Source organism: Pistacia vera, unplaced genomic scaffold (genome assembly GCF_008641045.1).
Source record: "Pistacia vera cultivar Batoury unplaced genomic scaffold, PisVer_v2 Contig155, whole genome shotgun sequence".
Lineage (NCBI taxonomy): Eukaryota > Viridiplantae > Streptophyta > Magnoliopsida > Sapindales > Anacardiaceae > Pistacia > Pistacia vera.
In genome coordinates, this window is record NW_022195630.1 from 468550 (window position 1) to 540638 (window position 72089).

Sequence of the window (72089 nt, forward strand, 5' to 3'; positions counted from 1 at the left end):
TATAATCCATTGGTATATGTAACGTCAATCTTTTTATATTTTCTTTTTAACTTTTACGAGAAAAACTTTTAAAGTTATGTATTTAAATCAAACAGTAACATGAGCTTACAAGAGATTTTTAATTTCCAACAAAATAACCAATAGTTTTTTATAATAAATTTTATACTTCTATTTTTTAAATTAATCGAAGAGTAATATATATATACCAAACATTGTTTGCAATTTTGCATACGGCATCTTTAATTACTTGTTGCCTAATATGTAAATAAAATAACATGAATCAAGTATGGTTAAGCATTTCAGAATATATATTCAACATGTCACTATTTATTGTCTATTTTTAATTTTATGTCAAACACTATATATTAGTAGGGGTGAGCGGTTTCGGGTGCCCTGCATTTTTCGGGGAAACCGGAACCGGAACCGGAACCGCACAGTGCAGGTTCCCAACAAAAGGAACCAGAACCAGAACCGTACAGTGTAGGTTCTTCAATTCAAGGCACCGGAACCTAAAATACAGATTCCAGTTCCTTTCCCGGGTATCCTGTAAAAAATCAATTACCCCCCCGTTAGTTTAAAAAATGACAAAAATACCTTAAAAGTTTACAAATACACGCCTAACAAATTTTGATTACTCATTCATTTGTGTCCAATGTAACTCATAACCTGTAAATTTAATATTATAAATTAATAATATTTATAATGTAATATAGTAATGTTGTAATTAATTAAGTAATTATTAAACTATAATGTAATGTTATAATTAATTAAGTGATCATACTATAATGTAATGTTATAAATACTTATAATTATTTAAGTAGTTATTTAACAATAATGTAATGTTATAATCAATTAAATTTCTAATAATTTAATTAATTACTTATGTTTAATGTTTATGATATAATGTTATAATTAATTAAGTAATCATTTAATTATGTAATGTTATAATTAATTAAGTGATCATACTACAATGTAAATTGTAATGTTATAATTAATTAAGTAATATACTATTTAATTATAATGTAATATTATAATTAATTAAATTATTAATCATTTAATTAAGTATTGTAATATTATTTATAATAGAATGCTATAATTAATTAAGTAATCATACTATAAATTTATAATGTAATGTTATAATTAATAAAATTCTAATCATTTAATTAAGTATTGTGTAAATTAGTAAATTACTAATGTTTATAATAAAATGTCATAATCAATTAAGTAATCATTTAATATTTTAATTATGTAATGTTATATTAATTATATGATCATACTATAATAGTATAATGTAATGTTAATATGTTATAATGAATTAAGTAATCATACTATAAATCTATAATTTAATATTATAATTAATTAAATTTCTAATCATTTAATTAATATACTAATGTTTATAATGGAATATTATAATTGATTAAGTAATCATACTATAAATATATAAGGTAATGTTATAATTAATTAAATTTTTAATCATTTAATTAAGTAATATAATAATATAGTAAATTACTAATGCTTATAATGTAATGTTATAAATTCATAACTAATTATGTAATCATTTAACTATGTAATGTTATAATTAATTAAGTGATCATAATATAATGTAATATAATAATGTTATAATTTATTTGAGTAATTATTTAACTATAATGTAATACTTAATTAATTAAATTTCTGATTATTTAATTAAGTAATCATTTGTTTATAATGTAATGTTACAATTAATGCTCATAATATAATGTCATAATCAATTAAATAATCATCTGATTATGTAATATTATAACTAATTATGTAATCATACTCTAATGAATTAAGTAAGCATACTATAAATCTTTAATATATAATATTATAATTAATTTGTTTATAATAGAATGTTATAATTAATTAAGTGATCATTTAATTAATATGTGATGTTACAATTAATTAACTAATTAAGTAATCGTACTATAAATTTATAATGTAATGTTATAATTAATTAAATTTCTAATCATTTAATTAAGTATTGTGTTAATGTTTATGTAGTCAATTAGTAATTACTAATATTTATAATATAATGTTATAACTCATAATCAATTAAGTAATTATTTAATTATGTAATGTTATAATTTATTATGTGATCATACTATAATGTAATGTTATAGTAAATTAAGTAGTCAGACTATAGATTTTTAATATAATTTTATATTAATTAAATTTGTAATCATTTAATTAAGTAATGTAATAATGTAGTAAATTACTAATGTTTATAATGTAATGTTATAAATTTATAACTAATTAAGTAATCATTTAACTATGTAATACTATAATTAATTAAGTGATCATAATATAATATAATGTAATGTAATAATGTTATAATTTAATTAAGTAATTATTTAACTATAATGTAATGTTTAATTAATTAAATTTCTAATTATTTAATTAAGTAATCATTTGTTTATAATATAATATTATAATTATTTTTTATAATATAATGTCATAATTAATTAAATAATCATCTAATTATGTAATGTTATAATTAATTATGTAACAATACTATAATGAAATATTGAAATGTTACATTGAATTAAGTAATCATACTATAAATCTTTAATATAATATTATAATTAATTTGTTTATAATAGAATGTTATAATTAATTAAGTAATCATTTAATTATAATGTAATGTTACAATTAATTACGTAATCGTATTATAAATTTATAATGTAATGTTGTAATTAATTAAATTTCTAATTATTTAATTAAGTATTGTGCTATGTTTATGTAGTAAATTAGTAATTACTAATATTTATAATATAATGTCATAATCAATTAAGTAATCATTTAATTATGTAATGTTATAATTAATTATGTAATCATATTATAATGTAATGTTATATTAAATTAAGTAATCATACTATAAACATTTAATATAATATTATAATTAATTACATTTTTAATTATTTAATTAAATTTGTATTAATGTTTATAATGAAATGTTATAATTGATTAAGTAATTATACTATAAATCTATAATGTAATGCTATAATTAATTAACTTTCTAATTATAAGTCAATTAATTAACTATTTATTATGTTATAACTTATAAGTCAATTAATTAAGTAGTAATCAATTAATATAATGCTATAATTAATTATACTATAAATCAATTAAATAATGTTATAAAATTATAATTGATTAAGTATGATATTTAACTAGTAATAAAATTTATTAATGTTTATCAATTTATCATATATAATTAATTAATTGTTAATTTACTATAGATATACTTAGAACTTGATAATTGAAGTAAATAACTAAATATATTATTATTCAATCAAATATACTATTTTATTCAAAAATAATTCTTTTAATAACATTAAAAATTTAAAACACTTTTAATTGGATCATAATTCCAATTATTCACTTAATTAATCAAAACTTTAATATTAATATATTATAATATATTAAAGTTTTTAATATGGTGTAATTTATATGTAATAAGTATAATTGTATATTTATTTAATTAGGTTATTCTAAAAATTTAACTTTTTCTATTTTAAATTTTTTTTATCTGTAAAATAATAAAAACCCCCCATTATTCAGATTTCACAAATATTTCATTGCAGTTTAGGTTCCAAAACAGGTTCAAAACAGGTTCCAAAACATGTTCCAAGCAGATTCCAAAAATCGGTTCCAAACAGGTTCTAAACTAGGTACCCGCTATAGGTTCCAAACAAGATACCCGTTTTAGGTTCTTTTTTTAGGTTCTGGTTCTGGTTCTTCCACACACAAGAACCGGAATCGGAATCGGAACCGAAACCGCACAGTGTCGATTCCAATAAAATGGAACCGGAACCTACCCGCACAGTGTCAGTCCCGGGTAGGTTCCGGTTCTACCCACTACCCGTGCTCACCCCCATATATTAGAGAATCTTACAACATAATTTGGGTTATAGTAAAACAATTCCCACTAAAACAATTGTTTCATGTGATGTTTCATTCCCAAATCCAAATACATAATGTCTATTTGTTAGAGTCAAGAAAGTGACTCCATTTTGGTGATAAAAAGACCCTATGTGTGATTAAAATGAAATCATATTGAGATAATTAAGAGAAATTATGAATTTATGTATAAAAATCATATTTTGAGTTTTTCTTACTAATTTGGCATGTTTGGATTGAAATTTGAGATTTTGTAAGTTGATTTTAGGATGTGATTTATTTTCTAAGGTTGATGTTGTCTCATTTATGCCATTCAGGGGTCAAATTGTTATAAAACTTGGGGTTGATTTTGTCACTTTTCAATCATGCAGGGACCAAACGAAATTTTCCATATTTTGTATAAAAGTGCAGCGCAAGGTCGCAGATTGGGGGCTGCCGCCCACCAAAACCCTTCACCTTCTCTGATCAAGCTTCGACGACCTCCGGCGACCTTTCGTATTCCCCTTGCATTGATCATCTTCATCAGCCGTCAACACCACCACGATCACGCTTGCATCGTCGCGGCGTTTCGCATTCCAGCCGTGATTTAGCTGTTTTTCGGCGAACTCCAGTGACGTTGCACTTCCCTGGTGGTCGATCTAGCTTCCCCACGGCCGGATCTATCCATTCCAAGCTTCAACTGCCGCCTAAACCATTGGAATCCGCCATCCTATCGTCGCGACTCTTCACCTTCCAGTCGCGATCTCTCCCATTTCCGACGACCTTTCATCTCCCCATGACCTTATCTGAACTCCCCATCACCTGAGCTTTCTATTGGTACCTTCGGATCTCATTTCCGCCACCATTTGCTAGAAGACCCGCTAGAAAACTAATGTTTTTCGGCAAGCGCGGCTGTTCGTATTTTGGGCTATCTGTTGATCATTTTCACTCCTTTTTCGCATCATATTGCTGTCGGTTACTTCCTCTCCACCATGATCAGCTTCGTTTCCACCGCTTCAACCTCCGTCAACACCACCATGAGCGGTTGAGTTCCCGGTTGTCTATTATGGCATAGGCGAGATCGAGATTGACTCCACGGCTCTTCTCATCAGCTCTCGACTAGTTGGATGAGCCTGATTGAAGGACATTTGGTAGTATTGTGTTTCGAATTATATTTTTTTTCGTTTCATGTTTGATTTCGATACTTTAATATGGTTTGAGCATAATTTGTGATGAATATTGTTGTCCATTGTGATTTAATGTTTTCATAGAACTTGCTGAATAATAAACGTTGGTTTGAAATAATTAAATGATGAATATTGCTTTTCATTATTTCGCATCGATTGTAATTGAGTTGTGTTCGGATTTAATTTCATTTCTAATGTTGTTGCGTTTGTTATGAAGTTGGTTGATTGGAAGATACGTGTTGACAAATTGTATTTGTTAATCGCGTACCAACTAGTGGTATTGTCTTGTAGCATTTATCGGCATTCAATGATAGTCTTTAACCAATCAAACTTGAGTGATCAGGTGAGACATGATAGATTATATCTAGAGTGTTGGAAAGTCATTTTGTTGATTTACCTTGCCTTGTAGGTTTAGAGGATCGTAGAGGGTGGAGGAGAATTGTGTGAGTTGGTCTCATGTCAAACCAAAACCGTAGCGGCAATGTTTTTATTATAAAGTCTTCATTAGTTTTAATTTCACGCTTTTATTATTTGCATTTAGTTAGTTTAGTTTAATTAATCAAAATTGCCAATTTCATTTCCTCTACTCAAATATACATTAAGTTGTTAGTCTTGCTCTATGTGGATTCGACCCTGCTTACCGCTAACTACGGTATTTAGGTTTAATTTTGTGGCTGTGACGACTGGTTCGACACTATTTCATGTGACCACATAATCCGAACAATAATACTAGTCTTACAAACACAAATACAAAGAGAGTTGTACAGAGTGATGTAACAGTCTATATGGCAATGCCACATCATCTGAGACATCATGACTTGCCACGTTGTTAATGAATATTATTTTTTTTTTATTCTAATTTTCTATTTCTTCTTTCCTTTCCTTATTTACCTTATTATTTCAATTTTCAATTTTTTCAGTCTTCTTCTCCACTGATGTCTTCTCTTTCACGCTCTTCTCCTGTCAACTCTTCTCCATCTCCATCGCTCTCTTCATCTCCATTGTTCTTCTCCATTTCCATCGCTCTCTTCATCTCCATCGTTGTCTTCTCTTTCGTGCTCTTCTCCATCACGCTTCTCTTGTCAGCTCTTCTCCATCTCCATCGCTCTCTTCATCTCTATTGCTCTTCGCCGTCGCTCTGTTCTCTTATCAGCTCTTCTTCTCCATCACTCCCTTCACCCCGTCGACAAACGAAACCAGAACCCTAACCACCAAAATCGTAGAGTGTTCGACCTTGTCGTTTGAAAGCGTCTAAAATCTGACGGATGAACCGAAAGAGAGAAGTGAACAGAGTGACCGCGTGGATTCTCCAAAATTCCGCCGTTATCTCCACTGTGATTCTTCGCCATTATCAATTGAGGTGCAGATTTTTGGAATCGTTTTTGTGCACACATGGTTAATTGAGGTGTAGTGACTGTTAATTAACTTATTTCCTTTCTAATTGTTGCAGGGGAATTCTATTAGAAATGGTCAAGGTAATGCTTCAAATACCAATTGGAAAAATGGTTCAAGGAAAATTTGTGTAAGAAATCCAATCATGTGGGTGAGTGCTTTTACCTTTTTCATTTTTTGGTCTATGATTTCTGCTGGTATAAGATTTCGACTAATTATTTGTTAATTGACAAATGAAAATGTAATTTGTGTAGGTTGCAGAAGTCTCAGTTTCATCATGGGAATGATGCAAAGAGAAAATGTGGGTCTCATAATAACCACACAAGCTGTCTGAAGCTTTTGACAAGCAACATAGGGCTCTGTCTTAAAAACAAGTTGATGAGTAACAAACCTTTTTTGGAGCAAAGCCGAGAAGTTGATGAGCAACAAACCCTTTTGGAGCAGAGTCGACACTAATTGATAAAAAGGTTTGTTAGGACCACACAATTATGGCTTTAACAAGCTTCTAAATTATTGTCCAGTACTATTACTTCGTCTCTGGCCTCACTCTACCTGTAGCTCAGAATTAAACCACACAATTCTCAGTGTTGGATGCATTGTTTAATTAATATTATTAATTTTTTAATTGAATTAATGAATCATATTTATAACATAGAATTATTTGTTTTTTTGTATTTTATTTAGGGTAATCGTTTACATCATAGTACCAATTTTTGACCCAGTTTATCTGCTTTTGAAGGCCTTGGAAGATCTAGATTCTTTTGCTTCTGCGTGCATCAAGAAATGAAAGAGAAATTTCTTTGAAATCAATGAAAGCAAAGTTTGGAATGCTCTTAATGCACTGGATAGGTAATGCTTTGTTTGCATTTTTTATAGAGCCTTCATTAAAAGTCTGATTCTAAGTACATAATTCACTAGCTAGCTCTCAAACAAACAAAAAAAATCATATCATTCTTTCTCGTTCTCTCTTAGCTATTGAATAAATACTTGTCTAGACAAACTTCAGTTTCATGATGTTCTTCCCTTTACAGCCCCTCCATACTGTCCCTTCTGAAGTTTTAATAAAGGAAAAGTTTAGCGATGCTTATAGACGTGCAGACAAAGAGGAAAGAAGCGAAATGTTGGACCTAGAAATTAAAGAGTTGGAGTCAATACTATAAATTTATGTGCATATTTTGGTGACAATTTGCTCCATCATCTTTTGTGAGAGATTGACACATGGAAGGGTTAAGTTTTGCAGTATATTGAGTCTTATCATGGTATGATGATATGAACCTCAACTGGAAACATTGACCACAACTCAAATTTATAGGCTAACATTGCCTCTTTATAACCATTAGATGGTGCAGTTATTGAGGTGTTATTTTAATTTCACTTACTCTTATGTAAGCCATCTTTAATCACTTTTTATCAAGAAAGTAAAAATATTTAATTTGTATAATATTTATTCAATCCAAATTCAAAAGTTACTCAGATCAACTCCAATCCAATGTTTCCATGGTGATTTCTGTCAGCTTCCAATTCCATCAATCCATAAGAAGTCCAATTTGGTAAATTTAATAACTAGGAAAAACAAATAAGGAACTTGGCTAAAGTAACACTATTATACAGGGTGCAATATCGTATGAAGAGAAGTCAATATTTCGTCTTTGTTTCATAATATAAAGCACGCAACAATGAGAACTTCAAGTTTGGTCACATTTCCTTGCAATTCCATTTTCTATATTTCAACTTTTCAAGGCATTGACTAACAATGATACGATTGTCAGGCCAAAATAATCACCAACTTGCACCAAGAAAAAAAAAAGCTCAAGATAACAAACAATGATAATGAACATAGAACAACATTTATTGTGTTGATACACAAGGACAGCCACAGATGGTATAATAGTACCCATACAAAGCATGTAACGCCCACTTTGAGGTACGTCTTTGATTTATGTTTTTTTGCCTTAATGTGGTAAATTGGTGCTTGGCTAAGTTTGTATGTTGATATGGTTGTGTGAATGCCGCGGCGATGTAGGCTCTGTATTTTTTCGCCAGGGCGACGAGCTGGCTATTTTTCCTTGTGAAGTTTTTAGAGAATTTTTCATAGGGGTAAGTGACCCATTCTACCCCTAATTAGCAAGAAAAGTGGAGAGTGAAATGCAAGGAAATTTCATGGAATATTTTAGAATGGGGTGAATTTGTAAGGAATGAAGGACAAGATGAATTTTCAAGAAAGTGTAAGGGCAAAATGGGAAAGAGTGTTTATTTATATCAGCTAAAAAGGGTTTAGCCTTAGAAACCCTCCCTTCTCTACACCTCATACACTTCTACTACCTCCATTTCTCTCAACTCTTCATCCATTTGCTAAAGGAAATTAAGGGCTTTGGTTGGATTTTTATAAGGATTTGTCTAAGCATCAAGAGGTAAGGATTCTTGTTCTAGACATAAGATTAAGTTGTGTTAATGTTGAATTCTTATTAGTTATGCTTAGGGTTTAAGAGGAAGAACAAGTCCAACAAGATAAAGAGTTTTCTTGTGGAACTACTCAAGCAAAGGTAAGTAAATCCAACCCAAGCTAAGATTTAGCAATCAACTACTTTGATATGCATGTATTGCTTATGAGTTGAATTTGATGGGTGAGAATGGACTATTGATGAATAAATGTCTTGATGAGTAGATTGAGCCATGAGAAGTAGAGTTGAGCCATGAGAGAGTAGAGTTGAGATTGTGGTAACACAAGTAAGTTTGGTGCACGTAGAAAGAAATTAAGTAGAATATTTGAAGTGTTTTTCTTGGCCATGTTAGATTTATTGTAGGAGTTTTCTCCATGAATGGATAGTTAAAGAAAGAAGTAGAGATGTATCAAAAATAGAATTAAATATCAGCATGATTTTGATGAAATGCCTAAGAGAAGCTTATGCATAAGTAGAGAACTTATTTTTGTCAACATACATAATTGCACTTAAGAAATAAACAAGCATGAGCCATCCATATGCTATACTTACATATGCATGAGAATCTAAAGAAGAATAAGAATTCTAAGAATAAAGAGAAAGAATAGGTTGTTGCGATGGGGAACCCGTGAGTGCTAAGAAGAAGAATTTCTCACATACACGCCACCTTAATTGAGTGGCATAAGAAGAAGAAAATTTGTACGACCCGTAAGAGTGTTTGTGGATGAGGGTTGTACCAGAAGAATTCCTATATACACGCCACCTTAATTGAGTGGCCAAGAAGAAAGAAAGAATTGTACGGTCCGCAAGAGTCATGCGATGAGGACTATATCTCACTCACATGGCCAGGGTTCGAATCCATGCATCAACCGAGTCCGATCGGTAAAGAAAATAAAGAAAGAAAGAATAAGAAAGAAAAAGAAAGAATAAGAATAAGAAAAAATAGAAAGCTTACAAGCAAAGAAAGAAATAGAATAAAAAATCGAAAGAAGAAAGAAATGCATTTTCTATGCTTATTGCATATTCATTTCATTCATGCATATTACCATGACTTCTCTCATGGTTAGAAAGAATTAGAAAGAAAGAACAGAGAGAAAGAAAGAACAGGGAGAATTAGAAAGAAAGAAAGAGCACTGAAAATTAGAACTAGAGAAAGAACTAAGAATGAAGAAGAAAAGAATTAAGTAAGCAAAGAACCAAAGAAGAAGTTGCGGGAATAGAAGAGATTAAGGATTTACTTACTCAGCATTTTTGTGCTCACCCCGTTGTTTCCCATGTTTTGCAGGAAATAGGTGAGCAGCGGTTGAAGGGATGTCGACAAGCGGAGAGAAATGGCATTACTGTCCACGGTTGTAAAAGCTTATATATATGTATGTTATTTTGCTATGTACAGAATAATATATGTCTAATAACGAAAAAAATTTAGCCCATCTATTTTTCATTTGCTATAAATATACTTTTATCATAATATATTTTTTCTAAATATACTAGTAGAAATAAGTTATTACAAAGCAATAATAAAATCAAAGAAAAAAGAAAAAACTGAACAGCAGAAAAGAGGATACCATTTACAATAACATAGATAGTAGATCTTGACAAGCATACGGCAAACATATCAAGCTAGTTGCCACCTTACCGAAATAAACCCCACTACACTGGAAAATGGTAAAACAAACAAAATTTTCCATCATTTTATCTTTTATGAAGGCGTCATGTTGCTGAAGATGTGCTTTAAACTAGGGCATGCTGCATGTAACCTCCCCATACTCATTGAACATACCTACTTAAAAAAGATAAATAAGTAAACAGTAAACCACACACCACTTCCCAAAAAGTTTAATAATCACTCATGAACAATAAATAAACGAAACTTCTATCGCATGAAGAACTAATTCATTAATAATACACACAAGTTTAATCTCACCTTTGGACAAAAGCGTACATCCAGAGTCTCAAGTATGCTACATTGCGATATGGCAATTTTGACCGCTTCTTCATTGATGTTACAAGACTAATAGAGGCCCCAATTGCAATACAAGATTAAGAAACAGTGTCAAATGGTAACAGTATCATGCAATTCATTAAGATGCAATGAAAAAAAAAAATTAAGAGCATCGATTAAGAATAATGAATGCAATGAATGAATCTTAATAATGACTGAAATAAGGTTGAAGTAAAAATAATGCACATAAGTATATAAATATGACACTGATAGTAAGATAATTGAGAACAAAACAAAGCACTTTCCATGAACAATTAGAATCAAAGTCTAACATAAATTCAATTGAAAGAGGACTTGGGATCCGTATTGAGAGACACACTTTTCTGGCGAAGGTAGCAACGGAATTTCGGGGAATCCATGGCAGTCACTCTATTCACTTCTCTCTTTTGGTTCCTCCGTAAGATTTTATAAGCTTTGAAACGATAGGGCTAGACTCTCTATAATTTCAGTGGTTAGGGTTAGGGTTTGGTTTGTCGGCAGGGAGAAGAGCGCGATGGAGATGGAGAAGAGTTGACAGGAGAACTGGAGAAGTGCACGAAAGAGAAGACAGCGATGGAGAAGAAGATTGAAAAAAATTAAAATTGAAACAACAAAGTAAATAAAGAAACAGAGAAGAAGAAATAGAAAATTAGAATAAAAAATTAATATTCATTGATAACGTGTCAGATGATGTGGCATTGCCATGTCATCTGCCATGTCACTTTGTATAGCCCTCTTTGTATTCGTGTTTGTAAGATTAGTATTATTGTAATCAGAATATATATTCAATCAATAATATTATACTTACAAATAAATCTTATAAAAATTACCATACAAAGTGAGGTAGCAAAAAATGAATGGAAGAGTGAAACAAAAAGTTAAACTCATTATACTCACTATTCCATTTATTTTTTATCACATCACTTTTATATAAAGATCTTTGTAAATATAGCATTATTTATATTCAATTATTTATATCAATTCACATTCTACTCATAAATAGAAATCTGACAGAGTCCACAAATCTGGCAAGTTATGCCCACACAAACTAAAAGACAACACAAATGGAGCATTTAAACAGATTGAAAAAGAAACAAGTCTTGGAGACATCACATGATGTGTCCAATTCCAACCATTCAATTTTATGCCACTTTGCTCCCCTTTTTCAATATCCTGTCTTTGGCAATTTATATCATTATTTTGATTTTATCTGCGTGAAAAATTCACTTTTCGACTCTCAAAGTTAGAGTTCGTAAAATTTTGTCTCTTTTCAACAATTTGGGTTTCATTAAAAATCAATAGTTGTCATGGATATCAACTCTTTCGTCTAAAAGTTGAATTATGTCGATTTTTCTCAGGTGTTAATTAATAGGGATGANGAACATAGAACAACATTTATTGTGTTGATACACAAGGACAGCCACAGATGGTATAAATAGTACCCATACAAAGCATGTAACGCCCACTTTGAGGTACGTCTTTGATTTATGTTTATTTTGCCCTTAATGTGGTAAATTGGTGCTTGGCTAAGTTTGTATGTTGATATGGTTGTGTGAATGCCGCGGCGATGTAGGCTCTGTATTTTTTCGCCAGGGCGACGAGCTGGCTATTTTTCCTTGTGAAGTTTTTAGAGAATTTTTCATAGGGGTGAAGTGACCATTCTACCCCTAATTAGCAAGAAAAGTGGAGAGTGAAATGCAAGGAAATTTCATGGAGAATATTTTAGAATGGGGGTGAATTTGTAAGGAATGAAAGGACAAGGATGGAATTTTCAAGAAAGTGTAAGGGCAAAATGGGAAAGAGTGTTTATTTATATCAGCTAAAAAGGGTTTAGCCTTAGAAACCCTCCCATTCTCTACACCTCATACACTTCTACTACTCTCCATTTCTCTCAACTCTTCATCCATTTGCTAAAGGAAATTAAGGGCTTTTGGTTGGATTTTTATAAGGATTTGATTCTAAGCATCAAGAGGTAAGGATTCTTGTTCTAGACATAAGATTAAGTTGTGTTAATGTTGAATTCTTATTAAGTTTATGCTTAGGGTTTAAGAGGAAGAACAAGTCCAACAAGATAAAGAGTTTCTTGTGGAACTACTCAAGCCAAAGGTAAGTAAATCCAACCCAAGCTAAGATTTAAGCAATCAACTACTTTGATATGCATGTATGTGCTTATGAGTTGAATTTGATGGGTGAGAATGTGACTATTGATGAATAAATGGCTCTTGATGAGTAGATTTGAGCCATGAGAAGTAGAGTTGAGCCATGAGAAGTAGAGTTGAGATTGTGGTAACCAAGTGAAGTTTGGTTGCACGTAGAAAGAAATTAAGTAGAATATTTGAAGTGTTTTTCTTGGCCATGTTAGATTTATTGTGGAGGAGTTTTGCTCCATGAATGGATAGTTAAAGAAAGAAGTAGAGATGTATCAAAAATAGAATTAAAGTATGCATGCATGATGTTTGATGAAATGCCTAAGAGAAGCTTATGCATAAGTAGAGAAACTTATTTTTGTGCAACATAGCATAATTGCACTTAAGAAATAAACATAAGCATGAGCCATCCATATGCATATACTTACATATGCATGAGAATCTAAAGAAAGAATAAAGAATTCATAAGAATAAAGAGAAAAGAATAGGTTGTTGCGATGGGGAACCCGTGAGTGCTAAGAAGAAGAAATTCTCACATACACGCCACCTTAATTGAGTGGCATAAGAAGAAGAAGAATTTGTACGACCCGTAAGAGTGTTTGTGGATGAGGGTTGTACCAAGAAGAATTCCTATATACACGCCACCTTAATTGAGTGGCCTAAGAAGAAAGAAAGAATTTGTACGGTCCGCAAGAGTGCATGCAGATGAGGACTATACTCACTCACATGGCCAGGGTTCCGAATCCATGCATCAACCGAGTCCGATCGGTAAAGAAAATAAAGAAAGAATAAGAATAAGAAAAGAAAAGAAAGAATAAGAATAAGAAAAAATGAGAAAGCTTGAACAAGCAAAGAAAAGAAATAGAATAAAAAATCGAAAAGAAGAAAGAAATGCATTTTCTATGCATTATTGCATATGCATTTCATTCATGCATATTACCATGACTTCTCTCATGGTTAGAAAGAATTAGAAAGAAAGAACAGAGAGAAAGAAAGAACAGGGAGAATTAGAAAGAAAGAAAGAGCACTGAAAATTAGAACTAGAGAAAGAACTAAGAATGAAGAAGAAAAGAATTAAGTAAGCAAAGAACCAAAGAAGAAGTTGCGGGAATAGAAGAGATTAAGGATTTACTTACTCAGCATTTTTGTGCTCACCCCGTTGTTTCCCATGTTTTGCAGGAAATAGGTGAGCAGCGGTTGAAGGGATGTCGACAAGCGGAGAGAAATGGCATTACTGTCCACGGTTGTAAAAGCTTATATATATGTATGTTATTTTGCTATGTACAGAATAATATATGTCTAATAACGAAAAAAATTTAGCCCATCTATTTTTCATTTGCTATAAATATACTTTTATCATAATATATTTTTTCTAAATATACTAGTAGAAATAAGTTATTACAAAGCAATAATAAAATCAAAGAAAAAAGAAAAAACTGAACAGCAGAAAAGAGGATACCATTTACAATAACATAGATAGTAGATCTTGACAAGCATACGGCAAACATATCAAGCTAGTTGCCACCTTACCGAAATAAACCCCACTACACTGGAAAATGGTAAAACAAACAAAATTTTCCATCATTTTATCTTTTATGAAGGCGTCATGTTGCTGAAGATGTGCTTTAAACTAGGGCATGCTGCATGTAACCTCCCCATACTCATTGAACATACCTACTTAAAAAAGATAAATAAGTAAACAGTAAACCACACACCACTTCCCAAAAAGTTTAATAATCACTCATGAACAATAAATAAACGAAACTTCTATCGCATGAAGAACTAATTCATTAATAATACACACAAGTTTAATCTCACCTTTGGACAAAAGCGTACATCCAGAGTCTCAAGTATGCTACATTGCGATATGGCAATTTTGGACCGATTCTTCATTGAGTTAAAAGACTAATAGAGGCCCCAATTGCAATACAAGATTAAGAAACAGTGTAAATGGTAACAGTATCAGCAATTCATAGATGCAATGAAAAAAAAAATAAGAGCACCGACTAAGAAGAAGACGCATGAATGATCTTAATAATGACTGAAATAAGGTTGAAGTAAAAATAATGCACATAAGATATAAATAGACACTGATAGTAAGATAATGAGAACAAAACAAAGCACTTTCCAGAACAATTAGAATCAAAGTCTAACATAAATTCAATTGAAAGAGAACTTGGGATCCGTATTGAGAGATCACACTTTTCGAAAGGTAGCAACGGAATTTCGGGGAATCCAGGCAGTCACTCTGTTCACTTCTCTCTTTGGTTCCTCCGTAAGATTTTATAAGTTTGAAAATAGGGCTGGACTCTATAATTCAGTGGTTAGGGTTAGGGTTGGGTTTGTCGGCGGGAGAAGAGCGCGATGGAGATGGAGAAGAGTTGATAAGAGAACTGGAGAAGTGCCACGAAGAGAAGATAGCGATGGAGAAGAAGATTGAAAAAAATTAAAATTGAAACAACAAGTAATAAAGAAAGAGAAGAAGAATAGAAAATTAGAATAAAAATTATATCATTGATGAACGTGTCAGATATGTGGCATTGCAAGTCATCTGCCATGTCACTTTGTATACCCTTGTTTGTGTTTGTAAGAGTATTATTTGTAATCAGAATATATATTCAAATCAATAATATATATAATTATAAAAATTACCATACAAAGTGAGGTACAAAAAATGAGAAGAGTGAAACAAAAAGTAAACTCATTATATCACTATTCCATTATTTTTTTTATACATTTTATATGAAAAGCTTGTAAGGAGTTATTTATATTCATTGTTATATCAATTCACATTCTATCTAAATAGAAATCTGACGAGGTCACAAGGCCACGTGGAAGTTATGCACACACAACTCAACGACAAACACAAATGGAGCATATTAAACAGATTGAAAAAGAAACAAGTCTTGGAGACATCACATGATGTGTCCAATTAACACCATTCAATTTTATGCCACTTTGCTCCCTTTTTCAATATCATGTCTTTGGCAATTTATATCATTATTTGATTTTATCTCGTGAAAAATTCACTTTTCGACTCTCAAAGTTAGAGTTTGTAAATTTTGTCTCTTTTCAACAATTTGGGTTTCATTAAAAATCAATGGTCATGGATATCAACTCTTTCGTCTAAAAGTTGATGTGTCGATTTTCTCAGGTGTTATAATAGGGACCATTGCAAGATATTGAAGTTATTTCAAGGTTCTAAGATTAGTTAAATACATACAAAATGATCGAATATCTGCGGTTCTAAAAAAAAAAAAAAAAAAAAAAAGTTGAGTTGTGAAATTAAAAAACATTAGGTACCAAAAAACCTTGAAGAATTGCTAAAACTCAATTTTGCTTGTACTGTATGTTTTCAAATTAAACCCTTTTTAAGAGATTAACAAATTTATAAGGTTGTTTTTAAAGATCAAACTTTGCGAAAATGGGAATTTCTTGATGGGAACTGATTTTCTAACCCCATTTATTGTATTAGTAGCCTCCAATGTAAGAATAAAACCTTAGTAAAATAAATAATACAGAAAGTATATTTTTACACATATAATTGATATATTACACTTGTCAAATAAAACAAAAAGTATGTTTTACACATATTGTTGATATATTACACTTGTCTTTTTCTTTCTTATTCATAAATAATATATATAATTATACAAATTAAAAGATACAGCAATATATATTAAAAAAATTAAAGCTAAAATATAAATTATAGTTTCAAAAGAAAAATCCTTAGTTTTCCATTTTTCTATTGATACGTCCTCATTTACTTTTATTTTGAGACGTGTCATTTCTTATTGATCTATTTTTAAAAAATTATTGTAGTTTAAACTTATTTTGTACGAAACTATATTACACATAAAATTACCTTAATACGTTTAATAAAATTAAAGTTAACGGTTTTGAACTATTAAATGTCATCTCATCATCTTATAAGTGTCCTATAAATATAAGTTTCAAATAAAAGTGTTATTTGGCTAATAACCCTTACTAATAAAAAGGAGAGAAGTTACCACAAGATGTAGAGAACACGAAGAGCAAGATCTATGGTCTTAATCTAAATAACAGAATCTAGTTTTTTTTTTAGGCCACTTTTTGAATTTGTTCTTTATTTATCTTAAAGGCTAATAGCTTCATAAATCTAAATGTGATTCATGTTACTTAGAACTAGCAATAAACCAGAGTTGTGGATTTTGGGTTGGACACTCAAAATATTCACAACAATTCATTAACCTCTTAAGCAAATAATCTTCAACAATTCTGCAAACTTTATTCAAGCAAATTGTTTTTGTTATTTATGTTACAGCCTAGACTTTCATGGTATTTGATTCAGCCCAATAGTTTCAACATTTATGGATTAGCCCAAATATTTTCAGTATTTATACTATAGCCTAAAATATTCTTGCAAATTCATAATTTACCATTCTTGTTGAAAGTTATCAATAAATAATTTCGCACAAAGTCTTGAGTTATAATTTATAAAATATTATGAAAAATGATTAGTGTTATATTTTGTTACATAAACACTAATAATTTTGTTTAAACTCATTTTTTGGGAATAAATGCGAAACCAATAGTTTAGAATGGTTGTGTACTCACCTGTTGTGGGACAGGCCCGAATGATTGGGTAACGGGTTTTATAAAACCCGATTTTTTTAGGCATTTTATGGCCATTAAAACTCATATAAAAGAGTAATCTTTTACACAAAACACCAGTTACATGCATAATACATTTCAGATTCACAAAATATGCAACATAATTTATTCCGAAAATCAAACATTCATAACATAATAAAATATTACCCATGTAATCTTTTATCTCTACTCAACAACATTACGACACAAAGTATATAACATGAAATTGCAATTTTAAGCTCGATACCATTTGCTAGAATTATTAAACACAAGCAAATCGTGTTATACAACAAACAAATCAACAAAACAAAAAGCCATACTTGGATCCATATGAGCAAATTAATTGGAACCTTTTGATTCTTGCTACTGTCGTTGGAGTAAAGATCGAAAATGGTGGTGGAGTGTTAGTTGTGAGAGAGAGATAACTACTCTCTACCCTTTGGTTCCAACATTACAAATGGTTTAATGGGCCAACCATTTATATATAAAGGGTGAGAGTAGAGACTCACTTATGTAATACAAAATTGATCCGTCCCATTATGAGCCTAGAACAATAAACACATATATATAGGTCACACTTAAACAAAATTATGCAACTAAGTTTAGACACACTAAATTACCTATTAACATAATAGTGATCACTAATTAAATGGGACATACAAAAAGTTCCCCTATATTTGACATTACTCACATTTAATCCGGTTTTCTTATAAAAATCTAAGAATGATTATGTTAGTCCACCAAACATGGAACACAAATACAACAGCCTTTTTTTTTTTCTTTTTTTTTTTTAAATTCTTTTAAAATGCTGTCAAAAAAGAACCTAATTTTTAAAAAGAATCAAAAACAAATTCAGTTTGAACATAGTTTGTATCTCCTTTAATTTATTCTCCCTTTATACTTCATCTACACCTTCCCTATCAAAAATCGTTGCTCGTCAAAATGGTAATTAACTAATAAATATGAATTATTTAAGTAAATTATATTTTTATGTATTAAATCAAATTTAATATATAAATTGAACCTATCATATCAATCTATGTAATCATGCTTAGCACATGATTACATCAAACATAATAGTACTATGTATTATTTCCTAAAACATTTCAACTTATTTTCAAGAATAAAAAACTTCTTTGTAATACTTTATTAAATATGTTATAAGACAACTTTAACAAAGTTACATCCACTAGGATCAAATCTCCCATTGACATTTTCATTTATTTGCAATCAAGTAACAATCAAATAATAACCATAAAACTTTAAGTTGCGGGCTTCAAAGCAAAACAGTTTATCAAGTTTCCTTGAAGAAATATAAGCACAGTAGCAGGCACACTCTTATTTCAAATTAAACCAAAACCTTTTCCGTAAAGGATGTTCCAAATCTAGTGAGATCTGTCTGCATTTTAGGCAAATACTAGAGGTCAATGAAACTTTTCTAAAACTGTTTTACATCTAAAATTAAAAACCAAGTCTCTTATAAGCTATTTCCATCAAAAATTAGAATCTCAGATCATTAACTTCATCAAGATCAGCTATTCAAACATTCAGCATTTCCCTCTGGGGAATCCATCTTCACTCAAAAGGAAACAATAATATTCACTAACAGAAACATATTGCTGCAAATTCCATGCAGTTTCAATTTCGAAAGCCAAACTAAAATTTGATTTCCTATGTTCTTATTTTCTCTTTTCTTATATAAGTGTCTTGTGACCTTCTTTTATTGTTTTACATATGTATATACTACAGATTTTCAAAAGAAAAACTTGAAGCACTTCCATCCCAAATGTTTCCCTACATCATTATTAATGATTTCATGAAATGTATATAGATATTTCTAAAAATTTCAAGGGAGGTTTCTAATAAAATTTGGAGTCATGAACATTTAAGCCAATTTTCAATAAAGCCGAATCCCTATGCCTAAATAATTGCTCTTAATTGGCAATGGTTAAAAAATCCCAATCTGGCTCCAGAAACTAATCCTAGTAAGCTAAAGCCCAATGTTCCCCTTATAAAAAAACTGCCAGTACAGAAGTTCTTATTAATCTTAATGAAAGCAAAATGCGCTCAAATTAAACTTAGGTCAGAGCAGGATTAAAGCTTTAACAAGAATTGACTGCAGCAGACCAGCATCAAAACAAAATGGGTGATAAATATTTCCACAGGAAAGAAAACAAAGAATAAATAAATAATTAAAATAATGTTATTGTTATTAAAGGGGAGGGTGGTGCTGGAGAATGCAAAACAATATCATGTCATAGTTTCAAAAAGAAATGCATTATCCAACCAAACTTAAGGAACTATTTTGAGCCAATTAATTTATCCCTCCCTCATGCAAGTCACTTATTGCAATATCAAGAGCTAAAAGCAATGAGCACAAATTCAATAAAAGAATCGAAAAGGATCTTTTTACAGTTCACTAATCAAGATATGGTAAGACGGGAATCATACCTTTTGAATTAAGCGCCAATAAAAACGATGACAAATGTGACAGTATGCATGTGGCAAATCTCCACTAGTTGACTCAACTAGTTAATAACAATGGTCATCAAGGAAACAACCTGAAGTCCTGACAGTTGTTCAAAGCATATAAGTCAAAACTCNACAATTATTAATGATTTCATGAAATGTATATAGATATTTCTAAAAATTTCAAGGGTTTCTAATAAAATTTGGAGCCATGAACATTTAAGCCAATTTTCAATAAAGCCGAATCCCTATGCCTAAATAATTGCTCTTAATTGGCAATGGTTAAAAAATCCCAATCTGGCTCCAGAAACTAATCCTAGTAAGCTAAAGCCCAATGTTCCCCTTATAAAAAAACTGCCAGTACAGAAGTTCTTATTAATCTTAATGAAAGCAAAATGCGCTCAAATTAAACTTAGGTCAGAGCAGGATTAAAGCTTTAACAAGAATTGACTGCAGCAGACCAGCATCAAAACAAAATGGGTGATAAATATTTCCACAGGAAAGAAAACAAAGAATAAATAAATAATTAAAATAATGTTATTGTTATTAAAGGGGAGGGTGGTGCTGGAGAATGCAAAACAATATCATGTCATAGTTTCAAAAAGAAATGCATTATCCAACCAAACTTAAGGAACTATTTTGAGCCAATTAATTTATCCCTCCCTCATGCAAGTCACTTATTGCAATATCAAGAGCTAAAAGCAATGAGCACAAATTCAATAAAAGAATCGAAAAGGATCTTTTTACAGTTCACTAATCAAGATATGGTAAGACGGGAATCATACCTTTTGAATTAAGCGCCAATAAAAACGATGACAAATGTGACAGTATGCATGTGGCAAATCTCCACTAGTTGACTCAACTAGTTAATAACAATGGTCATCAAGGAAACAACCTGAAGTCCTGACAGTTGTTCAAAGCATATAAGTCAAAACTCCAAAAAAAAAAAAAAAAATAAAATAAAATAAAGAGTAAATCAATAGTTCAAAAAAATTAATTAATGGTTCAAGCACCTGCTGAAAGAATTGTGACAGTCTTGCCAATATATCCTTCACCAAAGGAATCATTGATGCCAAAGCCTGCACCACTCTCAAATTCTTAAGAAGCAGCATGGGAATAAAATTTGTTGTTAATTTGTATGAAATTGTAAGTTTCAGTACCTAAAGACTTATGCCTATTTTTTTAATGTAGGTTCAGAAATTTACTTTTTGTGGTCCATTTAGGGTGTTTTGGTTATCTAGTTCATCTAAGTTGGGTTATTAGGTGATGTGTTAATTTACTGTTGACCACTAATCTTTAAATGCGACGGCCAAATATACAGAAACTATAGTGTCAATACAGGTTGATCAGTTGAATTCTCTGCTTGTGAGGGTGTTCATGCTGGCTAGTTCAAAGTCAACTGGGAAAACATGATCCCCAGATGATAACTAAAGCTTCTTCATTTAGCGTGAAAGAAATAAAAGAATTTTTGAAAAAAGTGGACAACCCAATATTTCATGACATAAAATCATATTATTAACCTTTCCATGACTTTTTGTCTCTAAAGACTTTCAAGATACTTATTGTTTCTATATTTATCTAAATTAGCTATGAATTGTAGGTTGACTCGAGTTGTGTTCTTAGGGCTGTTCAGGCTATAGTAATACTTTTTTCCTTTTGGTCAGATTACACAAATTCAGGTTAGTCTTTGAGTAGCGTTATACCCTGTATATTTAAGCCAAAAGATAAAAGGTTGCATTCAGGAGTAACAGAAAGGAAATTAATAGACTAACAGAGAAAAGATTTTTAAAGAACGGTAGTAAATTTTGACTAGTTTTGTCAAGCATCAAAGCATTTCCAAAACTTTTGTAAGGGAAAAGAAAATTACTTATTGCAGTTTCCAGATGGGTATAAAATTGTTTTCCCTCCACTGATATTTATTCTTTGCAGATACTTTTTAAACAATTGTGTGTATATATAGTGGAAGAAAATGAACTTACCGCTGGCTCTTCACCCATAGCACACAAAAGGGGAGGGGAAAAGAGCATAATAGGAAGTGAGTGACAAGTTCCCCCATAAACAGATTAAAGGGGGTACATTCCTATACCCTACTAGTGGAATTTCCCGACAAAATAAGGGACAAGAAATGATTGCAAACACTTTATGAAGTCTGAAATTGAAGATTTCCTTAAAATCCTTCTTTTGACGCTAAACCTATATTTGAAAGGCTAAAGAAAAACCCTCCAGATTGGAATGATAAATGCACAGAAGCAGTTCGAAAATTCAAGCTAAAGGCCTAAGAACTATCTGCCTCTAACATTCCACATCCATCCGCTCCAAGTATTGTGGAGACTGATGCTTCAGAGTTGGGATGTGGAGGCATATATAAACAAAGATAATAAAGAGAAGTCAATAAGATTTACTTCTGGGGTTTGAAACCAACTGATAAGACCCCAACTCATCCAACTCAAATTTACAAAAGGAATAATAAGGGCAAATGGCATGGTGTGCAAGTGGGAGTTGGTTATCCACGTGGCAATTACAATGGAATTGGTGTAACGTTTGTGAGTATAAATTGAGGGATAGGAATTGTAAAGGGCAGAGAATATTTTAGTGGGATATTGGAAAGGAGGCCCGTAGCTCCTCGAATTGCTAGGTTATCTTTACATTTAGTACTGTTTTCTTAATTGTTCTTCATTATTGTTGTTATCCATTTCTGTATCAATCAATATAGAGGTATATTCATATTAGTGCTTTCTCAATTATCTCTGATCTGTGTTGGAATATTGCACTATTTGGGTATATTGTATTCTGTTTGGGTTGTGTTGAGTGTTAAGAATCCAGGTTCCTATCAATTGGTATTAGAGCTAAGGTTGGGGAATGGTAAAAACGAAAATGGAGAAAGAAATTGGATCGATGAAGGAAGATTTGGGAATGATCAAAGAGTGCTTAAGGGAAATGCTAGCCTAGATGAGGTGTAAAGATGAAGAAGAAGCAAGAAGGGGTGAGGGAAATGGGTCGACAAAAATCCCAGGAAATCAAGGACCAAACCAGGAAGATGTTAATGGAGGAACGATGAACACCAAGAGACTGCGGCAAGAAATTAGCAGCAGAAAATTGGAGATGCCGCTCTTCGCGGGGAAAGATCCTTATGGGTGGTTGTTTAGGATTGAGCGTTATTTCAATGTGTACAGAATCGCCGAGAATGAGAGGTTGGTCACCGTGGCCGTTTGCATGGAGGGTGACACGATCAATTTGTTCCAGGGGATGGAGGTGCGAGCTCTAGTGACGACATGGGACGCCTTTAAACTTGCCTTGCTTCATCGGTTCAGTGGCTCACAGGAAGAAGGATCGTATGATGCACTGATGGGAATCCGACAGACTGGTACAGTGGAAGAATATCGCCAGAAGTTTGAAGCTCTATATGCTCCATGGCATAAAGAGAAAGAAGACATATTATGGGCTGCCTTCTTAAACGGGCTTAGACCAGAGATAAAAGCTAAAGTCAAATTGGGCCAACCCAATTCATTAATTCAATTAATGGAGTTAGCCCAGAAAATAGAGGAGAACAATTGGGCTTTAGAAGTAATGAAGTTTGGGCTTAATAGAGCTGTTAAACCAGTTGGGCTGTATGGGTTTAATAGAGGAATTATTTCAGTTGGGCTGGGTAAACAGGGAATAGCAAATACAATTGAGTGTGGACTTGAGCAATATGATAATGGACTGGGCAAAGATTTTAATGTAGCTGGGCCCGGTAGAGAAACTGGGTCAATGGAAAACAGGTCAAGGGTCCAATCAAATTTAAATCAGATTGCAAATAACTCCAAGCCATTTCCCTTCATCGATCAGTCGAGATATTCCGACAACTCTTTGTCGGCGCATCGAACTTGGGAAGAGGCACTATCTGGTGCAGCGATAGCCTCTAGTTATCAAAGCCCGAGTACCACACCAAATCCACCGGACGATCACAACTTCTATCCACAGCGAACAACTCCTTTCCTGCAAACGACAGAAATCAATGTACTTAAAGGGGGAAATATCGGTGTCATAATGTGCTTAACACGGGGATACCATGTACGTTTTGATGACTTGTTTATATCGGGTGAATCCTTGAAGTTGGGTGATGGTTTAGCAACCATTGATGAACAAAACCCTTTCCTCTTCTACGGTGCAAAGGTGATTAAAGGGGATGGTCGCATGCTCACAACGTTTGTAGGTAAGAACACAACATGGGGGAAGACAATGAACCAGGTTATTATCGCTTCCAGCCAGACCCCATTACCAGCTCAACTTGACAAGGAAAAGCATTATCCTGGGATGCCAGACATTAAAGACAAAACTTCGAGCAAGGAATTAATGAAGTCTATCAAGAAGTTTATCATCAGATCAAGTGGTAAGGAAGTTTGGATTGGCGAAGCACTTATCAATAAGAATCCGACACTAGATGAGCATGTTATTGACACTCTATGCAAAGGAATTAGCACACCGTTTATAATGCCACAAGGTCCTAGGAGTTCAAATGAGGATTGGCTCTTGAATCCGACACTAGATGAGCATGTTATTGACACTCTACGCAAAGGAATCAGCGTACCGTTTATAATGCCACAGGGTCTTGGTAGTTCAAATGAGGATTGGCTCCTTTCCTGGGCTACATTGAAGTTGGGAGCAGAAAAGGAGACTTTTAAGCAAATTTTTGTGATTGAACACTTCCCCTCTGCTGACCAGCGCCTTCTCATTCAGTGTTTGAAGCAGGAAGGCCACATGGTGGCAATGGTTGGAGTCAAAACAAATAAGACTCCAGCACTAAACGAAACTAACGAGGGGATTGCTATGGGCACTTGGAGTTAAATGGCCAGAGAGAGTTCGGAAATTATCATTTTGGATGGCGATTTCAGTTCCTTGGTTACCATTTTGGCTGTGGAAGATGTGCTTACGATAATATCTAAAGGCATATCCAACTTGAGATCACCATTGTTATTGCAAGGTTATTGATAGCCATTATCATAATAGCTGACTTTAAGGATACCTCAATTACAGCAAAATTCCCCTCTCCCCACCTTGAGGACAAGGTGGTTCTTCAAGGGGAGGGTATTGATAAGACCCCAACTCATCCAACTCAAATTTACAAAAGAAATAATAAGGGCAAATGGCATGGTGTGCAAGTGGGAGTTGGTTATCCACGTGGCAATTACAATGGAATTGGTGTGACGTTTGTGAGTAAAAATTGAGGGATAGGAATTGTAAAGGGCAACGAATATTTTAGTGGGATATTGGAAGGGAGGCCCTTAGCTCCTCGAATTGCTAGGTTATCTTTACATTCAGTACTGTTTTCTTAATTGTTCTTCATTATTGTTGTTATCCATTTCTGTATCAATCAATCTAGAGGTATATTCATATTAGTGTTTTCTCAATTATCTCTGATCTGTGTTGGAATATTGCATTGTTTGGGTACATTGTATTCTGTTTGGGTTGTGTTGAGTGTTAAGAATCCAGGTCCTTATCACCAACACAACATAAATATGGTAGTATATAGAAAGAAATTCTTTCTATAGTAATGTGGATTACTAAATTTTACGATCTTAAGTCTTAACGACACCTTATATCCTTGCTGGCAAATTAAAGAAATGGTTAAGAGTTTTTGTAAAATTCATATCCAGTCCACAATAAAATGTAAATCTTCTAACATGCATTAATTGTAAGCCCCAGTCCCATCATCTCCATCTTCACAGTGATACTTTTTCTCCCCTTCTCTCTCTCCCTCCCCCGTTACAATAAATTGTCAAGAGCTCTCTCCTTCAATCATCTCAATCTGCTTTAAAACAACTAAAAATTCTAATCCTAGTTACTCTCAATCAGTTTTCTCTTTAGAATGAAACTCTTTAACTATTTATGTATTACATGAATGGAAATTTTCTCTCTTTTGAACCAAATCTCAACATCGTAAAAAAAGAAACTCTCCAAAACGATTAAAACTCTCTGTCTAAACAAAAATAATAATAATAATAATAATTGAAAAAAAAAAACAATTGCAGACCTTGAAACTTTTCTATTTAAAGATCGAAAAAATTTGCATAACCATCTCTTGGGAACTCTTTTGATCGAATTCAGAAAAATTTGTAGAACCATCTCTTGAAAACATGATTGGCAAAGAAAGTTTCAACCGTTTGGGAGAGTTTTTTACTTTGCAATTTTGAGGTTTAGTTCAAGAGAGAGCGAGTATGCATTCACCTCACACAGAGACAGATATGAATATCAAGAATCAGATTTGATTTCTAATAATTTTGTGATTTCAAGTTCTAATGGCTTTTAAAAGAGAAAACATTAAGAGTAAAAGTGAGATAAACATAGAGAGCACCCTACAGTTTACTGTAATGAGTGAGAGAGCGGAGGAGAAAGTGTCGATGAGAAGATAGAGTGATATGACTGGTGCCTCTATAAATGCATATAAAGAATTTTTAATGTTAGAGAGATAGAGAGAGAGAGAGAGAGAGAGAAGAGTTTTGCAATTCTTAATGTGAAAATTTTCTGCCTAAATTGGTTGTCTAACATTAACCAGCAATATAACCGCTGGTTCAGGTTGAAAAAGAACGTGGGCGTTTGCACCAAAGAATTTTTACAATAGGCTATATCAACTTAATATTTTGACTTAAAATGGTGTCACAATTTTTTAAACTTTGATTTCTTATAGTCCAATGGTTCCAAAAGAGAAGTTAAAGCTAGCTATTTCATGTGTCACTTCATTATCTTTTAAATTGTTTGATTACAATTTATGAGCAGTTATGAAATAACTACCTTTAATTTCTCTTTCACAACCATTGGATTACAACAAATCCAAGGTTAAAAAATTATGTCACCATTTTTTGACCAAAATTCAAGTTGACATTAGCCTGACCTATGTATTTTTGGTAATTATTCCTGGTTTTTTCCACTAAATTTATACATTAATCTTAGTCCGTTTTAAATTTCGAGCTATTTCAATTAGATCTAAAAAATTTATTGTCAGTAGTTGAGAACAGCTTGCCAACTTAAAAAATAAGGGAAGCCATAAATTAACCTCAAAAGTTTTATTACTTTGAAGTTGCAGTAGCTACCTTTTATAATGAGTTTAGTAGTTTACTGCTACGTATTTACCATTTGTAAGAATTAATTAACCATTCAAAGAACTTTGAAGTATCTTATAAAGATTGTCAGATTAGAATTAAGTTTATATTAACACCTTATCTATTACCATGCCAGAAACTTCAAATTTGTAGTATCACATGCTGTTCAACATGAAAATCAATTGTTTTTCAACTTTGTGTGTGCTTGGAACTCTATGGTGCATACTTTTAGCAGAATTCTTTGTTTTCCAACTGTAACACTATGTAAACTTGAACTTATAATACAATTTACTTTTACTTTTACTTCAGCAAGTCTACGTGCACAAATAGTTTAAAACAAGACATCCCCACTTTAAGTTTGAATTAAACATACTCTAGCATCAAAATAAAGTTTAAAATACACAGAACAAGCAGAATGAATGCTGACATGAGAAAATTCGGAAGCAGCCATACCAGTACTAAAGCAGTTATTCCCATTAGAACTCCGCAGTTAAGCGCTTGTTTGGGAGCATACTAGGATAGATAACTTTCCAAGCAGTCCTCGTGTAGAATCCCTATAATAAAACAAGAAATCTTGATGATCAATTCAGGTGCAGGAATGATGAAGGTGGGAACGCGGGAAAGCTGGTTTAAAAAAAAGAGCAAAATATTTTAATATGGATCAATCAACTGAACCCAGGGACCTCTAATAGGCCCTAAAATAATAACCTGCTGATCTAGAAAAATAATGAAAAGGGAGAGAAAAATACAAGCAGTATCACAATTTAACAAACAAAATACTTTAGGCATTATGGATAGTGTTTCAACCCCCTGAAAGTTGTTGGATACCCAAAAATCCCTTGATAATTTTCAAGTGCTCAGAGTTCTAAACTGGGGACTACTACCTGACCCTAAAATTTTAGTAGTCAGGAAAAAATCCCAAGTGGATAGTTTTAAAATAACCATTTCTTCCAAAATTAAGATTTAAGTGTTATGAAGATTACAGTAATCTGGTGTCAAATTTCCCTTAAAAAATATAATTAATTCTTTAGTTAGGACAACAAACAATCAACGAAGAAAAAAGACAGTCCACATAAGCAGTCAAAGAAAGCTTGAAATATTAGAATTTCCCGTCTAAACAAACCAGCTAGAGAAGGGAAAGAAATACCTGTTAAAGAAAGCTTATATTGATAAAATAAGCGAAGCACCTGGTAGAATATGATTAGGTATATTCATATAATTAATGAGATACAGTATTTGAAAGGGTTACACATATCCTTATTACAGCAATAATATACAGTGATCCTTAAAGAAGCATTCAATTCAAAATTAATTATCTATTAAACCTTTTTCTGCAGAGAAATATTAGGATATGGGCAGGATGGTGGCACCCTTTAGCCTGATAAAATTGCTTTGAGCAATCTGACTAAGGATAGTTTCTACTGTTAACTTGACCCATAAACCAAGGCTAACAACCATCATAAAAGAGCCTAGAGCAGTCTGAACCCAAGCATGAGCAAGACCAAGTATTATGTCACTCAGAAACTTATCAGAGAGGACAATTTATTTTAAAAGACGTTTTATGTGATTAGTTTCATAGCAGCATACTTATTCCTATATCTCCTCAACAACATGCATAAAATGAACAAGGCAAGAATACAAGTATATATTTACCAGCAGGATGTCATTCCAAGGCTTCTTTTCAGATGCTGAAGCGGAAGAAGCTCGATATTTTGTAGCAGTAGGCATTAGCGCTTCACATTGACTAAGAATCTGTATTCGATCTCGAGAGCATTTCTTTCAGTACACCATTTGCCTTCTGCAGCTCCCCTTTTGAACAGAGCGAAGCTATTTGGGAGTAGCAAAAGTCAAAATCAAGTGATTGAGATATTTTCCCCACATTATAGGAGTTTTCTACCATCTCTGAATCATTCTGCTTACTGGATGATGTGAAAGCTTCACATTTGTAAAGCTTGTTTGATGTTCGTGATCCATAATCAGTACTAAAACTTCGAACAGGAAAAAGTATAGATCCAATTTCATCAAGGATAGATATAGCTTCTCTTATACTCCCTTGCTCACATAAAGAGAACAGAAAGCTTACTACAGACTCCGATTCAACCTCAGAATCAACTCCATTTATTAGCTCCAGAACAGATTTTGACTGAAGCATTTCTCTCAGGATGCTCCTGGACTCTTCCATTCTTCCCTTGGTGCATAGTCCCCTTATCAAATACAAAAAACCCAAGAAATCAGGTAATATACCTTGCCTCTTGAACTTAAAAAATTGTCCAAGAGCCCCTTCCATGTCACCCTTCAGGCAAAAGCCATTAATTACTGCACTAACAGTGAATTCGTCAGGCTTAAGACATGTAGTTTCCAAATCATGCAAAAATTTCGAGGCTTCCTCCATTCGACCAAGCTTGCAATAACCATCAATGAGGAAGTTATAAATGCGTGTACTTGGATTAAAGCCCTTGAGCACCATCCTCTCCAACAATTGCTTGGCATCTAACAAAAATCCTTCTTTACATAAATTGTCAATCAGTGTGGCATATGTGACTTCAGAGGGAGCCAAATGAATCTTTTCTAATGAATCAAATAGCCGAAATGCTTCAACAAGACATCCTTGGCGGCACAAGGTGTTCATAAGTGAATTATAAGTTACAATATTAGGAGCAATCCCCCTATTTCTCATAAAGGCACAGAAATCTAAGGCCTTACTGAGATACCCTTCCTTGCAGAGGCTACCAACCATGAGCGAGTAATCAAATACATCCATATAGGGTAGATTATCTTCAGCTCCCATGACAAGTTTATATGCATCCAAGACTCTGCCATCCTTGATAAGTTCCTTGAGAACAGAAACAGAAAAAGTGACAGTTGAGGCATTACCTTTCATCTTTTTGATAAACCAAAGAGCACTTTTCACATCATTCAGACACAAGTAATGTATTAGCATCTTGATCACTGAAGGTTCAACATGGCCATATTCTTTTAGAAATATATTCAACATAGGCCCAATCAGCGATCTTTTTCCATCAACAGTAAGGCCCTTCAATATAGAACAGTAAGATTTGCTTGTTACAACTGAACCTTGCCTCCTCATTATCATGCACACTTTACTTGCAACCTCCGAATAACCTTTCTTGCATAAGAAAGATATTATGGTACTACACATTATGTCATATAATTGTGAACCCAAATTCTCAATCTTGTAAACTAAGTTAAGAACTCTATCCACGCCTTCTTTAGTAACAGCTGCCTCAACCAATGTCTTGACGATACCTACATCACAACCCAATCCTTTCTCATCAAGTTCAATTAACACTTCAGTGGCCAAATCCACCATTCCCTTCTTGCATAGCCCGTTAATAATACAATTGTAGCATGCAACTGAAGAATTTGATGTCCCTCTAAATTCATCAAATATCTCAAGTGCCTCCTCAATTCTCCCCAATTTACAATAGCCATCAATCATTGTACAATAGGTAACAGAATTTGCAACCAAATCCATTTCTGACATGGCCTGGTAAAGTGCATGAGCATCCTCCAGTGCACCCACCATAAACAGTGCTTTAATAAGAATGTTACACATGACAACATCCATCTGAATCCCCAATTCTTCCAATCTCCGTTTTGTTTCTATAGTCCCTTTCATGTTGCCTTCTTCAATGTACCCATGTAGCAGTGTACTATACGTGACAACATCTCCAAGAATCCCTTTTGAGACCTCATCTGCCTCAGATGTCCTCCCAACTTTACACAATCCATTGATAATAGTATTGTAAGTAACAATAGTTGGCTTAATCCCCTTCCTCTCCATCTCTTCCAGCAGATGAAAAACATAATCTAAATCACCTCTCCTACAAACCCCATCGATCAAAGTTGCATAAATAAATTCATCTGCCACAATTCCTATATCTTCAACTTTCTTAAACACATTGAATGCTTCTTCTAATTTCCCTTTCTTACAGAACCCCAAGATGATTGCAGTATAAGTAATTAAATTAGGTCTCAACCCATCTTTTATCATCTTGTTTAAAATCCCAACTGCCTTTTCCACTTGCCCTTCTTTTGAAAACCCATCTATAAGTATGGTATAGCTAATAACATCCATTTTTATTCCTCGTTCTATCATTTGCCTATGTTTACGGAGCGCCTCTAACAAACTCCCATCCCTCAAGCACCCGTAAATCCAACTACTGTAAAAAATAACATCAAATATCAAACCTTCATTTTCCATCCTAATAACCAAATCATTAACCTCATTAACTCTACCCAACATGCAAAGGGCACTTAAAAGTGCAGTAAAACTCACAACATTCGGCCTTAAAGCTCCTAAACCTGTAGCATTCTCGAAAAACCCTATAGCAAGCTCAGGTTTTCCAATCTTACAAAACCCTGATATTACAGAACTACAAACAAAATTATCAAAAGGGTATTTAACATTCTGATCAGTCATCAACTCCAACACCTCGACCGCTCTATTCATATAACCTAAATAGCTAAAGCTATATATCAACGAACAAAAAGTAAAAGAAGAAGGAAATGTACCATAATTCCTCAAACAACTCTTTAACACCAATAATGCTCTTACTGGGTCGTTCCTTTTGACACAAAACCCTTGAATTAATAAATCAAACAAGCGACTGTTTGGGGAAAATGAAGTCTTTCCCATCTGGGAATTCATAAAATCCTCAGCTTCTTCAAATTTGTGTAATTTGAGGAGAGCCCAGGTGAAGATTGAGTGAGTTTGGGAATTACCCTTGATTTGGTTTGAGTTCATTTGGGAAATAAAGTGAATGATTGAATTGAATCTTTGGGTTCGAGAGAGAAAGATAAGGAATTTATTGATGGATTGGAGAGTGGGACTGAAGCCTCTTTTGAACAGAGTTTGAAGAGAAACTGATTTGGAAAGTCTGCTATATGAAGTCAAAAGAAAAGAAGATGAAGAGAAAGACCGAAAGAGAAACATTACAGTTGAGTTAATGGAGTGTTTGAACGTTGCTTGAAACTGAGAATATGTAATTCATGATCAAAGAGTTTTCAGGGGTTATTGTTATAAGCTGCTGCTGCAACTTAAATATGAATGATGGAAAATTATTCTGGAGTGTGTGAAACATGGTAGCCAAAATTGTAGGAGAATCACATGAAACGCCATAGCTGTTGCAGCCTGCTGCGACCTGTTCCATAAATCAATTGGATGGCTTTTGCAAAATTGAAAAACAAAGGGTACACTTTAATTTTTCACCTTTCATTTCTCGGGATCTCACGGCTCATGGGGTTTCATTGTCCATTAATTATTTTTATTTTTTAGTCTATTTTCACTCCATAAAACATTTTAAGTCATATAAGAGTTATATATAAAGTTAAATCTAACCTTTAGAAGAAAAAAAAAAAAAAAGACAATCATGAATTTCAAAGATTAGATTTGACTCTTTGTATGTCTTTTTGTAAACCTAAATTACTCAAACATTTTATACACCCAATTCTTTTAGGCCTCCATCCCCTTCGAATTGGTCACAATCCTCCATTATAAGTATACTCTATTATATTACTTTCTTTATACCTTTAGTAATATTTTCCGTCAAAAAAATATTTAAAATTTTTTTTTTTAATGATCAAAATTTTTTGATTTAGGTTTAGGCAAGAATTAAAAATTAAAATATAGAATAAATGAGTGTATTTAGAAATATAATGTCATTAAGGTTAAACTGTAAAAAAAAAAAAAGTTTAAAAGTGAGAGATACTGATCAATTTGATGAGTTAAAAATTATTTCTCCTTTTAAAAATTCTGAGGTAAAGGTTCATGACAACCCGTTGGGTTAGGGACCTGTGGGTTGTCACCCAACCGGTTGGATCATGAGTGTCCAAAAACCCAATCTTATTAGGACATGTAAAAAAGGAGAAAAAAGAAATGGTTCTCATACACTTAAAAGGGCCAATAATTAATTACCTCTGTGATCTTTGCTAAATAATCACTAATATGCCAATTATCCATGACTTAATCAAATACCTCCGAAAGTTTATAGAAATTAATCATTGATAACCATTGTTGAGGATTGGCACCCTTGATTTTCAAAATGTTTTTATATTTATGCCAAAATTTTAATTCTCCTTTTTTGTTTATAATTTTTCATACTCAAAATACATTGTGTTAAACTTCATTTTCCTTTTTCTTTTTAAAAATATACTTAATTACATTTGAATCTAAATTTTTTTTATAAATTTTGGGGTGGCCCTGGCCTTCCCAGGCCTAAGGGGCAGCCTATTGTTGTTGGAACAAATTTTGGAATGATTTCTCTTTCAAAGAGATTAAAAAAATGTGAAATACGATTTTCATTCAAGTGAATGAGTGAAGATCATTTTGTTAGTGTTTTATATAAGGGTGTTTAAAACTAGTTAACCGGTTCAAATACCTCTTTTTTTGAACTGGAACAAAACCGGTTCTAGGAGAAAACCGATTTTGAACTGAACCACTTTTTAGATTAACGGGTTCCTAAAAACTTGTTAATCGGTTCTCAAAATCCACTAAACCGATAATCAAATCGAAAAATAGGTTAAGAGAAATTCTTGAACTAAAACCGAACCAGTTTCATCAGAAAACCGATTTTTTGATTTGGTTCAATTTACAGATTTTTTTTAACAACCCTAGTTTTATAATTTTTAGGGTGCGAGAATAAGAAAACCAATTAGTGGTCATTCTCTCGCAAATATTTATTAATCTTCCACCACTAACAATATAAGTGGTGAAAAAAAAAAAAATCACCACTTATTTCATGAATTTCAACCACTTTACATGAAAGTGCTATTTAAATAAATTTGAACTACTTGTAAGTATTATTGGTATTTTAAGTGACCATTAACGACAGTGAGTGGTTTAATAAAAATATCAATTTTTATTTCAACCTCTTGAAACAGAAGTGGTGCTTAAATAAATTTTAACCACTTACAAGTAGTAGTGGTATTTAAGTGGCTATTAACCACATGCAATTGTTAGGGTTTAGTAAAAAAAAAAAAAAACACATTTACCACATACACACCAATGGATGTGGTTGCTACCAATTTTATTTACTATTTACTTTTATGTGTGGTAAATATATCAATTATTATATTTCAACCATAAACAAATTTCAAGTGGTGGAATGATTTTTTTTATCACATGTATATAGTTTATGTGGTTAAATTAATGTGGTCATTAAGTCACTTTGTTGTACTGTCAATATCATCAAATTGAAGAGATGAGTTAGAAGTAGTTACCTCATCTTCATTAATGGCCATGAAATACATATTGGCTACTCGGTTTCTTCACCATTATCTTATTTTACGTGCGCGCCCAGACATATAGCAAATATATATTTATATTGCAATGAGGACTGTTTTGGGCTCAGAACGTAATAACTTTTGAGTTTAATGTGATTAATATGCTGGTTTAGTGAGATGTAATATTATAAATAAGATGAAACTTCACAGGAAATTTCATGAAAGGGAAAATAAGTTGTTTAAGCACTTTTTCAGGTTAGAATTTTTAACAACTTTGTCATAATTACCCAAATCATTTGAACTGATCAACTTACTTTCTTTATAATAGCAATGTGATAAAATTTGAAGAGCAGAATAAATAAAGAAAAAGTTAAATCTAGACATTTAGATAGCTTTAGATTTCTACTTCTGGAATGTTTGAAGAAGATCCAGTATAGACAGTGAAACACGTAAGTTAATGTTTGAGTTGATGGTTTTGAACACAAAACATGTTTTAGGCATTAGAAATGTTGTATTTGTGTTTTGGACTTATAATATAAAAAAGTAAGCATCCAAGTGGTGAGGTCATGATTTGGACCCAAAAGACTGTCATCTAAAAAGTTGGAATAGTGAGAGTTAATAGTATTTATCCCCTGGAGATTAGGTTCGTTTTCTAAGTCTACCAGTCCAAAGTACTATGATATATCCCCTGATTGTAACAAATGTTAAGTAGAAATGGACAGCTGGGGACAGAATTTGAGCTATTAAACTTGAGACAATATTAAAAGAATAAATATTACTCATCCCAAATATTTATCTCAAATTTTACATTACAAATGATGTGTCATTATATGAGCATTGTTATATCATTAAATGCTAATCATTTTACCTACATATTAATACTATATATATATGATGACACATCATTTAGGATATGAATTTTGGATAAAGAGTAGTATTATTGATATCAAAATAAGGGGTATTATAGTCTGTAAACAATAAAAATCATTATAATTAATGGATTATGTAAGCATTTGTTAAATTTAAAGCGGATAAATCTTAGTATCATATGATTCTAAACCATAATCGACCAAAACCTCAAAGTGGATAAACTCTTTTTCTCATAATAGTGGATGTAAATTTTAGCCTTTTTTTTTTTATTATTATTTTTATGATTGAGGGTGTCTAGGTTTACTTACGTGCATCTCAACTAATTCCTGGGACCCTGAAACTATTGACCTGGAAAAAGCTTCAATGACTACCCTTATTAGCAGTGGCGGATCCAGGATTTTTGTCGAGGGGGGCCTCTACGGCTCCGTCATTGTTTGCTAAATAATTAGTAAAAACTTTAAAAAAATAACCAAAAGGCAATAACGTAGTACTTTCTTACTTGAATAAATCAATGAGAAAGCAAATTTTTTAGTAAATGTGTTAAATAAATCTTGAGCAAAACCTTCTTTTAATTTTATTTTTGGCTTCCAAAGATTATAATGTAAAATTTCATGACTTTGACCAGACTTAATCTAAATTAAAGTCAATCAAAACTTAAATCAAATCAACGTTGTGTTGACTTTTAATATGAATTAGCAAAAAAAAAAGAAGGAAATTTTCTTAATATAAACATATATAGTAACTCAAATTTCTTTATTTATTTTGAGTATCAGAACCGTGACATTTGAATTGTAGGAAAGTGGTGGGTAAATGGTGAAGAATGATATCCTTTAACATATAGTTAAGGTTTTAATTTGAGAAAGTAAGTTCATTCTTTAGACACAAAACACAAAATAAACTCACAAGGTCTATGTCTTTTCCTCTCAAATTAGAACAAAAAACCTCAAAAAAAAAAAAAAAAAAAAAGAGCATGATTCAATCCTAAAATAACTAAATAAATAATGAACAATACACATACTTAAAAGTAATAAAACAGAAAACAGAGCTAATTGTGACACCTTGAGTAATGAAAGCTTCAACAATTTCAGTCTTCAAAAGTTTAAGGTCGAATAGCATGAGGAAGAGAAAGAGAGAATGAGAGAGTAATAATTTGAGGATAAAATCATAAAAAGTGGTGAAATCGGAAGAAGAGTAGAGAGAATTTTAAACTTTTAATATAATAAGGGCTGGAATATTATATAATAACAAGTTTTTGTGGGTTATATATATGTATAATAATTCTCATTTTTTATTATTCGGAGTAAGCCTGAGTATATATATTAATAGCAATTTTTAGAGTATATATATTAATAATTTTTCTTTTTTAAAACTTGAGGGTAGGCCTGGGCCAATCTCAAAAGGGCTAGATCCGCCCTTGCTTATTAGCAACTAAATAGAGACTCAAACTCAGAATCTTTTGAGTAATATACACAAGAATCTTTATCGTCACTCAAAGATAGTTGTGAGTTTTACTTTGCCTTTCATCCTATTAGTTTTTATGTAATACTATACTTTTTTTAGGATATAAATGTCATTATACTAAATATTTATACAAAAGAGTTACTCTTATCCGTTCTACTTTTGTCAAATCTAAAGAAGAATATGTATGTAACCCACATTTATCATGTTTCCATACACATTAAAATTTGACTTAACACATAATCTAATTAGATTAAAAGAAATTAATTGCATTTGCTGATTGCCAATATTGTTGATATATTATTTTCGATGTAATCATCTCTTATTCTATCAAATTGCTTTGTTAAACATTGGTGGATACCCATACCTCCTCTGAGGTTTTAGTTTCCATTTACACCCATGGTATGAAAAACTATCCCTCACTTCCCTTTGTATTTGAAGAATTATCTTTACCTCCCCTCATTGGCCTTATTTGATAGATTTCTATCTTTGGTCTACTATTTACCCCCTATAGATAAATTAATACAACTCATCCACTTTGTTTCAAAAAGCATTAAAAACAGTATTGTTCTTAGTGATATGTTATAGTGTCAATTTTTAAATTAAACGTCTAATTTTACTCCTATTACTCACCAACTCAACAAATTTCTTAAATTCTTCACTCATTTAGTATCCAAATCCACAAATCAACCTTGAACTTACAATTATTTTCTAGCGAAGGTTAACTTCAAATTTCTAGTTCAGTTTTGGTTCGGTTTTTAGTTTTTTTTTTTTTGCTCATCCTATCAATTAAGGCCAAAGGTGAGATATTAGATAATCTTCAAATGGGAAGGGATGTTAGGATAATTTTTCATACCTTGAGGTGTGACACCTAAAATTGAAACTCAGGGGAGGTGGAGACAGTAATCCTATTAGTATTACATGTTTTGAGCGAACCATCCGTGGCTCGGGATGCACATCTCCGGCCCAGCTCCTTGATTAATTACTACTTACATAATGTATTACGTATTTATGTAAGGAAAAAAAATATGATTTTTGTGTTAATTGACCACCCCAATATTTAAATACACATAAATTATTGATTCTAATTGAAGTTTCATAATTGAACTATATACAAATATCATCGAAGCATGATACCATCAATATTTGTAAATAAAAAAATAAAATAAAAACAATATTACTTGTATTAAATTTGAATATGACGACTAAATAATCTTGGAAACAGAGAATGTGACTTTTTTTTTCAGTTGTTGAATGGTGAAAGAAAATTGGTTAGACTATTGTAACTTAAATTTTTAGTACAAATTTGAGACACAAATTTTTCAAAGGGTTTTTTGCATGTCACCAACAAATTAATTAAGGGAGCAAATTAATTCTATCCCATTATTGTATAACTTAACCCCAATATCAATAAAGATCAGAATATTATAATTTAAGTATTTAACATAAAATCTAACACAATCTAAACCATCATCCATATGTCTTTATCCACTTGCTCTGAGCCTAGTTAGTAAATACAAGTACAACAAAAAAAAAGGTACGTGAATTTTGCGAGTATGATACGGAAAACTTTGAAAAATAAGTTTGTAAAAATTCAGTTATAAAATTCGGATATTGGAAAAATATGATATGGATATATACGGATTTAATATAGCACATTGTCAATAATGCGTTTTGAAAAATACGGCAATTCTTAAGTATAGATTATATATATTTTATTATTATTATTTGTACGTATGCAAAGTGTAAACATAGTTTGTGTATTAGATTATAACAATGAAATTGTAGAATTTAAATAACAAGATGTATTATATAAATTAAACATTCTGCAATTTCATGAACTCTTATCTCTTTTATTTTGTCTAAAGCTAGAAAGCAACTGTATTTTTTCTTTTTTAAGTCAGATGATTTGGTGTTTCTCGTTTAATAGCATTTTGTTTGTTGCATCGAGCAGCTCTCTATGCTTAATTTGACATGAATGTTCTCCAATGCATTGTGATATAGTAATTTGTGTGAAAGATACCATAGAGTCACAGCTAAATTCAAAATACCATGTGCAAGTGAAGGCAAAACCGTAAAAGTAGACAAGTCTAATTTGGCCATGACTTTCAAAATACCATTTCGATACAGTAATCAAAATTTAAACTACAGTTCTGTATCTACATTGTCCACTCATCCAACAGTTTATGACCCACCTAGTTTGAATTTGAAGATGTGGCAAGCAGATAAGACGGAAATCAATGGTATTATCAATGAGTAATCAGTCAATTTCAAACCAAAATCTTGAGGCAAACTAGCAACATCAAGTGAAGCTCAGTAGCTCACCTCCCACATTGCGCGAGCAAAATCACACTGAAATAGAACTCTCATAAGCATTTCATCAAACATGTTTTATACACAAATCAATCTACCAACATAACAAATCAAGAATCCAATTAAAACACCAAGCCAACCCCTACTACTACTCCTCATACACCAGCACAAACACAAGCAATCCACTCCACCAACATACGAGATTAGAAGAGGGTTAAACAGATAAGAGAAGAAGTGTGAACCTTGAGGCTTGAAGTCTTGGAAAAAATAGTTAAAAAGAGAAGAGAAGAAAAAATCAAGATTCAAAGATACAGCTATTTTTGTTTGATTTCATTTGATAATTGAAGAAGAGAGGAAGAGAAGACTGAAGAAGAGCCCCTCTAAAAGGGCGTCGTTCTCCCTTATCAAATAATGAATTTTTGTCTGCAAAGATACAACTGTATAATTTGCGAATTATTCTCAAATAATTCGGTTGGGGCATATAATTCACAAATTATACGATTGCTTAAATAAAATACGTGAATTTGTATTTTATATGCGAATTATATGGTTGGTCATATAATTCTCATATAAAACGCAAATTTACTGATTAGATTCCGAGATTATACATAGATAATATATTGATAGACATGGATTGTCGTGGTTACTGTGATGCCAAGAGAATTTGTGCTCTAAGTACTTTTAGAGCTTGATTGAAGTGAGTGATGTTGGAAATTAAATCAAAGATATTAGTTCCTAAAGTGCTATTTTTAATTATCCCCAATAAATAATTATTATCTAAAATAGATTAGCATTTCATTTATTGAATTAGTGTAAGTGCTATCAAAATTTAATAAATTAATGTTTGATTTATCTATTACTTTTTTGAAAATGTCTGTTAATCTTTTTCATTAATGGTAAAAGACTAAGCCTCTTTAAGATTGAAAAAGAAAAGTTATTACTTTCCAATCAAAGAGTTTAAATTCCAACTTATTAAAAAATTCTTGAATATTTACAAGTACACTGACCGGTAATCACACCAAAAAAGTTGAAAACGATTACTCTCTTATTGGGTCCAACATGGGCCTCCACTTTTTAACACCATTGTTCTTTGGATCTGTAAGTTATTTATCAACTTATAATTTTAGTGTGGTAACACTAGTGGTGGTATGAGCACTTTATTTTAAATATTGGACAATCATTTCTGTTTCATTTTTAGTGTGACGTATGACTCTCTATCGAAGTGACCACTTTCAATTAATTCTGTTTTCCGTTATATCGTGTGGGCACTTCAGAGTCTAAGTGGTCACATTCATCTGACAGATATTTTGCACAACACGTATTGCATTTTGATATTCTATTGAATTGTTTTTATTCTCTTTTGAGATATTGTTTGTGGTCCATGACATTTGTCATTTATTCGTATAATGTGCTAGAGAATTTGTTTGCCTTGTGGGTGGTCCTAAGAAAGTTTGGAATAAACTTTTCCAAAAAGGTAAAACCAGTAAGCATCTTGTTGGCCACTTGTCCCCTTGCATTGGTCGGAAGTTTTCTTTATATTCTCTTCTCTAATACAATTTCATTTTAAGCTTGATAATTCCTTTGAAAGTACTCTGCATATTCTAAAAGGTTTCTTTTGTTTTACATCAGGTTTCATATGCTTAGACAGGCTTAAAAATACCTTCCTCAAAAATTTTGAGTTTTTGTCCTTGCTACTACGTTAGTTACATAGATGTTGCTCGATGGATTTTCGAGCTACTTCAATGGATTTTCGTCCTTTCTTCTTCGTTGATTGATCCTTGAGAGGTCCACAGGCTAACCAGGTGGTCTCGTTAATGTGGAGTTGTTGTGGTATTTCGAAGTTTGACCAAAGGGTGGAGTTTGAAGCATTGTGACAACAAGGAGTGTTCTTGCAACTGATGCTTAACTTTGGCTTGTAATTGAATCGTAAATGTTTACCATATTGGATTGGTTTCATCTGGACTTGGTCCTATGGATGTAAGCATTTTGCCGAACCATGTAAAATCCACTGGTGTGCTTTATTTTGTGTCATGAATGTTTGGTTTATATTGATGATGAATGAACAATCTCATAAGCACTAAAATCAACTTAGCAACCCATTCTACTTAGGTTTAATCAACTTGGTAAAAGATTAAAACTTTCAGGATCTGTTCTTAAACTTGAGTTATTTTGGCTCTAAGAAGGATGATTACTCCTACTACTTCCAGGTGACTTAACTTCAGCTTTACAAGACTCCGCTTTAGATGTCAAACTCTTCCCAATAGCGGTCAAATCAGCAAGACAAGTACCCGCCCAGAATGTTGAGGATGGTAAAACAAAATATAGACAGCCACGTTCCAAGAGAGTATCAGCTTTCAATGGCCTTAAACCAGGAGATATAAGCTTAACTCCAGTGAAGACTAGGGCTACAAATGAACTGAACACGAACAAACACCCTCATTCGAAAATCATTCGATAAGCACAATGGGCTGTTCAAAATCGTGTTCGAACTCAAACAAACACAGAATGGTCATTCGAGATTGTTTGATTAACAAGACAAATTGTTCATGATCGTTTAATTAATCGTTCGAATAACTTGTAAATATTTGTTCGAATAAAAAATGCCAAAGTTTCAACAAATATTGTGGAGTATTTTTATTTAACTGGGAGTAAAGATATAGATCTTTATACAAACAAACTCATACAAATTGATAAAATTATATGATAATGCAAAAATTGATTTCGTTTTCATTATAAGCTGATGATAATGCAAGAATTGGAAAATGATTTTGAAATAAAATTTAATACCTTCCAAAAACACCCTTCTCTTGGCCTTCTCGTTTTGATGTAGATGTTGTGTTGATCTCTTTTGGCCTCTGGAGTCTAGAGTCTGGCACAAAACGACAAAAGGGAAAATGGGGGTTGAGGCATTGAGCAAAATTGCAACAGGGAAAATGGGGGCTAAGGCTAACTGCTGAGGCGCTGAGCAAAATTGCAGAAAAAAATTAGGGTTGTGAGGCTGTTGCAATTTGCAAAAGGGAAAATGTGGAATTGGGTTTGGATTTTTGTTTTAAAATTTGGGCTAGGCCGAGTTAGTTGGTTGGTTATTATGTTTTTATTTTATATATATAATGTGTAATTGTGTATATACACAATTATTATCATACATATATTAATCATAGATTAAATATGTTTAATATGTTATTAAATTATCAAAATTATAGGTTATCATATATATATTATCATTACATAAATTATCAGAAATATTTTAAATGTCTACATATATATTTTGTATCAACACCCATAAATTCATAGTGGAATGAGGGTCTATTGTAATATATGATCAATATATATGTGTGATTAATTTGTTTTATATATATATATATATATATATTAATAATAGATTAAATATGTTTAATATGTTATTAAATTATCAAAATAATAGGCTATCATATATATATTATCATTACATAAATTATCATAAATATTTTAAATGTCTACATATATATATTTTGTATCAACACCCATAAATTTATAGTGGTATGAGGACCTATTATAATATATGAATTAAACCTAAGTTATATATATATAACTTAGGTTTAATTAAACTATTATGTTATTAAATTTGTCATGCTATATATCACTTGATTATATAATATGTTATGTTCATCAATTTGTCATACTATATTTATTATTTATTAATTGAAATGCTATCTTATAATATTTAATTATTGATTACATTTGGAAAAATATGAAGCTATTACGTTATTAGATTTGCTATGTTATATATCACTTGATTATACAATCATTATGTTATTAAATTTGTCATGCTATGTATCATAATAATTTATTATTTATTAATTAAAATGTTATATACTTATATATTTAATTATTGATGATTTGGAAAAAAAAAAAAAAAAACCATCCAAACATATTATATATATTAAAAAACCAAAAGCATCATAATATTTTATTATTGCAACTCGAACTAAGGACCTTAAAGTCAAAAGAATTGCATTTTTAACACTAAGCCATAGAAAATTCTTGATAAAGGTCGGTATCACACCAAAAAAGTTGAAAACGATTACTCTCCAATTGGTCCAAAATGGGCCTCCACTCGTTAACACCATTGTATTTGGATCGGTAAGTATAATTTAGTGTGTAACACTAGCCGTGATATGAGCACTTTATTTTAAATATTACACAATAATTTCTGTTTCATTTCCAGTGTGATGTACGACTCTCTATCAAAGTGACCACTTTCAATTAACTATGTTTTCCGTTATATCGTGTGGACACTTCAGAGTCTAAGACTATCTCCAATCCATTGCACTAATTTGTGTAAAATTGTACTAAATTAGTGCAAATTTTGGTACAAAACACTATTCTATCTCCAACCCACAACACACAAATATTACACCAAAAAATATTCCTTAGAATACTTTTTTTCTTTTTGTAATAATCAACAATTAATCTATTTCACTCATTATTTTTGTATATATTAATTAATATTAGGAATGATATTTTTATTAAATAATTTATTTTGAAAATATACTATTTAATAAAATTAACATTTATTCAATCAAATAAACATTACATTTAATATAGAAAAACATTACACTAATATAAATACAAAAAAAAAAAAAAAAAAAAGCAACAACAACACAAGGTAAAATTCCATATTGATAGTAATTTAATTTTCTGAATTAGTATGTTCTTCCCCAAATGATCAATTATGCATTTCGAAGAGCATGGTGAGCCTCTATATCCTTGATTTGTTTATGTCAACAATAATTTCGAAATCGGACATTCTCAAATTTGTGTGTAATTTTTATTTTAAGTTATTGTAGTTTAATATTTGCATTGAATAAAGTTCTATTTTTAATTTCTCATCATTTTTGAATTAATCATTATTATGAATTTATTATTATAAATAATAATCAAATTAAATTAATACAAATAATCAAATTTGGTGTGATTTTTGGTGTAAAATTTAATACTCAAATTAACTTAACAAAACTAGAAAAAATTTTTTTTAGAAAAAAAAAAAAAAAAAAAAAATTATTAGGTCTTCAGTGCCACACCAAAATGGCGTGGTGCTTTGGCGTGGTTGGTCTAGAGATGCCCTAAGTGGTCACATGCATCTAAAGATATTTTGCACAACTTTGCATTTTAATATTCTATTGAATGTTTTTATTCTCTTTTGAGATATCGTTTGTGGTCCAGACATTTGTCTTTATTCGTATAATGTGCTAGAGAATTTATTTGTCTGTGGGTGGTCCTAAGAAAGTTTGGAATAAACTTTTCCAAAAAGGTAACCAACAAGCATCTTGTTGGCCACCTGTCCCCTTGCATTGGTCGGAGTTTTGCGGAACCATCCGTTGGCTCGGGATGCACATCTCCGGCCCAGGCTCCTTGATTAATTACTAGTTACATAATGTATTACGTATTTATGTAAGGAAAAAAAATATGATTTTTGTGTTAATTGACCACCCCAATATTTAAATACACATAAATTATTGATTCTAATTGAAGTTTCATAATTGAACTATATACAAATATCATCGAAGCATGATACCATCAATATTTGTAAATAAAAAAATAAAATAAAAACAATATTACTTGTATTAAATTTGAATATGACGACTAAATAATCTTGGAAACAGAGAATGTGACTTTTTTTTTCAGTTGTTGAATGGTGAAAGAAAATTGGTTAGACTATTGTAACTTAAATTTTTAGTACAAATTTGAGACAAATTTTTCAAAGGGTTTTTTGCATATCACCAACAAATTAATTAAGGGATCAAATTAATTCTATACCATTATTGTATAACTTAACCCCAATATCAATAAAGATCAGAATATTATAATTTAAGTACTTAACATGAAACCTAACACAATCTAAACCATCATCCATATGTCTTTATCCACTTGTTCTGAGTCTAGTTAGTAAATACGGGTTCGGCAAAAAAAAAGGTACGGGAATTTTACGGGTATGATACGACAAACGGTGAAAAATACGTTTGTAAAAATTCAGTTATAAAATTCGGATACTGAAAAAATATGGTATGAGTATATATGAGTTTAATATGACATATTGTCAATAATACTTTTTAAAAAACTATGACAATTTTTAAGCATATGTTATATATATTTTATTATTATTATTTGTACGTATGCAAAGTGTAAACATAGTTTGTGTATTAGATTTATATATAGATATTATTAAGTCATGTAATTTTGTATTTGCATTTTATGTATTGGATATTGTTTTCTATTGAGAATTTCATGCATATCTTTTTCTTGTTGAGAATAGATTATAACAATGAAATTGTAGCATTTAAATAACAAGATGTATTACATAAATTAAAGATTCTGCAATTTCATGAACTCTGTCTCTTTTATTTTGTCTAAAGCTAGAAAGTAACTGTATTTTTTCATTTTTAAATCAGATGATTTGGTATTTCTCGTTTAATAGCATTTTGTTTGTTGCATCCTTATGCATCGAAACAGCTCTCTATGCTTAATTTGACATGAATGTTCTCCAATGCATTGTGATATAGTAATTTGTGTGAAAGATGCCATAGAGTCAAAGCTAAATTCAAAATACCATGTGCATGACTTTCAAAATACCATTTCGATACAGTAATCAAAATTTAAAATACAGTTCTGTATCTACATTGTCCACTCATCTAACAGTTTATGACCCACCTAGTTTGAATTTGAAGATGTGGCAAGCAGATAAGACGGAAATCAATGGTATTATCAATGAGTAATCAATGGATTTCAAACCAAAATCTTGAGGGAAACTAGCAACATTAATTGAAGCTCAGCAGCTCACCTCCCACATTGCGCGACCAAAATCACACTCAAATAAAACTCTCATAAGCACTTCATCAAACATGTTTTATACACAAATCAATCTACCAACATAACAAATCAAGAATCTAATTAAAACACCAAGCCAACCCTTACTATTACTCCTCATACACCAGCACAAACACAAGCAATCCACTCCACCAACATAACATTAGAAGAGGGTTAAAAAGAGAAGAGAAGAAGTGTGAACCTTGAGGCTTGAAGTCTTGGAAAAGATAGTTAAAAAGAGAAGAGAAGAAGATATCAAGATTCAAAGATACAGCTGTTTTTGTTTGATTTCATTTGATAATTGAAGAAGAGAGGAAGAGAAGACTGAAGAAGAGCCCCTCTAAAATGGCGTCGTTCTCCCTTATCAAATAATGAATTTTTGCCTGCAAAGATACGACTGTATAATTCTCGGCTGTATAATTCCTGAATTATTCTCAAATAATTCGGCTGGGGCATATAATTCACGAATTATACAGTTGCTTAGATAAAATATGTGAATTCGTATTTTATATGCGAATTACATGGTTGGCTGTATAATTCTCATATAGAATACAAATTTACTAACTAGATTCCGAGATTATACATAGATAATATATTGATAGACATGGATTGTCGTGGTTACTGTGACGGCAAGAGAATTTGTGCTCTTAAGTACTCTTAGAGCTTGATTGAAGTGAGTGATGTTGGAAATTAAATCAAAGATATTAGTTCCTAAAGTGCTATTTTTAATTATCCCCAATAAATAATTATTATCTAAAATAGATTAGCATTTCATTTATTGAATTAGTGTAAGTGCTATCAAAATTTAATAAATTAATGTTTGATTTATCTATTACTTTTTTGAAAATGTCTGTTAATCTTTTTCATTAATGGTAAAAGACTAAGCCTCTTTAAGATTGAAAAAGAAAAGTTATTACTTTCCAATCAAAGAGTTTAAATTCCAACTTATTAAAAAATTCTTGAATATTTACAAGTACACTGACCGGTAATCACACCAAAAAAGTTGAAAACGATTACTCTCTTATTGGGTCCAACATGGGCCTCCACTTTTTAACACCATTGTTCTTTGGATCTGTAAGTTATTTATCAACTTATAATTTTAGTGTGGTAACACTAGTGGTGGTATGAGCACTTTATTTTAAATATTGGACAATCATTTCTGTTTCATTTTTAGTGTGACGTATGACTCTCTATCGAAGTGACCACTTTCAATTAATTCTGTTTTCCGTTATATCGTGTGGGCACTTCAGAGTCTCAAGACTATCTCCAATCCATTGCACTAATTTGGTAAAATTGTACTAAATTAGTGCAAATTTTGGTACACACTATTCTATCTCCACCCCACAACACCAAATATTACACCAAAAAAATATTCCTTAGAATATTCTTTTTTTTTCTTTTATTGTAATAATCAACAATTAATCTTTTCACTCATTATTTTTGTATATATTAATTAAATATTAGGAATGATATTTTTATTAAATAATAATTATTGAAAATTTAAATAATTAATAAAATAACTTTTATCAATCAAATAAACATTACATTTAATATAGAAAACATTAAAAACAGCTAATATAAAATATACAACAAAAAAAAAAAAAAAAAAGCAACAACAACACAAAGGTAAAATTCCATATTGATAGTAATTTAATTTTCTGAATTAGTATGTTCTTCCCACAAATGATCAATTAATGCATTTCGAAGAGCATGGTGAGCCTCTATATCCTTGATTTGTTTATGTCGAACAATAAAATTTCGAAATCGGACATTCTCAAATTTGGTGTTAATTTTTATTTTAAGTTATTGTAGTTTAATATTTGCATTGAATAAAGTTCTATTTTTAATTTCTCATCATTTTTTGAATTATATCATTATTATGAATTTATTATTATAAATAATAATCAAATTAAATTAAATACAAATAATCAAATTTGGTGTGATTTTTGGTGTAAAATTTAATACTCAAATTAACTTAACAAAACTAGAAAAAATTTTTTTTAGAAAAAAAGCAAAATAAAAAAAAAAAATTTATTAGGTGCTTCAGTGCCACACCAAAATGGCGTGGTGCTTTGGCGTGGGTTGGTCTAGAGATGCCCTAAGTGGTCACATGCATCTGAAAGATATTTTGCACAACACGTATTGCATTTTAATATTCTATTGAATTGTTTTTATTCTCTTTTGAGATATCGTTTGTGGTCCATGACATTTGTCATTTATTCGTATAATGTGCTAGAGAATTTATTTGCTTGTGGGTGGTCCTAAGAAAGTTTGGAATAAACTTTTCCAAAAAGGTAAAACCAACAAGCATCTTGTTGGCCACCTGTCCCCTTGCATTGGTCGGAAGTTTTCTTTATATTCTCTTCTCTAATACAATTTCATTTTAAGCTTGATAATTCCTTTGAAAGTACTCTGCATATTCTAAAAGGTTTCTTTTGTTTTACATCAGGTTTCATATGCTTAGACAGGCTTAAAAATACCTTCCTCAAAAATTTTGAGTTTTTGTCCTTGCTACTATGTTAGTTACATAGATGTTGCTCGATGGATTTTTGAGCTACTTCAATGGATTTTCGTCCTTTCTTCTTCGTTGATTGATCCTTGAGAGGTCCTCACGCTAACCAGGTGGTATCGTTAATGTGAAGTTGTTGTGGTATTTCGAAGTTTGACCAAAGGGTGAAGTTTGAAGCGTTGCGACAACAAGGAGTGTTCTTGCAACTGATGCTTAACTTTGGCTTGTAATTGAATCGTAAATGTTTACCATATTGGATTGGTTTCATCTGGACTTGGTCCTATGGATGTAAGCATTTTGTCGAACCATGTAAAATCCACTGGTGTGCTTTATTTTGTGTCATGAATGTTTGGTTTATATTGGTGATGAATGAACAATCTCATAAGCACTAAAATCAACTTAGCAACCCATTCTACTTAGGTTTAATCAACTTGGTAATCGATTAAAACTTTCAGGATCTGTTCTTAAACTTGAGTTGTTTTGGCTCCAAGAAGGATGATTACTCCTACTACTTCCAGGCGACTTATCTTCAGCTTTACAAGACTTCACTTTAGATGTCAAACTCTTCCCTATAGCGGTCAAATCAGCAAGACAAGTACCCGCCCAGAATGTTGAGGATGGTAAAACAAAGTATAGACAGCCATGTTCCAAGAGACTATCAGCTTTCAATGGCCTTAAACTAGGAGATATAAGCTTAGCTGTGAAGACTAAGGCTACAAATGAACCAAACATGAACAAACACCCTCATTTGAAAATCGTTCGATAAGCACAATGGGCTGTTCAAAATCGTGTTCGAACTCGAACAAACACAGAATGGCCATTCGAGATCGTTTGATTAACAAAACGAATTGTTCATGATCATTTGATTAATCATTCGAATAACTTGTAAATACCTGTTCGAATAAAACATGCCAAAGTTTCAACAAATATTGTGGAGTATTTTTATTTAACTGGGAGCAAAAATATAAATCTTTATACAAACAAACTCATACAAATTGATAAAATTATATGATAATGCAAAAAATGATTTCATTTTCATTGTAAGCTGATGATAATGCAAGAATTGGAAAATGATTTTGAAATAAAATTTAATACCTTCCAAAAACACCCTTCTCTTGGCCTTCTTGTTTTGATGTAGATGTTGTGATGTTGTGTTGATCTCTTTTGGCCTCTGGAGTCTAGAGTCTGGCACAAAACAACAAAAGGGAAAATGGGGGTTGAGGCGTTGAGCAAAATTGCAACAAGGAAAATGGGGGCTAAGGCTAACTGCTGAGGCGCTAAGCAAAATTGCAGAAAAAAAATTAGGGTTACGAGGCTGTTGCAATTTGCAAAAGGGAAAATGTGGAATTGGGTTTGGATTTTTGTTTTAAAATTTGGGCTAGGCCGAGTTAGTTGGTTGGTTATTATGTTTTTATTTTATATATATAATGTGTAATTGTGTATATACACAATTATTATCATACATATATTAATCATAGATTAAATATGTTTAATATGTTATTAAATTATCAAAATTATAGGTTATCATATATATATTATCATTACATAAATTATCAGAAATATTTTAAATGTCTACATATATATTTTGTATCAACACCCATAAATTCATAGTGGAATGAGGGTCTATTGTAATATATGATCAATATATATGTGTGATTAATTTGTTTTATATATATATATATATATATATTAATAATAGATTAAATATGTTTAATATGTTATTAAATTATCAAAATAATAGGCTATCATATATATATTATCATTACATAAATTATCATAAATATTTTAAATGTCTACATATATATATTTTGTATCAACACCCATAAATTTATAGTGGTATGAGGACCTATTATAATATATGAATTAAACCTAAGTTATATATATATAACTTAGGTTTAATTAAACTATTATGTTATTAAATTTGTCATGCTATATATCACTTGATTATATAATATGTTATGTTCATCAATTTGTCATACTATATTTATTATTTATTAATTGAAATGCTATCTTATAATATTTAATTATTGATTACATTTGGAAAAATATGAAGCTATTACGTTATTAGATTTGCTATGTTATATATCACTTGATTATACAATCATTATGTTATTAAATTTGTCATGCTATGTATCATAATAATTTATTATTTATTAATTAAAATGTTATATACTTATATATTTAATTATTGATGATTTGGAAAAAAAAAAAAAAAAACCATCCAAACATATTATATATATTAAAAAACCAAAAGCATCATAATATTTTATTATTGCAACTCGAACTAAGGACCTTAAAGTCAAAAGAATTGCATTTTTAACACTAAGCCATAGAAAATTCTTGATAAACTTAACACCGTATAAATATATATAATAATGTATACCATGTTTTCAAACATAAGCGAATAGGGTGTTCGCGAACGGATGGATCACTCGAACGCAGTACGGTCGTGAACATAATCAAACGAACACTCCTTGTTCGAACTCGAATCGAATGAACATCAAACTGTTTCATGAATAGTCTGTTATCGAGTCGAATCGAGCTGTTATCGAACAAACATCAAGCTGTTCGCGAATAGCTCGGTTCGTTTGCAGCCCTAGTGTAGATGAAATGCTTTGGGGGTTGTGCGACGTATGAAGAGAAAAAGAGAGTTCTGAAAAACAAGAATTCTTAAGCTACTGAATTTTTCATTGAGCTTAGCTGAACTGAAATCAGTGAAGAAGATCACTGTTTTTGTACATTTTTAGTAAAGGTGAAATGGCAGCGTATTGTCTTGCTATATTCTAAAATTAAAGCATAACCCCTTTTCATTTCTAATATCTGATATTCCCCCTCAAACTAAACTACATTAATTCCTTTCTTCTTTTCTTCTGTGCTATTGCCTTTCTCTTCTTTGCAAAGCAGCCTTGAGAGTTGAGAGAACAATTGCAGACTTTGTGTTGACAGTACAATTACAACTATTTCATTATAAGTACATCACACACTTAGTAGCCATTTTTCCTTCTTTATCAATCTTAGTAGAGTGACCAATAAACCACAAAATTGAGTGAGAAGGCACAGACACACAACCAGCATCCACTTTACCTTCTTTATCAAACTCAACAAATTGAAAAATAAACCACAAAGTTGAGCAGGCAGAAACACACACTCATCAACCACTTTTCCTTCTTTATCAAACTCAGCAAAGTGACCAATAAACCACAAGATTGAGCAAGCACAAAACACACACTTAGCATCCACTTTTCCTTCTTTATCAAAAAAAAAAAAAAAAAAAAAATGAGCAGACACAGACATAAGCGCAAATTTAAGTAGGCCAAGCCACAAATTCAGTAGGCACAAAATTCTAGCACGAAATTAGTTCAGTTCAAAAATTCAGTAGACCAAGTCATAATGATTTTTAGCAGTCACAAATTTCAACAAAAAAATCAGCAGGCAATGTTATTTGAATTGAGTAGCTTTCTTCAATTCATATCTTCTTTGTTGATGACAGTCAACTTTTTTCTCAACTCACTGAATTAAGCAGATGACAGTGCCTTAGTTAACAAATCAATTATTTACAACTTTGAAGGCACATACTGAACTACTACATTTTTGGCTAAGACTTGCTCCTGAATGTAGTGTGCATCTATCTCTATGTGTTAAGTCCTCGCGTGAAAGACTGGATTTGAGGTAAGAGCCTCTGCACTAATATTATCGCACCAAATAACAGGAGTGGTGCTAAAATGCAAGCCTAATTCAGAGAACAAACTCTGTAACCATGCAATTTCTATACCAATCTGAGCTAGAGCTCTATATTTAGCTTCGGTAGAGGACAGTGGCACAACTTTTTGTTTCCAGGAACTCCATTGAATCAAGTTTGGACCCATGTAAATGCAATAACCACTAGTTGACCTCATGTCCTCTAAATTACTCCCCCAAACTGCTTCAGAATAGCACTCAACCTAGAATGTTCTTGTTGGCTTGAAAAGCAATCCAAAGGTTAAAATGCCTTTGACATAGCTTGAAGTTCAGTAGGGGCTTGCAAGAATTGACTTAGCTTGTTAACTGGAAAACTAAGGTTTGGTCTTGTTATAATAAGATATTGGAGGGCCCTAATGGTACCATGGTATAAACCAGGATTGGCAAAAAGAGCACTGTCAATGGAGCACAGCTTTGTACCAACGACCATGGTGGTTAAGCAAGGATGAGCTTCTTGCATTTACGTTTTAACAAGAAGGTTAGAGGCATACTTTGTTTGTTTCAAATGAATGCTCTCAGAAGTTCTGGTAGCCTCTAAACCAAGAAAATATTGCAAGGATCCAAGTGTCTTGAGGGCAAACTCATAGTTTAGGCTTTGCATAAGCTGATTTATGTAAGAGTGATTAGAACCAATTATAAGAATGTCATCCACGTATACAAGGAAATAAGTGAAGTGAGAATTCTGTTATAGGATGAACAAACTAGAATTCAAGATAGAGTTTTGAAATCCTTTCCTATATAAGGCAGATTTGAGCTTGTCAAACCAAGCTCTTGGAGCTTGTTTAAGGCCATACAATGCCTTATTCAATTGACATGTGAGGGCTTAGTTAGATCCTCAAAACCAGGTGACAGTTTCATAAACACCATTTCACTCAAAGTGCCATTTAGGAAGGCATTGTTCACATCAATTTGTTGGATATCCCAGCCCTTGGTAACAGCTAAAGCGAGGATAATCCTAATTGTAGCGGCTTTTATCACGAGGCTAAAGGTCTCAAAGTAATCAAGGCCAGGGGTTTATTGAAAACCTTTTGCTACTAACCTTGCCTTGTACTTTTGTAATGACCCATTAGCATTGTACTTGGTTCCAAAGATCCGTTTATTTCCCACAACATTAACATTAAAGGCGAAAGGAACCAATTTCGATGTATTGTTTCTTCCTAGGGCATCATACTCAGCTTGCATGGCAACCTTCCATGCAAGACTAACCAATGCTTTAGAAATTGAGGTAGGTTAAGGTTCAACTTGGCATTGATCAACCGTAACTTGAGCTATAAAGGTACCATGCTCAATACTGTCCAGGATAGTAGTTACATCTGCTCTGACTTTTTTAGCCCTTGTTATCATGGGATGATGATTTATAATAGTAGATGATTGATATGAAGGAACAAAGGAGAATTTGGACAGTGGAAGTGCAACTTTGAGAGAGTAGGTTGGTAAGGAGTGTGGAGATGAAACAATAAGAAGAGATGAAATGGCATTGGGAATGATAGGAGTACATGCAAAAGAAGGTGATTTTAAATTACCAAAATCAGGTGATGATGATATACATGAAGGTGATGGAGAGGAGCCATTTAGTGTAGTAGAATGTATTGGTGATCTAGTCTGAGTAAAAGTTATTAATTGGGGCAGTGAAGAGTTGGAGTGATGTGATGTAGAAGGGACAGTAGTATGTGTTTGTGATATAGGAATTTGTGAATGTGATGTCGAATTTATACCTATTGATGTAGTATTGTTGTTAGATTTGTCAAGAGAACCAGTTACTACAAGGGAAGGTAGAAGAGCACTCCTCTCTTTGTGTGAATGATTTTGGACAACAACATAAGGAAAAGATAAGCGTGAAGAAGACAGATTTGTGGAATCAAGAGAAGGAGATTTTACTGACGCAGGAGAAACAGACCCGTGAGCAAAGGGAGACTCAAGTTCATTAAAATGAACACTTGGTGTAACAAAGATTTTACCATCATCAAGTCTTAAGCACTTGTATCCCTTATGAATTAAACTATAGCCTACAAAAATAAACTTATTGGAGTGGAAACTGAACTTATGCTTATTGAACATTCTAGTAATAGGAAAGGAAGAACAACCAAACATTTTCAATTGATCATAAGGAGTGGTTTGAAACAGCCTTTGATAAGGAAAAATATTATCGAGAATTGCAGTAGGCATCCTATTTATCCGAAAAACAGCACATTCAAAAGCTAACCACCAGAATTGTAATGGCTTGGATGCATGGGCAAGTAAAGTGAGGCATGTTTCAACTATATGCCTATGCTTTCACTTACTCCTTCCATTTTGTTGATGCACATGAGCACGAGAATGTCTAAAATGAATGCCTAATGATGTCAGATATGAATGAAGTGCTGTATATTCTCCTCCTTGATCAGATTGTAAACATTTTAATTTATGTCCAAATTGTCTTTCAGCTTGATAAAAATAGACTTCACCCCAGACTTATTCCTTAAAGGAAATAGCCACGTAAATCTACTGTGATCATCTAGGAATTGACATAATACCTGAATCCTTCACTAGAGGGAAAGGGTGTAGGACCCCACACATCACTATCAACTAATCCTAAGGGAGAGGTGGCTTGAGATTGAGAGAATGGGAAACTATTATGCTGCATTTTTCCTAATTTGTAGGCATCACATAATGAAAAAGAGGGGTTAAGTTTCAATTTCAGTTGAGAAGATTGTTTGGACATTAGGGACAAAATACTGTTTAAAACTGTGGAGTGAGGGTGTCCTAACCTTTTGTGCCAAATGAGATAGTCTTTTTCAACTTTTGTAATATTAAAGCAAGTGGTAGAATCAAAAGTGTAGTCATTATTGAAGTTATTGGTAGTATTAGAGTAAGGGACATCATAATAAGTAGCATTCGAATCAGTAAAACAGCCATTACCATGATTAATTTCAAGTTTGAGTAAGCAATTATCTATACAAGTAGTAGGAAAATCATATGAATAAGTTGCATCAAAATTAGTAAAATTGCCATTACCATGATTAATTCCAGGTTTTATCAAGCAATCATCAACACAAGCAGTAGTAGAAACATGTGAATTTGCAACAGCATTATTCGAATCAGAATGCATTTTATTGACAAAAGGAGAGTTACAATGCAGTAACATAGACTCATCTTCAGTTTTTGAACTAGGCAGATTAGAACTACTAACTGATGTGGTGAAATTGTAAACAACAAAAGTATTATTCTGACTAGGATAACTAGTTTGTACAGACTTGACACCATTACTATAATTGGACACTATATTGGGTAAATTATAATCGGATGATGAATTTGTAGATGTAACATGTAACTAATGTGGTGGTGATAGTGAGGAAGGTTGACAATGAGATATAGTTTGTGGAATATTCAATTGATAAAGCCTTCTTTTAAGGTCCCCTTGTAGTAACAGAGCTCTGGTGGACTTGTCCTTAACAACATAACAATTGGAATCAAACTCAACTATCACATTATTATCACTGGTAAATTTTGAAATGCTTAGCAAGTTCTTTGTAATTTTTGGGACACAAAGGATGTACCTTAAGATGCAAAGATCTAGAATGTAAAGCACTAGGTAAAAAGGAACAACCAGTATGAGATATGGGAAGATACTCACCATTACCTACTTGAAGTTGGCTTCCACTGTAATATTCCTTCTAGCTAGTATGTTCTTTGGAAAAATATAAGTAAAACTCACTAACATGTTATAGAAAATTTATATGTATATAAGAACGTAATAGTGGGCCCAAAATAAATTTGACTTTATATACAAATCTCTATATTAAGTAACAAGATAACAAGTACAAAGTAATCTCAGATAGTGGTGTCATTCTCCTCCGCTACTTGACGTTCCTCCTGACCGCATCTCATCTATTACCTGCAAAAACAGTGAAATCAACAGAGTGAGCGCTAATTGCTCAGTAAGTAAACATACAATACTTCTATTCGTTCTCCGTTACTCAGATCCTGGATTTTCTTTCCTTACACCAAACTTCTCAATTCTTCTCTGCCTTTTCTAAGATTCTAGTTTCTCACTTACTGATATGTAAGCACAAATAGGGAAACTAACTCGGGATAGTAGAAATGACATGATGCATATGCACAAATGCATAAACTTTTTCTATGCATTTTCTTTTCTTTTCTGTTTTTTCTATTTTCTTATTCTGTTTTCTTTCTTTTTCTGCGTTTCTTTCTTTTTCTGTTTCTCTTCTTTCTTTTCTGTTTCTCTTCTTTCTTTTCTGTTTCTCTTCTTTCTTTTCTGTTTCTCTTCCATCTTTTCTGTCTTTCTTGCTTTGCTCTTCTTTCTTTCTTTTCTTTTCTTTTCTATTCTTTTCTTTCTTTTCTTTTCTTTTCTATTATTTTCTATATTTTTTCTTTGCCGATCGAACTTGGTTGAGGCATGGATTCGAAACCCTGGCTGTGTGAGTGGGTATAGTCCTCATCTACATACACTTCCAATGGACTGTACAAATTCTTCTTTCTTATTTTGAGGCCGTTCCCTAGAGGGGCGTGCATGTAGGTATGCTCTGCTAGGTACAGTCATCATCCAAATGCACTTCTAACAGACTGTACAAATTCTTCTTTCTTATTCTGATGCCGCTCACAGAAGGCAGCGTGCATGTGGGCTATTCTTCTTCTCGATCACTCATGGGTTCCCCATCGCAACAACCTTTTCTTATCTTTTTACATTTCTTTAAATAAATTTCAGATTTGAACTTCTTTAAATATATTCTTTAGAGGATGATTCTACAGTTTATTTATTTTCTTTCTTTCTCTTTATTTTTAATGTTCTCATATATGTGTATGTGCATGGAAATATGCTTATTCTTTGCTATTCTTTCTAAATGCAAATGTGAGAATGCATTATGGCACATAAAGATATCATTAGGGAACTAGTATTCTCTACCAACAATATTCCCATACTTGAAATCAATGATAGATTATTAGACTAAAAATAAACTAATAAATTGGAAGCATTCTTGAGGTAGTCATACTGCACAGGTCATATTCAAGAAGGCATATCTAGAGTTACACACATCGGATTGCTATGATCTTGGTCTCATTTTAAATCTTAGAGAAAGGGCTACAACTTTTATGTTTAGGTCTTAACCCAATTCGATAGGTAAGATGCCCAAAAATCACTCATAAAGTCACGGATTTGACAAGGCAACCTTGGTAACATGCCTTCTTTAAGACTTTTCCATACCTATTTACCTCTACTTACTCCTTAACCTTTCCTAACCATTCTCCCCTGTGAAAACATGTTAAAATACTAATAATAGACAATCAAAATTCAATTCTTGCCTTTCTGTAACCCTTTCTTCATTAGGGTTTAGCCAACTCATGCATGCAATTTCTCTTTGGATTTTCATCAAACACTTCATATGCACATGTAACTACCATGTTGGCTACACTTCCACAACTCTCTAATTCAACAAAATTGTAAGCCAAAAACTCACTAAACTTAGTATCAAACCTGGCCAAATTTCTCACTTCTCTATACTCCAACAATTTCATCACAAAATCTTCCACAACTTCACCAAATCATCACGTAACCATACACTACTTCTCATGGCTAGAATTTATACATCAATAAACCTAAAAAACAGCCCATAATTCTCTCATACCATCACATACAAACATGCAAAAATTCATTCAACTCAAGTCTTGCTCAAATTTAGGTTCAAATTAGGTTTACTTACCTTGAATATGTGAGATCACTTCCCTTTTGCTCAAAATCTCTTCCTCTTGGACCTAGATCATATACAAATCATAAAAATTTAAAACTTTAAAGTTTAATCACACTCCTTTTGCTAGAATCTTACCTTAGGATGCTTTAGGATTGAAAATCTGTGAAAATCCAAGCCAAATCCTATGATTTCCCTTTAAAATTTAGTGAAGAAAATTGAGAGAAAATGGGGAGAAGATGGCATGCACAAGGGCTGCATTTCAGCTAAGGTTTCTTCAAATCAAACCTTATATCAAATAATATAAGCATGTATTCCCATTTTCCTCTTGCACTTTCTATGAAATTCCATCTATGTCTTTTAGTCAATTACTAAAATACACTCATTTTTATTATCTTCTTCACATTATTTTGCTTCCTTTCACATCCCACGTTTTCATCTAATTAGGAGTGAAAAGACCATTTTACCCCTAATAAACTTTTAAGGAATTTTCTTCACATTTGTCTAAGGTAACTTCAAAGAAATCCAACTAAGGGTATTAGGGCATAAGTAAAATTACGTACCTGGATGTGGGTGTTACATCCACCATCATAGCTCTTGTTGATGTTGAGATGAGTCAAGTCTGCTACTACATGATCAGTGGCCTCAGAGTCCATATACCACATTGGATTAGTGGGAGTTAGTGAAGTAGCAAGAGCAGTATGTTGTCTAGGGTGAGTTGTTGCCAGATATGCTTGATTCATTCCTAATTGTTGTTGGCTAGGCACACTGAAATATGATGGAATTATTGGCCCATGTTCAGTAGGATTGAACTGTGATAGTCATGAACTATTATAGCAGGTGTGAGAATTATAAGACTATGGAGAAGTTAGATGTTTTGAAGAGGAGGCCATTGGTGACTGAGTGGGACTAGGAATGAACTACTTTGATTAAGGTAATTGTGATTGAGGTATTTGTGACTGAGTAGGATGAGGAAAAAACTGTTGTGTTTAAGTGTGTCTGGGAGTGAACTAATATGAATTGTTTTGTGGCTGATTTTGTAACTGACTTGTGGAATAGTTATTAAGGAATTGTTGTGAAGTATTCATATCAGAGAACTGTTGTTGCATCCCATTATAAGTTGTATTGAACCTGTGATAAGTTTGAGAATGTCCAACTTTTGTACAGACTTGACAGATGAGCTTATTTCTGCCATTACCTCTACATCTACCTCTGCCATAGGGTACAAGGCTAGGATGTCATACCTGGGATTTAACATGTTTACGCCATAGGCAGAATAAGTTTGACCAACCAACTTAGGACCAAGGGAGTTACTTTGAATAGTTGGTACTATATAAGGTTATTGAAAGTGTGGATTTCCAAGTGAAGCTAGCGAAGGAATAGGAACAAGAATAGGGTTATTGCAGGCATTAGGTGTGTGAATTCCACTCTGAATAGTTCGGGTTCCACTCTGAATAATTCTACTACCATCACTACGATCACCTGAGCTATTAGTAGACACTAAATTGGCAGAGCTATTGTAGAGATTAGTGGAATTAAACTTGTCAAGCCTAATCTCGTATTTTTGTAACAAAAATTATGCCTCTTGCAATGTTACAGTGTCCATTTTAGATAGAAGCCTAGAGGTAAGATTCACAACCACAACGTCATATTCAGGGCCTAAGCCATCTAAGACATGCTATAAAAGATCCTTATCAGAGATAATCAAACCACTGATCGAAAGACTATCAGAAATTCCTTTCATTTTCTTAATGTACATAGTGATACTAAGATTGCACTTTTGAGTTGTTTGTAGAAGATTTTTAAGATGCAGAGCTCTAGCTTTAAAGTCTATGATAAACTCATTCTACAAACTAAACCAAATTCCAGTGGAGTAAAGACACTTCAAGACATTCCCAAACATTTCTTTTGAAATTGAGGCTATGAGCCAACTAACAAGGAACTTATTGGTACGTTTCCATAGAACATAATCAGGATTTAATTTCTCAACACTAGCCTTAATTTCTCCTTGAATTTGATTTAGTTCATCATCAATTTGAGGATTGATTACTAGAAAAGGAGAAGGGCAGGGAATTTTACCAAGAAGATGATGCTCAAGTTTGTGAGAGCCAACAATGAACAACACCTTAGAGCTCCAAAATCTGTAATTGTTCCGTGTAAGTTTGGGATTAATCACTTGTAAGCTTGAAGCTAACACTGAGGTAGTTCGATTAGTAGAATCTTTTAGCATTTCTTCAGTCTTACTAGATTCTTAGGAAGAAGAACTAGAATTCTTTGCCATTGACGTGAGTCGTGGCTTTGATACCATTTGTGACGTATGAAGAGAAAGAAAGAGTTTTGGAAAACAAGAATTCTTAAGCTGTTGAATTTTTCATTTAGCTTAGCTAAACTGAAATCAGTGAAGAAGATCACTGTTTTTGGACATTTTTGGTAAAGGTAAAACGACAGCGTATTGTCTTGCTATATTCTAAAATTACACTTTAGCCCTTTTTCATTTTTAATATCTAATAGACTTCCAGTGAGTTGGCTGACTGATACAGGAAAATCGAAGTCTTCTACCCAACCGTTTAGATGAACAACACATACTACATTGGAGACTATTGTAGATAAAGAAGAAGGATTTCGAGATAAACAAACACCCATCTTTTTTTTTTTTTTCGTTTTAATAATTTTTTTAAGCTTCTTAATCTTAGGAAAGGGATTTGTAAAAGAGATAGTGTATTTCTTAAAATGCTGTACATAGCACTTATTTATAGATACAATTAAAATACATTTGGGCTCAGTAACTTTGATTTTAATAAGTTGTTTAGTGAGATATGATATTACAAGAAAATTTATGAAGCTTCACATGAAATTTCAGGAAAGGGAAAATTAGTTCGTTTGACTACTTTTTAAGGTTAAATTGAGATTTGACCACATTATGATAATATAAATACAACATATCTTTAGAAATTTCTAGACACAAATACAATATTTCTAATGCCATTTACCCGAAAAAATATTTCTAATGCCTAAAGTATTTTTTTGGTTCATCAAATCAAGAAGATTAAAAAAAAATCTAGTCCTTTAAAGGGTCGCATAAATTTGAATTAGAAATACGTTTAAGTTATATGGTCAATTAAGTAATACTACTTTTATGGAACTTTAGTGATGATTTTTTTTTTTTTTTTTTTTTTTTCGACTGATGTTCGAAAAAGTTTTGTTGATGTTTTAAACTTAGTGCCCTAGTTTTCCAATCAAGGATCATAATTAATCCAAACTTAAAGAAAGGACTGAAGGTCAATGAAATACTCTTTTCTATCTGTATATCTCTTCTGTTCAATTTTAGTTGAATATTATAGTCTACTGTTATCAATCACCACATGCTATATATCTTTAAAAAATAATGGCAACATTCAATCAAGAATATCAATTGCAACGTGAATGGTAGAAAACAACTTAAAAACTTGTTAATCAAGTACCTTCCATCATCCTTTTGACTGTAACTATACACAACTATTAATTTATAGAGAAAAAAAGTTTAGAGATAGTGTTATTTAATAATATATGGAAGAAAAACGATTATAATTATGTAGAAGTCATGGATAGAAATAGAATTTAATTAAAAGAGACCATTGTAACACACATGCTTATTTAAGTAAAAGAAGGGATGCTTTAAGTTGAATGTGAGAAGAATGTATTATTTTATTATTATTATTTTTCTCATATCATATCATATAATTATTGCAATAACAAAATCATTTACCCCATTAACTTTACCCAACATGCAAAGGGCAGTTACAAGTGTATACTATAACTCACAACGTTAGGCCTTAAAGCTCCTAATCCTGTTGCATTCTCTAAATATTTTGCAGTTTTATAGCTAAGTTTTGTGGAATTTTTATGTCTTCTAGAGCTGGAGGTTTATTTTATGGCAAACTCCCTTCAAAGAAATTACTCCTCAGTTGAGCTTGAGGGGACTGTTGAGTTCTCTTCCATTTTTATTTTGTATAGTGTAGATTGAAGCAAAATAACTATTAAATGATAACTTCGTTTTACTAGAGGTATCCACCTATTAATACTCGATCTATTTTTTCAGCTTAGACTAAACAAAATACTTTTCCTGAGGATTCCCTCAAATATAAATAAATAATGAAGTAACATGAAAGATTGGTATTGTTATAATCCTCTTCTTCTACAGGGATCATCTAGAAAGCTAATGTTTTGAATGGATTCAGACCAAATATATATATAGCTGACATAGATGTTATGAGTCGAGTTTATTTATTTGTATTAATAATTCCAATTGTTGCTGAAGTAGCTAGAAAGCGTTTCATAAAATATTCTTCATATAAAAATGTTAGTCTAACAAAATGTTAGTTGGAGTTTTAGTTTAAAACTGTTGTTTCTTGTCTTATAATCACTTAAGGTTAATTAAATCAATTTTTGATAAAATTTAGCTGGTGTAATTTGTTTCTGTTTAATTTTAAAATTACTTTTGATTTTTTGAAAGATATAATCAAGTAAAAAGACTGAAAATAGGTATTTATTCAACTAGTTTTTTTGTTTTTTTTGTTTTTTTTCTAATATTAAAACATATTAAACTTTAATTCTTTATACATTTCCCTACAAACCAAATTAAACAACTGATATTACAAATATTTACTGAGTAAAAAGAATATGAACACAAACTCAGTATGGTTATTTGACACAATTAACCAGCATGAACACTTAACACAACCACAAAGAAATAATAAATAATATTGATATAACTAATTAAAGAGCTGCAAAAAGGGAAACTTATCAACAATGTTGTGTTTCTCGGCAAAAATAAATTATTGTTGAAGCATAATCCATTGTGAGATTCCAACTTATTCCAAAACTTTCCAGCTTTATTGAATTAATTAAACTTGAATATTTACAAGTACACTGACTGGGATATCACAGCACAAGTAAAAAATTTCTGAGTCATTAAATTAATTGATCACTTCTCGTAAATCAGATTCACTTTCTCGATTAAACGACCTCTCTAATTGGGTACAAAATTGGCCTCCACCTTTTGACTCCATTTGTCTCTGGAACTGGGCTTAAACTTGAGTTGTTTTGGCTCCATGAAGAAGGATTACTTCTTCCACTTCCAGGCGATATAGTTTCAGCTTTACAAGAATTTGCTTTTGCTGTCAGCTTCTTCACAATAGTGGCCAAATCTGCAAGAGAATGACCAGCCTGGAAGATTGAGGATGGTAAAAGAATGTAAAGACGGCCACGTTCTAGGAGAATATCAGGTTTCAATGGCTTTAAACAAGTTGAAAGAAGCTGAGTTGCAGTGAACAAGTAGTGCTTTGGGGGACTGCCAGTAGTGAGCTGGCTCACTGATACAGGAAAATCGAACTCTTCTACCCAACCATTCAGATGAACAACACGTATGTTGGAGAATATTTTAGATGTAGAAGAAGAAGAAGAAGAATTGAGAGATAAACAAACTCCCATCTCTGTGTTTTTTGTTAGTTATTTTGTTTTTAATCTTTAGAAAACGAATTTTAAGAGAGAGAGAGAGAGAGAGAACCAAAACTGAATTGTATTTCTTAAAATGCCGATACATAGCACATATTTATAGGTGCAATCAGGATTATTTTGGGGTCATTACGTAACTTTGATTTTAATGTGAATAACATGTTGGTTTAGTGAGATATTATATTATAAATTTTATGAGACTTCACAGGAAATTTCATGAAATGAAAATTTGTTGTTTGACTACCTTTGGATGTTAGTATGAGTTTTAACAACGCTGTCATAATAACCCTCGAAATCATTTGAACTGATCAATTTGCTTTCAATCTAATAGCAATCTGATAAAAGTTGAAAGACCAGAAATCCAGAATAAATAAATGTTAAACAGGATGCACTGTTGACTGTGAAACGCGTAAATGTTTGGAACACAAAACATGTTTAAGACATTATAAATGTTGCATGTATTTGTGTTTAGGAATTCTTATTAGGGATGGGCGTTTGCCCCAGCCTGACTCAGCCCAAATGGGGTGGAGAATCCCCAAAAATACCAAGGATGGGGTCGGGGATGGTCACCTAAAAAATCTCTGACCCCGGGGCAGCCCGAGGGAGGGGATTGTGTAATCCCCAGCCTAGCCCGCCAATCTTGTCTCGCATATTGTTTTTTTATATTTTTTTTTCCTTTACAAGATTGTATATAAAATTAGACTTTAAATCATGGTTTTAATTAAGTAATATATCCAAATTTATGATATTTACTTTTATAACACTTTCTAATATTTGTATTAAATTTATAAAAAAAATAATTTAAATGAGGGAGTCTAATAATTAAATATATGCATTATTATTTTGTAAATATTACAAAATAATAATACATGCCCCAAAAATAAATTTGATTAGATTATTATAATTTACAAAACCAATATAAGAATATTCACAATTGTTTAACATTAACGACTTACAAATTACACAAATACATTATCCTTTTAATTTATTAATTGATCATTAATTAGATGTTAAATTAATCAATGTTGGGAATGAGATAATAGGATTTTCTCCTTTCACACAATAACTAATTTTATTAGTTGAGTGGAGATAGTGCTTTATAATTAATTATCATTTACTTAGTAATTATGTTAAGATTGAATGTAGTTTATTACTATGAAAAATTAATTAATTAACTAAGCCTACGCATGCATCCAATTGAATAATTATCAATTTACCTAGTAATTATGTTTAAGTATGATCATATATATTAATTTATGAAATTATTAATACAAGGCAACTAAGCCTAAGCCTCCATACATCGAAATTAATTAAATTACCTAGTAAATATGTTAAGAGTAGATATGATTATATTAATTCTATGAAAATTAATTAATTAGCCTTAACCGCATACAATTGATTTATGGTAAGAAATTTGGTAGATATGCCAAAAAGAGTTAGGAAGTTGCACTAATATTTTTGTAGAATTGGAGAGCTATACAAATCTATATAATGTGTAATTGTGTATATACACAATTATTATCATACATATTAATCATAGAATAAATATTTTCATATGTTATTAAATTATCAAAATTATAGGTTATCAATATATTATATAGATTATCATTACATAAATTATCAGAAATATTTTAAATGTCTATATATATATTTTTGTATCAATACCCATAAATTCATAGTGGAATGAGAGTCTATGTTATATAATCAATATATATGTGTGATTAATTTTTATATATATATATATATATAATCTATATATATATATATATATTATATTATAATATATCACCACCATAATTCATAGTGGAATGAGGGTCTATTGTAATATATAATTAATATATATGTTGATTAATTTATATATATATACTTAGGTTTATTAACTATTATGTTTTAAATTTGTAATGCTATGTATCAATAATTTATTATTTATCAATTAAAATGTTATTACTTATATATTTAATTATTGATGACATTTGAAAAAAGAACCATCCAAACATATTATATATATTAAAAAACAAAAGCATCATTCATGAATTGAGTAGTTTCTTCAATTCATATCTTCTTGCTAAGGACAATCAACTTTTTCCTCAACTCACTGAATTGAGCGATGACAGTGCCTTAGTTAACAATAATTTATTTGCAATTTTGAAGGCATGTACTGAACTACTACATTTTTGGCTAAGACTTGCTCCTGAATGTAGTGTGCATGCTCTCTATGTGTTTAGTCCTTGCGTGAAATACTGGATTTGAGGTACATCTACTCAGCTTGCATGGCAACCTTCCATGCAAGACTAACTAATGCTTAGAATTGAGGTAGGTTAAGGTTCAACTTGGCATTGATCACCATAACTTGAGCTATAAAGGTACCATGCTCAATACTGTCTAGGATAGTAGTTATATCTGCTCTGGCTTTTTAGCCCTTGTGACCATGGATGATGATTTATGTAGTAAGGACTGATCGAAGGAACAAAGGAAACTTAGACATGGAATTGCAACTCGAGAGGCAATTTTGGTAAGGAGTGTGAGATGAAAACAATAGGAAGAGATAAATGGCATTCGAAATGATGGAGTACATGCAAAAAAGGTGATTTAAATGACAAAAATCAAGTGATGATGATATAACAGGAAGTGAAGGAGAGAAGCCATTTAGTGTAGTAGAATATATTGTTGATGTGTCTGAGTAAAGTAATTAATTGGGGCAGTGAAGATTGGAGTGATGTGATGTAAAGGATAGTAGTATGTGTATGTGATATAGGAATTTGTGAATGTGATGTTGAATTAATACCTATTGAAGTAATTTTTTTCAGATTTGTCAAGAGAACCAGTTACTACAAGGGAAGGCAGGAGCACTCTTCTCTTTGTGTGAAGGATTTTGGACAACAACATAAGAAAGATAAGGGTGAAGAAGACAATTTGTGGAATCAAGAAGGAGATTTTACTGATGCAGGATAAACAACCCATGAGCAAAGGGAACTCAAGTTCATTAAAATGAACACTTGGTGTAACAAAGATTTTACCATCATCAAGTCTTAAGCACTTGTATCCCTTATGAATTAAACTATAGCCTACAAAAATAAACTTATTGGAGTGGAAACTGACCTTATGCTTATTGAACATTCTAGTAAGAGGAAAGGAAGAACAACCAAACATTTCAATTGATCATAAAGAGTTGTTTGAAACAGCCTTTGATAAGGAAAAATATTATCGAGAATTGCAGTAGGCATCCTATTATCCGAAAACACACATTCAAAAGCTAACCACCAAATTGTAATGGATTGGATGCATGAGCAAGTAAAGTGAGGCATTTTTCAACTATATGCCTATGCTTTCACTTACTCCTTTCATTTTGTTGATGCACATAGACAACAATGTTGAAAATGAATGCCTAATGATGTCGATATGAATGAATTGTGTATATTCTCCTCCTGATCAGATTGTAAACTTTTAATATATTTCCAAATTGTCTTTCAGCTTGATAAAAAGACTTCACTTCAGACGTATTCCTTAAAGGAAATAGCCACGTAAATCTATTGTAATCATCTAGGAATTTACATATACCTAAATCCTTCACTAGGAGAAAGGTGTAGGACCCCACACTCACTATGAACTAATTCTAAGGGAGAGTGGCTTGAGATTGAGAAATAGGAAACTATTGCGCTACATTTTTCCTAATTTGTATCACACGAATGAAAAAGGGGTTGAGTTTTAGTTTTGGTTGAGAAGATTGTTAGGACATTAAGGATAGAATGTTGTTAAAACTGTGGAGTGAGGTGTCCTAACCTTTGTGCTAAATGAGATAGTCTTTTTCAACTTTGTAATATTAAAGCAAGTGGTAGAATCAAAAGTGTAGTCATTATTGAAGTTATTGGTAGTATTAGAGTAAGGGACTCATAATAAGTAGCACTCGATCAGTAAAACAACCTTACCATGATTATTTCAAGTTTGAGTAAGCAATAATCAATACAAGCAGTAGCAAAATCATATGAATAAGTGTGCATCAAATTAGTAAAACTGCCATTACCATGATTAATTTCAGGTTTGATCAAGCAATCACTCACACACAGCATAGAAACATGTGAATTTGCAGCAGCATTATTCGAATCAGAATGCATTTTATTGACAAAGGAGAGTTACATGCAGTAACATAGACTCATCTTCAGTTTTTGAACTAGGCAGACTAGAACTACTAACTGATGTGGTGAAATTGTAAACAACAAAGTATTATTTTGACTAGGATAACTAGTTTGTACAGACTTGACCATTACTATAATTGGACACTATTGGGTAAATTATAATCGGATGATGATTTTGTAGATGTACCATGTAACTAATGTGGTGGTGATAGTGAGGAAGGTTGACAATAGATATATTTTGTGGAATATTCAATTGATAAAGCCCTCTTTTAAGGTCCCCTTGTAGTAACAAGCTCTGGTGGACTTGTCCTTAACAACACAACAATTGGAATCAAACTCAACTATCACATTATTATCACGGTAATTTTTGAAATGCTTAGCAAGTTCTTTGTAATTTTTGGGACACAAAGGATTTCTTAAGATGCAAAGATCTAGAATGTAAAACACTAGGTAAAGGAACACCAATTGAGTTATGGGAAGATACTCCCCATTACCCACTTGAAGTGGCTTCCACTGTAATATTCCTTCTAGCTAGTATGTTCTTTGGAAAATATAGTAAAACTCACTAACCCGTTATAGAAATATATAGTATATAAGAACGTAATAGTGGGCCAAATAAATTTGACTTTGTATACAAATCTCTACATTAAGTAACAAGATACACAAAATAAGTACAAGTAATCTGAACGTGGTCCATTCTCCTCTGCTACTTGACTTTCCTCCCGACTGCATCTCATCTATTACCTGCAAAAATAGTGAAATCAACGGTGAGCACTAATTGCTCAGTAAGTAAACCTACAATACTTCTATTCTTTCTTTGTTACTCAGATCCTAGATTTTCTTTCCTTACACCAAACTTCTCAATTCTTCTCTGCCCTTTCTAAGATTCTAGCTTCTCACTTACCGATATAGCACAATAGGGAAACTAACTCGGGATAGTAGAAATGGCATGATGCTAAGCAAAAATGCATAAACTTTTTCTACGCATTGCATTTCTTATTCTGTTTTCTTCTTTTTTTGTTTCTATTCTTTCTTTTCTATTTTTTCTTGCTTTTCTATTCTTTCTTTCTTCTTTCTTTTCTTTTCTTTTCTTTTCTTTTCTTCTTTTCTTTCTATTATTTTCTTTTTCTGTCTTTTCTTTTCTTTTCTATTCTTTCTTTGCCGATTAGACTCGGTTGAGGCATGTTTGGAACCCTGGCCGTGTGAGTGGTACATCCTCATCTACATGCACTTCTAATGGACTGTACAAATTCTTTTTTCTTATTCTGAGGCCGCTCACTAAGGCGGCGTACTGTAGGTATGCTCTACTGGGTACACTCTCATCCAAATGCACTTCTAACGGACTGTACAAATCTTCTTTCTTATTCTGTGCCGCTCACAGAAGCAGCGTGCATGTGGGCTATTCTTCTTCTCGGTCACTCACAGCTCCCCATCGCAACAACCTTCTATCTCTTCTCTTTTTACATTTCTTATAATTTTCAGATTTGAACTTCTTTATTATATTCTTTAGAGGATGATTCTACAATTTATTTCTTTTCTTTTCTTTCTCTTTATTCTTTAGTGTTCTCATATATGTGTAGTGCATGGAAATATGCTCATTCTTTGCTATTCTTTCTAAATTCAAATGTGAGAATGTGAAAATGCATTATGGCATATAAAGATATCATTAGGGAACTATTATTCTCTACCACAATATTCCCATACTTGAAATCAATCATAGATTATTAGACTAAAAATAAACTAATAAATTGGAAGCATTCTTGAGGCAGTCATACTGCACAGGTCATATTCGAAGGCATATCTAGAGTTACACACATCGGATTGCTATGATCTTGGTCTCTTTTAAATCTTAGAGAAAGGCTACAACTTTTATGTTTAGGTCTCAACCCAATTCGTATAAGATGCCCAAAAATCACTCATAAAGTCACGGATTTGACAAGGCAACCTTGGTACATGCCTCTTTAAGACTTTTCCATACCTTTTACCTCTACTTACTCCTTAACCTTTCCTAACCATCTCTCCCCTGTGAAAACATGTTAAAATACCAATATAGACAATCAAATTCAATCTTGCCTTTCTGTAACCCTTTCTTCATTAGGTTTAGCCAACTCATGCATGCAATTTCTCTTTGGATTTTCATCAAACACTTCATATGCACATGTAACTACACCATGTTGGCTACACTTCCACAACTCTCTAATTCAACAAAATTGTAAGCCAAAAACTCACTAAACTTAGTATCAAACCTGGCCAATTTCTCACTTCTCTATACTCCACCATTTCATCACAAATCTTCCACAACTTCACCAAATCATCACGTACCATACACTACTTCTCATGGGTAGAATTTATACATCAATAAACATAAAAACAGCCCATAATTCTCTCATACCATCACAACAAACATGCAAAAATTCATTCAACTCAAGTCTTGCTCAAATTTAGGTTCAAATTAGGTTTACTACCTTGAATATGTGATCACTCCCTTTTGCTCAAATCTCTTCCTCTTGACCTAGATCATATACAAATCATAAAAATTTAAACTTTAAAGTTTAATCACATTCCTTTGCTAGAATCTTACCTTAGGATGCTTTAGGATTGAAAATCTGTGAAAATCCAAGCCAAATCCTATGATTTCCCTTTAAAATTTAGTGAAGAAATTGAGAGAAAATGGGGAGAAGATGGCATGCACAAGGGCTGCATTTCAGCTAAGGTTTCTTCAATCAACCTTATATCAAATAATATAAGCATGTATTCCCATTTTCCTCTTGCACTATCTATGAAATTCCATCTATGTCTTTTAGCAATTACTAAAATCCCTCATTTTTATTATCTTCTTCACATTATTTTGCTTCCTTTCACATCCCACGTTTCATCTATTAGGAGTGAAAGCCATTTTACCCCTAATGAACTTTAAGGAATTTTCTTCACATTTTGCTAAGGTAACTTCAAAGAATCCAACTAAATGATTAGGGCATAAGTAAAATTACGTACCTAGATGTGGGTGTTACATCCACCATCATAGCTCTTGTTGATGTTGAGATGAGTCAAGTTTGCAACTACATATCAGTGGCCTCAGAGTCAATATACCGCAATGGATCAGTGGGAGTTAGTGAAGGAGCAAGAGCAGTATGTTGTCCAGGGTAGTTGTTGCCAGATATGCTTGATTCATTCCTAATTGTTGTTGGCTAGGCACACTGAAATATGATGGAATTACTGTCCATGTTCACTGGATTGAACTATGATAGTCGAACTATTATAGCAGGTGTGAAATTATAGGACTGTGAGAAGTTAGATGTTTTGAAGAGATCCCATTGGTGACTGAATGGGACTAGGAATGAACTACTGTGATTAAGGTATTAGTGGCTGAGGAGGATGAGGATAAACTACTGGTGTTTGAGTGTGTCTGGGAGTGAACTGATATGACTTTTTTTTTGTGGCTGATTTTGTAACTGCTTGTGGAATAGTTATTAAGGAATTGTTGTGAAGTACATATCAGAACTGTTGTTGCATCCCATTATAGTTGTATTGAACCTGTGATAGATTGAGCTACGAAATGTCTAACTTTTGTCCAGACTTGACAGATGAGCTTATTTTCGCCATTACCTCTACTCTACCTCTGCCATAGGGTACAAAGCAGGAGTTCATACCTGGGATTTAACATGTTTACGCCATAGGCAGAATAAGCTTGACCAACCAACTTAGGACCAAGGGGTTACTTTGAATAGTTGGTACTATATAAGGTTATTGAAAGTGTGGATTTCCAATTGAAGCTAGCGAGGAATAGGAACAAGAATAGGGTTATTGCAGGCATTAGGTGTGTGAATTCCACTCTGAATAGTTCGGGTTCCACTCTGAATAATTCTACTACCATCACTACGATCCCCTGAGCTATTAGTAGACACTATTGGCAGAGCTATTGTAGAGTTAGTGGTGTCACCTAATATCGTTTTTGTTACAAAAATTTGCCTCTTGCAATGTTACGTGTCTATTTTAGATTCAAGCTTAGAGGTAAGATTCACAACCACACATCATGTTCAGGGCCTAAGCCATCTAAGACATCTATAACAGATCATCATCAGAGATAATCAAACCATTGATCGACAGACTATCATAAATTCTTCTTTTTTCTTAATGTACAAAGTGATACTAAATTGCACTTTTGAGTTGTTTGTGGAAGATTTTTAACATGCAGATTCTAGCTTTAAAGTCTGTGATACCTCATTCTACAAACTAAACCAAATTCCAATGGAGTAAAGCACCTTCAAGACATTCCCAAACATTTCTTTTGAAATTGAGGCTATGAGCCAACTAACAAGGAACTTACGGTACGTTTCCATATAACATAATCAGGATTTAATTTCTCAACACTAGCCTTAATTTCTCCTTGAATTTGATTTGTTCATCGTCATTTGAGGATTGATACTAAAAAAGGAGAAGGGTGGGAATTTTACCAAGAAGATGATCCAAGCTTGTGAGCCACAATGAACAACACCTTAGAGCCCCGAATCTGTAATTGTTCCATGTAAGTTTGGGATTAATCACTTGTAAACTTGAAGCTAACACTGAGGT

The 72089-nt window shown here is 32.0% G+C and overlaps 1 protein-coding gene and 1 long non-coding RNA gene across 3 annotated transcripts; one reads left to right on the plus strand and one right to left on the minus strand.

Annotated features, from left to right (window-relative positions):
• Positions 1-6043: 6043 nt before the first annotated feature.
• LOC116124751 lies at positions 6044-6941 on the plus strand. The gene is made up of 3 exons (XR_004127248.1): positions 6044-6447; positions 6538-6630; positions 6734-6941. It is a non-coding gene; the product is annotated as an uncharacterized LOC116124751 (long non-coding RNA).
• A 10876-nt stretch (positions 6942-17817) lies between these two features.
• On the minus strand, positions 17818-32397 carry LOC116124750 (pentatricopeptide repeat-containing protein At5g57250, mitochondrial). Of its 2 annotated transcripts, none has more exons than XM_031410485.1 (5): positions 28882-32397; positions 27682-27782; positions 21163-21228; positions 20935-21044; positions 17818-18225 (listed from the first exon to the last, which is right to left on the minus strand). In XM_031410485.1, the coding sequence occupies exon 1, from the start codon at positions 32183-32185 to the stop codon at positions 28973-28975; it is 3213 nt and encodes a 1070-aa protein (XP_031266345.1). In that variant the 5' UTR covers positions 32186-32397; the 3' UTR covers positions 17818-18225; positions 20935-21044; positions 21163-21228; positions 27682-27782; positions 28882-28972. The 2 variants fall into 2 exon arrangements, with proteins under 2 accessions (XP_031266345.1, XP_031266344.1); XM_031410484.1 differs by having other exon boundaries at positions 20935-21052.
• Between the last annotated feature and the right edge of the window lie 39692 nt (positions 32398-72089).

Bases quoted from the DNA above. Each gene is read 5' to 3' on its own strand.
- LOC116124750 (XM_031410485.1), bottom strand. From the start codon at position 32,185: ATGTTTCTCTTTCGGTCTTTCTCTTCATCTTCTTTTCTTTTGACTTCA.